Genomic DNA, 71,441 nt, shown 5'->3' on the forward strand with positions numbered 1-71,441 from the left:
GATGATTCAAGAGCTACTGTAGTAGAAGATTCATTTATTGCAGGTATAGGAAGCATCTGCTGAATTTTATCTCTAATAGTTGTGATTTTATTTGTAAAGAAACTCATAAATTCATCACTGCTGAGAGCTAAGGGAACACTGGGCTCAACGGAGCTGTGACTTTTTGTCAGCCTGGCTACAGTGCTGAAAAGAAACCTGGGATTGTTCTTATTTTCCTCTATTAGTGATGAATAGTACGCAGTTCTGGCTTTACGGAGAGCTTTTTTATATGTTAGTAGACTGTTTTTCCAGGCTAGAAAAATTTCCTCTAAGTTTGTGGAACGCCACTTCCTTTCCAGCCTTCGTGATGCCTGCTTTAAGGTACGAACATATAAATTATATTTTAGTGGATATTGTCTTTGAAAGGGCCTGAAGGTACCTTTTGGTGTTATTTTAACTGGTTCTACTCCTTTGATTTTCCCTACATCTGCTGCTCCTGTAGACCATAAATATGAGGGAATTTCCTTTAATTGATCTTCTTCTTCTGTTGTTAGAGTGAACAACAGAGGAAGGCTTCTTTACACTTAGATGTTTAGCTTTTGTTGTGATTGTACACCAGTTCAATTTTTTGCTATATGTGTCTACAGTGCGGTTGTAGAAAGCATGAGGGTCACCTGGGACTGGCTCCCAGGCAGTCCCCACCTCTTCAGCCCTGTTTACAAATACAAATCTTTCCACTCAGATGTTGAAGGTTTAGCAAGTGAAATGTGTGGGCTCACCCACAATTTGAACAGTTTCTCTTCCTCAGGTTGTAGTCTGCATGCTGCTCCTACATCTTTTACTAAAATGTGTTCTTTTGTAGTCAGTCTGTCTGGTGGATTACTAAGAACTGACCTACAAGCTCCTGTTTCACACAGGAATTTTATTTTAACTCCTTGCACCAACAATGTCACTTTTGGTTTTTCTTCATACAGCATGGGTTCAGTTACTCCTTCTAAGCTCAAAATGTTGGCTTCAGTCAGATGTGTGTCTCGTATCTCTTTATTCTGTTCAGTGTGTGTATTTTGCATCTGACCTTTTTTGCTGTCTAGTCATGCAGAGTAGCCTGCTCCTCCCTCCTGGTGCTCAGGGCGTGTCTTTCTCTGTGGGCAGATCTGCCGTCTGCCAGGTCTCCGGCTAAGACCTCGTCCCCGCCCCCTGCCCCGGCCCTCAAGCCATAGCTTGTCCCCCTGAAAATAACACTCAGAAACCATTTCATTACCACAGTCAGTGAAAAACACTTCAGCTGTGTTTCTAACTTTCTTTTGTGCTTTTGCTCTTTTTTGGAGAACAGTAGTCACATGCACAGCATAATTCGTCTCTGTCTCTGTTAGGACACAAGTTCACCAGCCAATTTGATGCTTGCTTTCGAATAAAACCTGAATTTTCAGGTTTGAAGCCATTAAAGAAGGCATTCTTTAACTGCTGTGCATAAGGCCCATCCCCATTCTGTGCAGCACCTTCAGGTACTGATATTCCACTGTGAGTGTTAAACACCTGTTTCAGTCTGTTAAAATAAGCCAGCACTCCCTCACTATCTTCAGCATAAGGAGGTTGAGGCTGAGGCACAGGATCAGAAGGAGCTGTGGGAGGAAATCTTGCTCCACCAACAGCACCCTCTTCTCCCTGGGCGTACGGAGGAAGCTGAGCCAGTGGTGGATTATTAGGATGAGGAGGTGGTCTACACCATGACATTGTTTGTTCATCTGCAAATTCAACAGTTTGCCCTAAATACAATGTTGGTGAAGAGGCTTTTAACTGTTTTTCTATTTGCTTCTGTCTCTTTTCTCCTTCCTTTCTCTCTCTCTCTCTCTCTGCCTCCTTTAAACCATTCTCTGATCCTTCTGATTTCCCTTAGTCTGACTCTTTATGTCCTTTACTAAGTTTCTACAGTCCTCACAGTTTAACTTCCCCAAAAAAACATATTTATTTTTCCATTTTTCTAATTTTTCTATGTTTCTAGGATCCTTTTGATGCATCAATTTTGTGTCACCAGTGACTAGTTCTTTTAATTTTGTGTTCTTATTACCCATTTTATTATTTTATTTTTATATTCAGTTACTATTTGTTTTTACTCACTGCTATTCATTTATTTATTTATTATTTATTTATTATTATTATAATTATTGTAGGCCTGCACTTATTATTTTAACAGGCTCCTTATCCCCCCCTTTTTTGTTTTTTAAATTATTTTAATTACTGTTATTGTTTAGTTACTGATCTGATTGGAGGAGATGGAGCAGCTGATTAACTCACTTTATGTCACATTAATTATTTCTAATGCTTTTATATTCTTTCCATGGTACCAATACTCTCTCTTGGCCTTATGCTCAAAAGCACTATCGACGCTGCACCGGGGTTCTTTTTGTTCCGGGTCTCCCACAGACCGCGGGATTAGTTTACTTTGGGTCTCCCACAGACCACGGGTTCATCCCGAGTTTCTGATTTCCTGAAAGCCCTGCTCGGTTTTACCCGAATACGTTTGATCCAGCGTCCCGGAGGCCACACAAATTTCGGTTTTGTTTGAATTTCAGCACTCAAGTCAAGTCAATGATATTTTTAGTCAGTCATCCGTTTTGAAATCACCAACCCCTCAGCCTGATATGAGACCGCAATTCACTGAGACTCTACTCAGCTTGCGTGACCTGAAGGACCCAGGACCACCCGGGGCTCCCAGAGAGCCAGAAACTCCCAGGGACTCCCTTCACATGGTTTTGTTTGAGCCCTAATTCCCTGAGACTCTACTCAGGTGACGGTTTTGTTCGAATTAGACCCACTGAGACTCTACTCAGTTTTACCAAATTAAAATTCTCTTACCTTACAGAAGTCCGTCTCTGGTCTCTCTTTTCAAAGTTCAATCGCGTCACTCCTCTCCCCTCACAGCAGAGCCTAGCCTCTCAATGCTCCAAACCGTTCCCTTATGGGACCGGGGCAGGGGGCTTTCACTCAGGAGTCTTAGACTCCCCCGTGCACGGTTTTTAGGTCCAAACCTGGAAGGAAGAGGAGATATTGCGATCCTGGACAAGCCCCCAAGTTGTTAGGTAAATTCATTTAACAAATAGACTCAGAGGACGAACTTCGGTAAGATTATATAGAGGTTTTACTTGCAAGGAGTAACAGTCACACAGCACCTTGGTACAGCATGAGGATCACTGGCTGCTTGCAGCCTAACACATCAGTTTTCATGGAAACAAAAAAGGGAGGGGATTTCTCACAGAAAGACATCTGGGCCCTTATCAAATAGTCAAGGTTAGAGCAAACTGTGCTCACTGAGAGCAACAATTATATTTCCACAATACACAATAGGCCCTATTCAGAAGTGTTTCAGTTATACTAAAGTAAGGTGGATCAGGTCACAGGAGTAAACATTTTAATTTCTCTAACAGTGTGTGTGTGTGTGTGTATTTGATTGCTTCTTTTGTTTTTATGTAATTTATGCCTGAAAATACAAGAAAAATGTCCCATTGCTCTCAGGGGGATGCCAAAATGTAAACAACAAACAGCTGAAATTAAAAACAGAAAATAACACACATGCAGATGCCGAGTGTTCTCTTTTATATTTCCAGTATAGACCTATTGATCAACAGACAACACGGAGTATTTACAGTGAATTCCCATGTACATTTTATTTCTTCACATCTACAGAGGTCCATTCCATATATAATATTTACACTGCTGAATCAGTCTACTGCTGCTGAACTAATATGGGTAACAAATAACAGTACTCGTGTACACTAATATCTGCCATATGTCTGGATTTAAGAGTACTTGCTCATATTAATACCATATTCTGTCTTCATTAACCTGGGCTATTATACATCTTGGTATTGTGTGGTACACAAAATGCAAAATCTCTCAAACAGTAACATAAGTAGAAACATTGTGTCTTTGTTATTATGGTAATGATATGAAGCTCAAGTCTTTAATTAATGAGATCCAGATCTATTAAAGATCCAAACAGAACAAATGACAGATGAGTTGATCTGATCCCTCATGATTCAAATTTCATTTAAAAGGAATATGAATAAGCATTTGGTTTTCATCTGTCTCAAATATGTCCAAACATAGAGCTAGATACTACTGTGTATGCAAACATGCAGATGTAAAAAAAACAAATAGGAGGAAATGATTTGTTTAAACTGAAAGAATATGAAAAACTAAAGCAGAATGATTATTGGTCTTCTATAATTCTTCAGCAGCACAGAATTGAACCTCAAACTCAGACTGCATTCGTGCCAGACTGAAAACCATAGCAAACCACATTAAACAAGCCAGTCCCACACTTCACGTACAGTATATACAAACCATCATTCACATGTACACTTACATTGTAAGGTCATAAAGCAATTAAATCTCTGTGCCAGATATATATTTTTTATATTGTTTCAGCATTTGTTGCTGAATCTTCTCTAAAATATCTGCCTGCTGCACCAATTGTGTAAGTTTATTCACAGGGCTGTGGCTGTGGTCAGGGAAATCTGCAACATATGAGAAAATGCTAACTGTCCAGCCCACCTCAACGTTGGTTTTTAAAATCATAGTGAAGCACTGTAGGTTATGAGACACCCTTAACACAAGTAGACAATAGATTTCACAAATGAAGAAAAAAGATGACTTGTCAGAATCTATACTTGGGTGCAACCAACCTGGTCCATTGGAACTGAAGGCACATTGACCCTGGGCAATTACAGCAGGGCGGACTTATATTTAGCAAATAGAGAGAAATTTGAGGATCCACTGTGCTAAATGTTATTATTAAGCACTCAACAGTGTATGAAAGTGCCATCTTTTGTGCAATTTGCACCAAATGGATATACATACCAATAGTGGTAAATGTAATCCTTAAATAATAAGCAAAACATGTTACAATGTCAGTTATTTTTGAATTTGCACCAAATTGGACAATGAATGTTGAGGTAAGTGACACTGAGTTACAAAGTTCATATTTCTAACTTCAACAGGCTGCACTCAGACAGCAAACAGTTCCCCACAAGGCATTAAAGTATTTGTGGTTCTGATTCTGAAACAAGTTCAACAGCAGAGTTGAAGCTCTGAAGTTTTTCTGCTTCCAGCAGCTGGCAACCCTTTCATAAAGTGACTTTGATATAAAAATATGTGATTGAATGTGAGTCAATACAGCTACAGTGCAAAACATGTTTTTCTGAGGTAGAGTGCCAAACAGAAACATTAACTGTTGAAATAAAGAGTAAACTCTATCCAGTGTGGTGATTTAATTTTAATTTAACTTCAGTGTCATTTAAAATGATTTTCTAAAATACCTGCAATAAATATATTTTGCGAATGCACTGCTTAAACATCTTCCTATTTCTTGTTCTGGTTTAAAAACAAACAAACAAACAAAAAACTTTAAAACGGAATCTTGGCCATGAAGGAACTGGATTACTCTCTCAGCTTGTCACATTCAGACCTTGTTAGCATTGACACCTCATTGCAGGTAAGATACTGTACACTTCATCAATCATTAACCTTACCAAAAAGAAAAGATAAACTGAAAGCTCCTCTTCAAAGAGAAAAAGACTATAAATCAAAACTGATGTTTCCTTTGTACAATAGCCAATAAGAAATACAACACAACATTAAAATACAGCTTCAAAATAATACAGCTGGAGGCAAAAACACCTTTTCTTGTTTATCACAAAAGCAATCAAAAACTTCAAGCTTAAAGGTGAATAATAATACTTTCACAAAACCTTCCTATTAAAGAGTAGAGCTGGTCCCCCCTTTTCTCAATGAAAAAATAAATGAGGAGTCCCTGTTGGCCCTGCTGTCTTTGTCTCTTCTACACAATTAAACAATAATTTCTTATTTGCAGCTGTTTGCTCCTCACAGATATTACTGCCTCTGCTATTGGTCAGTAAAATTACATGTTAGTCCCACCATCTAGAAAAACAAACAATGCTCTTGGAGCTTCTCATTGTCAATCACAATCTGACAATAAAGATACATGTAGTCCAGCCCTATGACAAAGAAAATATGTTACTGATCCATTGTCTCTGTTTCAAAATGTCAATCATTCAAAGCGCAAGGTTAAGCCACTTCTTCTGCGGTCTTTCTGCCTGTCCATCAAACAATGCTGTCCTGCAACAGTGGCTCAAAATCCTCATCACTGTTGGTGGGAGGGTTCTCCTCGTCGCTGCCTGGTAGGGGCGTGTTGAGGTGGACGCCGGCCAGCGAGGACATTGACTCTTTGCTGTCCAGGTGGGACTTGCTGCTAAGGGACAGCTCGGAGGAAGAGGAAGTTTTCTCAGGGATGAAGAGCGCGACAAGAAAGGCGATGACCACAGTGCATGCACCCAACAGGAACGGTGGGCCAGGAATGAGCGCTCGCTGACAGACGGAGAAAAATAGTTTCACCTCTTATTTTTTAACTGTCACATGATGCAATAATGAGATATGTATAATAATAATAGTAACAGTTCCATTTTTTTGTATTTGTAATTGTACTGACTTATGTGCAAACCACTCTAGCTGCATCAACATGGCTGCAAATGACTGCATGACTAACTTTATGCATCTGGTCCTAAAAGTGGAATCACATTTGGGCATCAGTTTTTTGCAAGCTGATTTTTTAATTTAGTCATTTTTTAACAATTAAAGTAAAAAAAAAAAAAAAGCAAGATGTTATAGGAAATGTTCATACCTAGCTACCCTTAAAAAACCTATCTTAGCAGGATACTTTGCCCTGATAAATGGTGTTTTTTGGAACTGGATAAGATTAGATTACATTCAACTTTATTGTCACTGCACATGTGGGAACAAGGCAACGAAATACAGTTAGCATCTAACCAGAAGTGTGTTTTCGCAGTGCAAATAATTATAATCAGTATATAATAATTTGCATATATAAACAATATATAAAAATATATTAATAATTTCCATATATAAACAGTATACAGAGGGAGGTAAGGACAATGAGTGCAAATGAGCAAAGATATCACACATTAGCAACAAGCTAGCTTGACACATTACTTTAAAATATATCTTAAATAGAACATTTAAATCTTTTCAGAAATTCTGCACAGACAAAATTAACCATTGTTACATTTCTGAAAATGACAAGGAAAGCAGATTGAAAAACAGTACCTCGGAGGGGCTTTGCAGAGGCAGGGGGTCGATATTGTAATCACCTTGGATGGGGTCCATTGTGTTGAGTTCGACATTGAACAGGAAGAAGATGAACCCATACAGAGCTGGACCCAGACCATTACACAGACCTCTGATCCCTGTGATCATTCCCTGAACCACACCTGGAGGGGGAGGAGGATGACAGGTCAGGTCACTGCTGACACAGTCAACACTGGGTGCCCTGATAAAGGCGGATGTGTTCTTTCTCCCTTAGGAACAGAACATTAGTGTTTTTTATTCCAGTTCACACTGTTCCTCTACCGTCCATCTACTTACTGATGCCGCAAAGGACCCTTTCCTCAGTTTTTCTGACCTTGTCAGTAAACATTTTCTGTTTACTCAGCTGTGCATAACAAACCATTTTACTTATCCTCGTAATGATGTAATGAATCTGTCCTCATCAGGAAAAATTACACATCCAGGAAAACATTAATCTCCTAGTGTGTCTGCTCAGTTCTGACAGTATGCATAACAACTAAGACACTTTGTTAGTTTGTCACCCCTCTGCATCTATTTACTGTATACATTACTGATTAAACTCCCAGCCTATTGTAGAGAAGAGGAGATTGTCTTCATCACCTTGTTTATCAGGATCAGCAGACTGTGACACCAGAGCAGAGACAGCTGGGAAGGTGATGGAGGACATCGCTGCTACAGCACCAGCCGCCCACATCATCCTGTTAACACACATGTGGTTAAGGGTGTGTATGCCTGATGTGTTTGTGATTTAATTTTTCTGTGTTGATTATTGAACAAATTTGTAAAAACTGATAAATCATGTTTTTCCTATCTTTAAAAGAAGTTTTACATCTGTAGAGCAAATGTAGCCTTACACGTAAACAGAAAACATCTGCACACACACATCTCACCATGGCTCTGATCCAAAGCCGTACCAGGCCAGCTGTAGGATTTGGAATCCCAAACCTAGCAGAACAGTGTTTTTATTACCCAAAGTTCTCATCAGGAGAGCGAGGAAGAGAGTCTGAGGAAAGAGAGGCAGAAAGGGAATGTTTCTATATCAAAGTTGTGTAAGTTAATATCCTAAATCCTAAACAATTACCTGAAGGTATGAGCATATTACATCTTCCAATTCAATTGCTTACACATTGCCATTTTGATGTATATGCATCTCCAGCAATAACCACAAGTTATTCATGTGTTTGTATAACATATAAAAAGCGATTTTATTTGCATACATGGCTCTTGATGACAAGTGCAGCTGGTGAGTAAATAAAGCCTGCAGTGTGTGTGCATGTGTTACCTGTGCTACGATGGACAGAATGCCCACTGCTCCAATAAACACTGCAATGGTTGTGGAGGAGAAATGTACAACCTGGAGGCAAAGACAGAAATTATTATTATTATGCTTTTTTTGAGAAACTAAATTGGTGTAAGATCATAATTCAATTTAGCATGGATCAGAACAGCAACATCCAAGGTTCCTAAGTTTGCATGATACATTTTTTGAATTTAGATAAGGTTTAAAATGAATACTATTTGGAAGTCATACTAATTGACACTACCAGGAAGATTATTGAACCAAAAGCCTAGGACAGATCTATACATTGATTCCTTTTATTAACTGTGTCATTCACGGCAGCAGTTTTTTTTTTTACTATGTGCAGGTCTAAGGCTTGACCAACATCATTTTATTAGTAGGCTGTAGGAGACTGTAGACTAGATGGCTTAGGTATATACTGATAGGTCACATGTAATAATCAGTATGGGTTACTGATTAGAGAATAGGCAGGAAACCACTGAATTAGGCAGTGGTACATCTCACCTGTCTCAGATAGAGGAAGAAGCTGGAGTACTGTCCAGCCTCAGGCAGGTAAGACAGGAACACAGTGATACAAATCAGTAAGACTGTTGAGTCCTGACCCACCTTCCTCAGAGACTAAAGGGGAGAGAGAGATGGAAAGAGAGAGGGATAGAGAGAGAGGAAATACAACACCAGTGCTGTAACACCTGGGACTCAAAGAGTCAGTGTTACAGGCTGTGACTCATATCCACAGTTTCATTTTTCTGTATTATTATCCTTAAAGGGCTTCCTTTATGGCTGTGATTATTGTTATTTTATAGCATCATTAAATTAAAATAATGTTACTATGTTGAGAAACATTTGAGGTGCCTTTGCCCATGTCTCCACTCTACATACAGTGTCCAAAAACAGAGAAGAGAATCAAATCATTGAGAACAATCTTCATGCAGCTATTATACAGATAAGACTGCTATAAGTTTATTATTCAACCAACTGACAGCAAAGGGATCGGCCTGCTCCCAGGATATGGGTGCCCCCCAGGTATTGAGCCTCATCTTGTCCGGCAGGGATTCCGGCACGGCCAGCAGGATGAAGCAGATGTCGGCCAGAGCGATCAGCGTGGCCACCAGGACCACCAGGTTGTCCCCGTACCAGGCTGACAGGTATGCTCCAATGGCTGGACTCGTCACCAGACTGGCTGCAAAAGTAGCTGAGACCTTGGGGTTTACAGAGGACAAAGAAAGAGAGAAAGCCTTATTTTACAGGCTGCAAACCCCACTAAAAGAATAACTCCATAAAAGTCAGAATAAGACTACAAAAGACTTTGCTAATTAGCAAGAAAGACTTTTGTCCAAATAAAGTATTAAGTAATTTTAGAAATAAACCCCAGCGAGTTTCCTGTTCTGAGATTGTCTGTAAGCACCCATGGCAGTTTTGTTATGAAACACACACAATGTATATCTGGACCTCCTGTTTTATTTGCCTCAGAATCTCTCTTTCACAAACTGGACGTAATTTATCATGCTGCGATCTGCTTTGTGACTGGGGCTTCATTCAGCACCAACCACTCCCACCTGTATTCTCTGCTGAAAGCGTTTTTTGACAAATTTGCTGGTTTCAAATATTTCTGTTCATTTATAAAACTCTTATTGGGGACTGGAATTGGCAACAGACCCTTAAGCTGAACTCATTCATCCCACTCTCTACTTTAAAATATTCAATACAATGAGTAGTACAAGGACATTGTACTTGCTTTTTAGCCACTCATTTACTAATGCTTGTCACTGTATATATTGCACTTTTTTTATTGTTCTTTTGACCCTCGTGTACTTTCTTCTCCTCAACCTCATGTGTCTTCCATAAAGGAAGCAGAGGCTGAGGAGTCAGAGGCTGATCTGCCCATCACCCAAGTTGAAGTCATTGAGATAGTTCGGCAGCACCTCGATAGCAAAGCACCGGTGTTGGATGAGATCCGCCATGAGTATCTCAAGCCTCTGGATGTTGTTGGGCTGACACGCCTCTGCAACATTGCGTGGTGTTCGCGGACAGTACCCCTGGACTGGCAGACCAGGCTGGTGGTCCCTCTTTAAGAAGGGGTCCGAGGCCCTTTGCTAAGGCTATCCAGTCTCTGTACAACTGGAGCAGGAGCTTGGTTCGCATTGCCGGCAGTAAGTGACTTAAGTTGGACTCTGGCAGGGCTGCCCTTTGTCACCAGTTCTGTTCACTATTTTTATGGACAGAATTTCTAGGCACAGCCAGGGGTCGGAGGGAGTCCAGTTCGGGGACCACAAGATTTTATCTCCGCTTTTTGCAGATGATGTTCTGTTGGCTCCATTGATTGCCTTCAAGATGATGTTCACTCCTTTATTTTGTAAAAACAAAACTGACAAAAAAGTTATACAGAAGCTGACCAGAAAAATCACAGTGCATACATCATTATAACAAAACATTATTTTACTTTTCTCTTGGACAACATGTCAGACAAGAGTTCTTACCAGACCATAGGCTGTACTTCTCTCTCTTTCCTCTGTCACATCAGCAACGTAGGCGAAGATGACCGAGAAGGTGACAGAGAAAGCTCCAGACATGGAGATCATGGCAAAATACCACCTGGAGAATGAGCATGTGTGAGAAACTCAACAGTTTTCACTGTGCAAATAAACGGTGTACATTCTGGTACAAATATTTTATATTTAATTCAAGTATTAATTTGAGGATTTGTTTACAACATTAAGATTGTGTCAACAGCATGTCCTACCAGGGGCTGAGCCTCATCAGAGGGATTGGAGCGCAGGTGAAGAAGACTGTGACCAACAGGAAGGAGCGCCTCCCCCACACATCTGACAATGCACCAATCAGAGGAGCAGACATGAATGACAGCAGACCCTAGACAGAAACAAGTGGAGTCAGTGACATCATTTACAAGAACCCACATTAATTCAAACCTACAAACATTAGCATTAGTTTTCTAGTCATGGTACAGTGGATGGCTTAGCTTGTGAAACTGGTTAAATAAGACTGATTATACAGGAATATTCTTTAAAAATGTAACAATATCCAGTTACAAAATTGAATTTCTTACCTTCACACCCTGAATGAGCCCATTCATGAGGAACGTGTGCTGGGGAAATGTCTCATGTAAAACCTATGAATAGAGACGACACCAAAATTAATAAAATCTTAAATTTCAGGGCTTCAGCAAAAAAAACAAAACAAAACAAAACAGCAAGATACACTATTTGCATCTCATGTCACAAGTTACAAACTATTTACAAATCATTTTTGTGCCTTATATTGTAGGAGAAACATAACCTGTGAATGATGCATCCAGGCACTATTCAGGATGGTGAGTGAGGTTGAGTGTTGACATTCATTTACTGACAGAAATCTTTCCATCCATACTGATACCAACTATATTCCATTGGTTTTGTTATAAATACAAAAATAAATGTTTGTTATTGCTGTACTTTTTTCAACACACTATGTTAACTATGTTACCACACCAAGCTAAACTTCCAAATCGTAACCCTCTTACAGTTGTTCTCAATCACTTTGGCTCATTTCTCAAATGAAAAGAGCATTTTTCAACACATAAATTTTTTGTTTTGCTTATTTAGTAAGCTACCAAAGTTTTTTTTCCCTCATTTTTATGGGATTTGTTTTTATTTATATTTTTCAAAAGGGCATAATTTGTTTCAACCATATTGTAATCATAATGTAGCTATCACGTTGAAAAAAGCATCTATGCATTTTGACCAGTATGGCACAAACGATAACAAAATGACTCTTCATTTTGGTGGCATTGGCCAATCAACTGACACAAAAATTTGGTTTTGAAATGTAAATTAAATGTTTTGGGTGACTTACTACCTTTTGCAAACATGCAATAAAGTTTTGTTGTATGATCAAACTGTAGTGAGTTACAGTTTAGAGAATGTTAAGTCTGTTTTGAAAAATGAGCCACAGCAATTGAGAAAAACTGTAACATGCTCATTTCATTCAAAAATGCATATCCATAGTATCGCTGTGTGTGAACCCTACTAGTTACTCGGACGTTGATACAAATATGAGACTGCCATCTTCCTGCCACGGCACAGTGTTACTCACAGTGAGCATCGGTGTGGTGAGCAAGCCCCAGGCGAAGAACTCCAGGAAGATCACCACCACTGCGTGATACACACTAGGCCTGCCAATACCCTGCTGGAGCTGAAATACACATTTCACAGTTGCTGTTACATTTTAATGTGACTTTACAATCACAGATCTAAACCAGATCAGTTTATTCATCATGGTTAGCCTGTGAGAACAGTTTTATTATGTCTTCTTTACAGCTGGAGAAACTCTGTCAAAACAACCCTGATGACATCACTGTGACTTGAATCTCTACTTGGGCAACAAATTTATAGCCTTACAAACTGGGATTTGGAGTTTAAAAGCCATAAGTTTTTTTTCATGTAATTAAACTAATGAAGAAACTAATGGTATTCAAATTGTATTATGGTATTTGTAGGAAGTGCAGTACGTGGTCTACTGCTGTAATAATTGAATCTAATTATTACAGCTAATTATTTTATTAACTAGTTCTTATAAAGCAAGCACACCAAACATTCTTTTGTCAAGACATCTAAAAACATCGTGCTAGACCCTGGAGAACTGGATGGCATTTTCAGTTGGTTGGTCTACTACGCTGGTGCTAACCAAAAGCTCAACAACTACTGACATTTTGTAAAGACATTCAAGATCCCCATGGGTTGCAATCTACTGACTTCAGTGATGTTCTATTGTTTTTAATCATTTTTTAATGTCTGACACTACTTGCCAACATTATATTTGTTTAATAACATTAGCATCTATCCACAGTGGGTTAGTTCCTGTACCAGTGCCAAATCAAACTTACAGTGAGGGATACAAGAAAAGTAGACTTTAAAACAGCACTGCTTGGCTCTTCTAACTTAAAACCTTCCTCCACCCCAAGAGGCTCTTCATGGCTCAGCACCACAGTACATCTCTGACATGTTGGTTTCGTATGAACCATCTTGGACTCTGAGAACATCAGGGACAGGCTTTCTGCTCGTGCCCAGAGTCAGGACTAAACAGGGAGAAGCAGCGTTTCAGTTCTATGCAGCTAAAATCTGGACTAGTGATGATGTTAGACAATCCTCATCTCTGACAATGTTTAAGTCCTAGCTAAAAACTCTTCGTTTTAGTGCAGCATATGACAACTGAAAGTGTTTTATCTACACTCATTCTCTTTTAATTTCATTTCAAGTTAATTTCTATTCTGTTTACTGTTTTTTTTAATTTTGGCCTATATACTTTTAACTTGTCTTTCATTTCTGTACAGCACTTTAAATTATTCTGTGTATGAATTGTGGTATATAAATAATCTTGCCTTGACTTGCCTACAATAAAAAAAATCATAAAATGGTCTTTGGAAGCACCTTGTCATAGAATTTTTATGAAATACAACATACAATACATTGGCTGTATAGCCTTAGCTGTTTTCTGGTGAGCTGATGCACATTGGATGCTTGGAAACAGGACAGTGGTGATACCACCAGTGTGTTTCTTTAACACTTGTAGTTCCTACTGGGCTAATACGATAAATATAATATTATTGTACATGCAGAGAGAGGTGATTTTTCACATTAATGAACAACATAAAATGAATGAGTATGGCTATTAGTGTACTATCTACTCAGCTGCATCAAGATTTCTTGAGGGAAAAACCCTAGCATCAAGGACCGCTACTAACAGTTCTTTTCATTTGTGTGTTTACTGGTCCAGAGAATATCAAAAAACAGTGAAAAATGTTGAACAGCGTCCCAGAACATTTCCAAAACATAAAGATGATAACTGTACTATCACAGAAACAGAAAATAGCAGCAAATCTTTACATCCACAGAAGCTGGAGCCAGTAAATATTTAACTTTTGTAAAATTGTAAATAGGACATAAATCCTGGCATATAGTGCCTGCATCATTTAGTTCACTTTGTTTATTATAAGTCTGTTTATATTTTTTAATTTGATTCCTCATCTAGCTCCTTTATGCTGTTTCTAGGGTTGCAACTCATGATTATTTTCATTATCAATCAATCTAATCACTATTTTCCAATACATTCATTGTTTATTGAGCGTTTAAAATGTCTGAAAATTTTGAAAAATGACATTTTGTCAGATCCCAAGGAGATCTACCCTCAAATATCCAGTTTTGTCTGACAAAAAACAAAACCCAAAGACATTAAATATAAACCAGAGAAAAGCAGCTGAAGCTGAAATCAAACACGGCAGGAACAAATTTGTTGTTCTGGGTGGTCTTAAAAGAAGGGAAATGTCTGGCTGTTTTCATGCACTTGGTTAAAATGGAGGCTGACGGAGCCGTGGTGTTGAATCTGCAGTGTCTGTCTGGCCTCAGTGTATTTCTGGCAGAGAGCTGTTATGTAACAGATAATGGTTCATTCCGATCACCGTGCGCTAAGCCTTCTGTGCGCTCTGCCTTGTCTCCATCAAGCACCATTTAGGACCAGATCGCGTGTTCACGTTCATCTGATTACTATGCCTGTGATCACAGTAGTTCACAGTCAACACAAACCAGCTGAACCGTTTTTTCACCTGATGCTGAATCTGAACCGTGCGTCATGTGATCAATATTATGTCATACACATAGTGACATTTTTCCTCATAGAAATCAAAGCTTGGAGCGTTACCACCTGGAAGCAGATGTACAAAGCATGTGATTGAACATAATCAGTCTAATGTTACACAATCTGGAAACACTAACGCTCAGTGGAAACGCTCTGCGGATTAATGCGATCATACAGGTTGTTAAAGCCACAATAAAACTGGAGCAAAATGGCGGGTCATCCACCCACCGTGCCTCCGTCCTTCATGATGATCTTCTTGACCAGCACCACCCGGCTGGTGCCCGCTGGGGGTTCCCCTGCCATCTCTTCACACCTGCCGCGGGTCACGAAGCACCCATGTCGCGTAGATATCCGCGGTTCTCCGGATACTTCCAGGGTGCCTCCTTTTTGTGGCCCCAAAGAGGCTAAACTGCTCCTGCACGATAATGACAGAACACAAACCGTGATGGACACTTTCCACGACGTCTCCCGGTAGATGCGCAAGTCCGCACTTCGCCTGCAAAGACCCGACACCGACAAGTTCGACAGAAGAGTGGGACTTCCGGCTCCGGTTGCTCTTCAGAACAAAAGCATACATTCACTAATTCATTAACTACAGATTTCATAGGTTGTACCCAAATAACCATTATTTCAGGAATCATAATATAAACATTAATGTCAACTGTGGAAAGTTGGGGCCCCTGTGGGCAAAAAAAAAAAAAAAAAGCCCAGTGTGGGCCCCGTTATCGGCGTGAAATGCGAGGCACAAGCGGGCCCCACACTATCGGGCCCAGGTGGGGTCCTAGTGGGCTGTGGGCAGCCCACACGGAATATTTATATTATTAGGAATATTTATGTTACTAAACAAAAATATATAAAAAAACTTTATTATATTATATTACAAAATGTTTATAATAAATTATAAATTAAACTATTTGAATATTTATTTTAAAAAGATTTTGAAGATATTTGAAGATTTTCAGTCAGGATTTAGAGCACATCATAATACAGAAACAGCACTTGTTTCTATACTTGTCCTCCTAGACCTTAGTGCTGCATTTGACACTACTGACCACAACATCTTTTTTGCTTTCTTGTAAAGTGCCATGAGATGATTGAATTGTAATTTGGCGCTACATAAATAAAATTGAATGGAATTAAAATATTTAATATTTCATTATTAATAATTGTCGAGTTAATTTGTGTTGCAATTTAATCACACTTAATTTCTATCTGTACTAAATGTACCTTAAATTAATACTTTTCAAGTTTTTAATACTCTAATCAACATTGGCATAGACATACATGGATGCTTTATGCAAATGTATGTGAAACTACCCTAAACATACAGCATAAAGAACATAGACATGTTTCAAAGACGATAGATGTTTTTCAAAGAACTTGTTCATGTCTATTAAAAACATGGAAAAAAAGAACATAGAAAAAACACAAGTTCCCATTATTTCTCTTTCTTTGCACTGAGACAGTTTCTCAAACAGACAAGCCAAATTTATTCACATCAACAATAAACGCAGACGTTTGTCTTGTCGATAGAACCATCTGACATCGTTTTGTAAATAAGCTTACCGTTCAGATTACCCTTTTCTCTCTCCATTTTTGTTTGCTGGTGCACTCTTTACTGTCTATGGCTGCATTTTAGATGGGCTACGGCCACGGGTCAAACGGGAAATGGGCGCTGCGTTAATAGAATTAGTGCAGTTAAAATGAATTTGCGTTAACGCGTTAATTTTGACAGCCCTAACATATATTCATATGAAAATACCTCGTCTAACTTCAACGAAATGCAAAGGAGTGAAAATGGGGAAACACTCTTTCAGCTATTGCTTTTTATTACCTGACCTACACGAGCCAGCTACTCATAGCTTTGCATAGCAACAAAGACATCTGAAGGACTTTAGGTTGAACATAATTACTGGGTGCCATGTCATGAAGTCAGACATGCACCTTCGTTGTTTTTGCCCATTTCGAAATCCCATGTTCTTTCCTCAGCTGAATATTATGTGTTTACTAAGGGTTTAATGGAGGAATGTGTATTAAATTAAACTATGCAGGTGTTCCTATTTTTCTTATAATTCAGTCTGAGAATACACAATTCACACACACAATGTGTGTTTGTATAGAAGTGGTCAGAGTTTTGCCCTGGTTGGTGATCAGGTGTACATGTTTGGAGGTTGTGGAGCAGGAGGAGAGTTCTGTAAAGATCTCTATGTCCTCAGTGTTCCAGCGTCCCAGAACTACCCCCCTCTTTGCCTACACCCGTACCCCCACCACAACAGCTATGCTACCAGTTAGACTATTGCTTCTAATGAGCCCCTTAGCAACATTCAACCTGAAAATCTACCATAACACTGAACATGACGTAACAATAGCATACCAACCATAAAACATAGCATAACATAACAACATAACATAGCAATCACAATGGACATAACATTCGCTCCCCCGCTGCAGAGCGGGCCCCCCAAGCCGACAACACCACGCGCCTCGCCAGGAAACACGCGCGGGCCACCAGCAGTGCCCACCCTCTGCACCAGGCAGGCAGCGTAGCCCAGCCACCAGCCCCGACGCGACCAACAACGTCCCCCCGCACCAGGCAGCCCAGAGCCGCGTTACAGAAGTTCCCACTGCCACACCATCCCACCGCCGCCACGCCACGCCACGCCACGCCACGCCACGCCACGCCACGCCATGCCCACCGCCATGCCATGCCCACTGCCACACCATGCAGCCACTAATAACTATGCGATCCTCGTTTGCCAGTACACAGCTTGTCAAACGCTGCTGCGATCCAACACTGCTGCAGTGGAATCGGATGGAGGAAAACTCCTGGCTGGACAATCACTGGGACAAGGAGTTGCACATTTCCCACACAGCTCCCATTCTTTTCACTCTCCTCAACCGTCCGAAGCCACACGCGCTTTCGACCATTCTTGGCCTCCAAATTGGCAGCCTACAGGCAGCAGAGCAGCAGCCAGTGGGAAAAATAGCTGAGATGTGGTGGAGTAAGATGACCTGTCTCTTGCTGCAGGAAACCACGAACCACATCCTCACTGACTTCTGAGGTTGTTATTAAAGAATGATCAGACAAAACAGGATTTTGGGGAAGAACTATTAAATGTTCAATTTCGATGCCATAGGTCAGAACAAGCTCAAGGGTGGGATTAAAACAGTGGGTGGGTGTATTAACATTTTGAGTGAAACCAATTGAATCTTATATAGAATTAAATGCAGTGCTGAGACTATTTTCAACATCTACATGAATGTTAAAATCTCCCACTATAATGACTTTACCTGAACTAAGCACTAAATCAGACAGGAAGTCTGGAAATTCAGTTAAAAACTCTGAGTAAGGGACAGGTGGATGGTACACAATGACAAGTAGAACTGTTTTTTGTGTTTTCCAGTTTGGATGTGAGAGACTAAGAGTGAGGCTCTCAAATGAGTTATAACTGTTCTGAGGATGAAAAATTAATAAGTTTGAGTAGAAGATTGCAGCTACTCCTCCACCTCGACCTGTGCTTCGAGGAACATGATAATTTTTATGACTGAGGGGGGTTGATTCATTCAGACTGACATATTCATCCTGCTTTAGCCAGGTTTCAGTAAGACAGAGTAAGTCAATTTAGTGATCAGTTATCAAATCCTTTATTAACAGAGATTTAGATGAAAGAGACCCGATATTTAATAATCCACATCTGACTGTTCTGTTTTTCTGTTCAATAAGAGAAGTGGTCTTAATTTTTATTAGGTTTTTATGAATAACTCCTCTTCTGTTAACATTAGATTTATTTGATTTATATGTTCGAGGTGCAGACACAATCTCTATGTGGTTTTAAGGGGGATGACGGCTCTAAAGAAACTGCAGAGAGGCATTTTAGACTGAGTCTCTGCGCCCCGGTCCCCACTCTGGATTGTCAAATTTAGGTTGGCTAATAAACTCGGCCAAATTTCTAGAGATGAGAGCTGCACCGGTTACTCCAATCGGAGGTCATTAAAATTAATGTTGAGTTGGTGTGTAACTTTGCTAAATTAATGTCGGACTCCATAATTTTCTCTGGACCCCTCCCCAATCTGACCAGCGATGACATGTTTAGCCGCATGTCGTCGTTCTGTCACTGGCTGTCTAGGCGGTGTCCAGCAAACGATGTGGGCTTCATAGACAACTAGGCCACTTTCTGGGGCCACTTTGAATAGTGGGATAGATGCCGTCTCTCGCTACCAGACCAGGTTTTCCCCAGAAGCCATGTTACTAGCTAGCTAAGCTAACTGGTAGGCTAACGAATGCTAAGTCAGGAAATAGCAATAAATACTGGTCAAAATAGAAAGGTACTTGACTAGTACCAGAATGTAGGAGTTAATTAATTATTTATAGAGTTTAGTTGGTTTTTAGGTGTGCTAGACTATAGCTAGTCTGTTGCTAATCTGTAGACGAGCTATACAACACAGACAACACGACACGCTTGCAATAGGAAGTGATTCACTTACCTGGAAACAGGAAGCAAGTCAGACACATCAGATTCTGTGTTATTCAACAAAATACACTGACTGTTGGCAAGTGTGATGAATATATTTTCTTCCTCATAAATTGATTTTTAAAAGGATTGTTTACATTTATATTTTGCCAGTCTAGAAGCCTTCTTCTCTCTTGCCTTTGTTGGTGCTTTTCTGCCTATCTTGGCACCACTTGTAGACAAGTAAAATAGTGTGACTTAGTTAACAGGGACCAAGGATCTACTTGCACAAAACCAGCTCCACCATATGTACTCAATATTTTAATTTCCAAAGAATACTTTTTAGTGTCTGAGCCCTAAACCTTGTGTTTGTACTTTTTAGAAAACCCATTGTGGCATAAAATAGACGTAAAGGGAGAATTGCCTGAAGCCTGTAGCAGACACTGCCCACCGTGATAAGGTACTCACATACACAAAGACACACACAGGTTTTCAAGGAAACTGAACTGGTAATACATGACTGTATAATAATGTGTATGTATGTATATATATTTCTTTATGTGGGTGGCACAGTGGTGCTTCACAGTTTTCATAGTTATATATACGGACATGCAGGTTAGGTTGATTGGTGGCTCTAACTAACTAGTGTCTAACTCTGTAGGCATGAATGATTGTTTGTGTCATGACCTGGTCATTTTGACTTCGTGTTTCATGCTTTTATGTTGAAGGGTCATGCAGGATTTAGTTTTGTTCATGTTTTGTTCTCTTTACTTTGTCCTGATTTCGTCCTGAATTGTTTTCACCTGTCTCTTGTTTAGTCCTTTGCTTTATATACCTTTGTTCATCTATTGTTTAGTTACCAGGTTGTCTGTTGAGATACACTTACGTTCCATGCCTAGAGTGCCTGAATTTGCCACGCCTCAAGTCTGCTTTGTTTTCTCTTTTGGATTTTGATCATGGACTGCTCTTTTGTTTTCCCAGGGTTAAGTTGTTTCTTTTCTTTATGTGTTTTGTTTCAAGACTGTTCTTGCCCAAAGGTGTTTTGCGTTTGTCTTCCCTGATTCTCCTCACCATGTTGAGTAGATGTGTCTTGTTCCCTTAGTGTGCACCCTCATGCTTTTCTCTGTTCATGTTTTTCCCGTGGTCTGATATGTCCCCAAGTGCGTGTGTGACCCAGACCTTCATGCCTTGTTTCCCTTTCATGTCTATGTCCCCCTGTGGTCTGGTGAGTTCCCCTCAGTGTGTGTGACCCAGACCTTCATGCCTTGTTTCCTCTTGTAGTTCATGTTTCATGTTCTCTTATAGTCTGGTGTGTCTGAACCCCTGTCTTGTCCCTGCGTCCTTGTAGGCCTGTGTGACCCCAGTGTGTGTGTGTGTCCCAGGTCCCATGTCTTGTCCCCTTTAGTTCATGTGGTCTCGTCCTTTCTGTTCACGCCCCCTCACGTCCCCAGGGTTCCAGCTTTCTTGTTTCAGTTTTGAGTTTCAATAAAGTTTCACCTTGCACCTTGAGTACCAGAGTGGGCGCATTTTAGGTCCTAAATAATTAATTAACCCCCGATTCCTGACAGTTTGTAGACAGCTGGATACTGACAATCATGGGGTATATGTGTCCAGTATCAGACACATATACCCAAAGTGCAAAAAAGCAAAAAATATATATGTATAGGCTTTATTTTTTTGTATCAATCCATTTTATTAACCATTTATGCTCATCCATTATACACGGCCATGTTTGTAGTCTTCATATTGTCATTTTATTTCAGGTTCATGTCATGTTTTTTTTCATATCATAAACAACATGTAGTTACTTAAATGAACAGGACCACAGGACCGTGATCTAACAAGCTATAAGCATGTTATATAGGCGCAACGTCTTGTCTTTCTTTGCCACGAAAAAGAAACCGGCCCCGGCGGGAGAGGAGGGAGGGTAGATAATGCCTGATACTAGGGACTCCCTTATGTGTTTTTCTATTGCCTTTCTCTCATGGCGCGACAGGCTACACAGCCGAGAGATAATGGGCGGAGCGGAGACAGTATGAAAGGCAATGGCAACTCCAGCGCACAATCTTACCTTGAACCCAATCAATGTGGGGTTTATGCTGGCAGTAGTGATGGTTAGTTCGGATCATTTGACTGATTCGGTTCTTTGAATCTCGGTCAGCAAAATAAACAAATCTTTTCGACTCATTTCGTTCACTTCAGCAGAATGTAATTAAAATGTTACATGTTAATTCCCCAACACATACTTACACACATATTGATCACGTTTCGAATAAGAAAGAACTGTAATGCCACCAAGGTCATATTATAAGTAATAGCCTACCTGCGTCTTGAGGCTCTGGAGTCTGTTACTTCATCGCCTCACCTCCAGATTTCTTTGGGTCAATTCGTTCCTTTCTCACGTGACATCCGAAACTAAGCTATCCCGTGCCGTCTTCTGTCTGCCCAACAGCAGACTGATATATCTCTTGCGCCTTTGGTTCGAGTCGTTCGCGCATCACGTAACAGCCCCATAGGCTTAGACTAATGACTCAAACCCGAGGACTCGAAAGGTGAACTAATCTTTTCTGTTTACTGATCTCATGTGATGCACGGTCAACACAAAATGAACGAATCACTGCCCGAGAGGACTTCATGTTCTTGAGTCATGGGAAAGATTTGTTCAAAATGAACGAATCGTACATGAACGACACATCACCAACTGGCAGAGCCAGGGATAGCCTAACACAAGCGCTGTCTGGGGAGACAAGATCATTTTGAGGCTAATCTCCAACCTGTGGTTACCGGAGAAGAGGAAAGTAAGCAGCTCAGACGTGTGGGTAACACTGGCTAAGAGGCGCCTGTCCAGCGTATCCGCACGGATAGATTGGGCTAATGGGCAAAGCTGAATTTGGAGGTGCTGAGCCAGTTCCGCGTCTAAAAAGTTACCGTCGGCCCCTGAGTCAACGAGGGTTGAGAGAGGACTGGTCTCGTGGTTGAGGACCAGCGTGGTGGGTAGAGAAAACCTGGTTCATCCCCCACCAGGTTCATTGATGAGCCGATTCTCTTGGTTGGTCTGGGCAGGAGGCTAGCTGTGAACCCGAAGTGTCACAGTGGGGGCAGCGGCCCTGCCGTTTCCGCCGTCGTCGCTCTCCGTGTGTCCAATGCTGCATGGGCTCTTCAGGATCCTCCGACAGTAGCAACTGTTTGAAATTCAATGGAATAATCCCATACACTCTGTGGCCCCATACAGTATGTAAATAGATTATTTCATCATTCTTATTGTTTTGATTAGACTGTCTGTTCTTTTTGTCCCCCCTATTAAATCCTTTGGAGGACATCTACTTACTTGGCAGAAGCACAAATGAGGACGGCAGTGGGCAAAGCAATATCATTTTCAGTGGGATCGACTGAAAATGGGTGCACAACCCACATGTGTCCCTCTCTGGGATCCTCAGGAAAGTATTCATTAAATTTCTCTGCCAGTTGTGAGAGGTGCACAACCCACACGCGTCCCTCTCTGGGATCCTCAGGAAAGTATTCATTAAATTTCTCTGCCAGTTGTGAGAGGTGCTGACAGACTGAATGACTGATCTTCACCTGAGGGTGAAACTTTATTATGAATTGTGAATTTATTATGAACTTTATTGTGAACCTCTAAACTTTAGAGTATCTCTATCATAGTATCAGGCAGATACTCGATCGTGCACCAGAAGCTAAATGGACCCAATGTTTTCTCCACCATGAAAGCCTTGCAGCAAAAAAAATGTCACCAGAGTTCCACGAGGTGATGGATGTAAGTGTGAAAACCATCAACTTCATAAAAATAATGCTGTGAACTCCAGATGTTTTGCTAAACTTTGTGAGGGCATGGAAGCAGATCACTTCCAGCTGCTCTATCTATCACAGTGAGGTGAGATGGCTCTCAAGAGGACTTGACCTCAAGCGATTGTTTGAGCTGAGGAATGAGCTTTTTCTCTTTTCTCACTGAGAGAAAATCTCCTCTTGCACATTACTATACCAACACCAAGTTCACAGCTAAACTTGCCTATCTCTGTGACATTTTTTCTCTGCTGAACCAACTGAACATCTCACTTCAAGGGAGAAATAGCAACATATTTTTTGTTGCAGACAAAGTTCAAGCTTTCAAGAGGGAACTTGCTTTGTGGACTAAGAGGGCCCAGGAAGAGAGAATGGACGTTTCCACTTTTGTCTGGCATTTTGGAAAACTCCCCTCAGGTGAAGATCAGTCATTCAGTCTGTCAGCACCTCTCACAACTGGCAGAGAAATTTAATGAATACTTTCCTGAGGATCCCAGAGAGGGACACATGTGGGTTGTGCACCCATTTTCAGTCGATCCCACTGAAAATGATATTGCTTTGCCCTCACATCTGGAATCACAGCTTCTGGAAGTTTCCACTGACAGCACTTTAAAGGGGCAGTGGGGAAAACTGGACCTAGGCTCCTGGATTGTTGTCTCAAAGGAGTACCCACGTCTTGCACTGAGGGCTGTGAAACTCCTTCTCTCATTCACGACTACATACCTGTTTGAATCAGGGTTCTCCATTGTGGCCACAACTAAGACCAAAGCTCGCAACAGACTCAGAGCATCACTGGAGGCTACCCTGAGAGTGAGCCTTTCCCCCATTCCACCCAGACTGGATCTGATCATGTCTGAGAGGCAGGCCCAAGTGTCTCATTAAGAGGCGAACATAAATTGGGAGTTGCAGCATGTTAAAAAAATGACAGAGTCATTGTTGTGACTGTTATTGTTCATTTGTCACAGATTTAGAGAGTAACTTCTAGTTCTGCCATGCAAAAATTAAGACTGCTAAATTGTCAAATTCATCAGCAGGTTATAAGGCAATATTTAATTTGCACTTTATTTAAATTTCATTTACAGTTTATTTATTTAATTTAAAACTTTTATTTTAAATGTATTTATTTTATTACCATAGAATTTTATTTATCAGAATTTCTCTTCAGTTTTTTGAGAGTATCTAAAATAAACACTAGAATACACCAGCACTGTATGGTAAGAGCTGGAATGACATGGCTCAAAGCACCTGTTACTGATTGAAATGGCAAGTCAACTATGAAATCTCATAATTTTGAAATATGGTCTCCATAATAATAAAAAAATCTTAAATCTTTTCTTTCATGAATGTGCTTATACCACCCAACATGGATGCTGCTCTTACTCTCACCACCACTATGAAAGCTAGTTGTTTCCACAACTGGTTCCTCCCATGTAACCATGCAGAAACCTGCATTTCTCAGTTTCATACTTTAGCAGTGCACAACTAGCTATACATGTCCAATTTCCCAGAAGATGACTTGTCATTTTCTGGCTTTACAGGCAAATAAAAACACAGTCACTTACATGACAGTTTTAGCAGAAACACAGTCAGACTGTGTGGTGTTAGTTTGAGCAACATAATATAAAGACAGTAACTGACAGATGAATAAATGTTGCTTTAATGAAATTGATTCATCATAACTCATTTTATTAGTGATTATCTAACTGATTGTCCTTCTATGTTTGTCTGTCTGTCTATCTGTCTGTCTCCTCTGCTGTCGCATTCAACAGCAGTTCGGATCACTATTAAGCAGGGAGAAACAGCGTAATGCGCCAATCTCTGTTCTTGCAGTACCTCTCGGTTGCACTATTTGGCAAAGAGGGACAGGGGCGGGAGGGAAATCAAATAGTCAGACTGACAACAATACCACCGGAAGTGAGGCGAAAAAGTAAAATAAAAGTTTATATAAATAATAAAATTAAAAGGCTATTATATAGGGTCTTTGGTTTGACGTTAGGTCAACCCTAACCCGTCTTATTAGGTGATATCTTGTTACCAGTCTGTGTAACATACATATGATTTTGTTGACAGTAGAGTTTGGTAGTTGCTGAACAATATCCTATTTATGTTAATATTTCTACAGCTGCAGGATACAACATTTGGCAGGAGTATTATCTCCTTTAAATGTAGCTAAGCTTCCTCTCTTTGTACTAAGGTAGGCCAAACACATCTTGGACCTATGCACTGGAAATAATGAAATAAAATGGATTTTCTCTTCTGGTATAATTTTAACAAACACTGCTATTTTCAAATGTTCCTTTTAATCAACCTCAACATTAAACGCAAAAGTCTAACCCAATTACTACGTGTACTCTTCTGGTCTGGTATCGCGCATTGGCGCTTTTATTGTGGAAAGTTTGACCGGATGTCTTGCGACTGGCCATGTCCTAGCTTTCCGCGGGGAGATGGCCGAGGACTCTTTGCTGGTTCCTGTGAAGTCGAAAAGAGCTCTGTGGACAGACAGCAGGAGGCGAGAAAACCCGTTACAATCCTCTCCGAGCTCCGTTTCTAAAAAGTACTGACGGTAAGGCCCAATTCGATGCTTACCGTGTGTCAGGCGGCTTGTCCGCCCGCAACTAAACGGCCCGAAAACAACAGGCTGAGCGCTCGTTTTGTCGGTGGCGTTCTCCCGCCGACGGTTGGTGTGGCGGGGGAGGGGCGGGGGAAGCAGCAGCAGACACACAGACCTAACCCAGTATGTTGCTGTCTTTCTGTCTGGGAGATTTCTGCCTTTTGTGCAGAAACGCTGCCGGACAGACATTGTGCGCTTGTCTGAGGCCCCTCTCCGCCCCGTCTCACCTGAGGTGAAGCTGTAAATACCAGTGAGTAAAAAGAGCGAGCAACATGGCTGACGCTGGCCCTGCAGAACCTGCTGTTGGCCAGTGCAGATAATAACTGCAGATAATAACTGTAACGTTATATTTATTAATGTTTTAACCTCTCCAGCTAGCTGACTGACGCTTAACCTAGCAAGCTTGTTTGCTGACACGAGTAAAATGAAAAACAACAAAGCAAACGTGAGTAACAGCTGTCAAAGCGCAGAATGCCAGCACTAAATACCTTTTTATGCAGCCTTTCACAAATGCCTTTGGTGCATGTTTTCATTACCATACAGTCAGCAATGCAGAGAGGAGAGAGACAACTATAGTTATATATTTATATGGCTAAACTTAGTGACAGCTAATTTGAATGTTCGAGTCTTCTTATAGCTACGTCCCTTTTTCAGTTCATAACCAAAACAAAGGTCAACTGGAGTCTGATTCTGCAGGTGAAGCTAGAACGGGAATCTGAGGCTGCAGGTGAAGCTATATCCCTGCTGCCGACTTAATGATGCTCATCTCACAGAAATTACATTGCATACATGCATTTTGTCATTTCTGTCTCCTTCCAGTCTCTCAAAAAGTCTTTCTTTCAAAACATCTACTGTACATCTGTCTTCCAACATTGTGAAGGCTCCAATTTTTAAAAGTCCACTTCGCCCAAAACATGCAGATAGGTTGGGTTTTCATTTATAAAGTTTTGGTAAGCATAACACTGGGGAAGAAATATTTGGAACACAACATAAATTCAACACTTTTTTAAAAATCAGCAGCTATGCCTGTGACTGACGACCTGTCCATGGTATACCCCTGCCTTTTGCCTAAAGATAAAACCCACAATGCTCACTGAAATAATTTCAAACTGACAGAAGTAACAGTAAATAAAAAAATTACTGAAAATTAACTAATGAAAATCAGACATTGCTTTTGAATTGTGGTTCAACAGAAGAATTAATGAAACTGTCCTGGACAAAAATGATGGTACCCCTAGAAAAGTTTGAAAAGAATTTGACCATAGGGACATTTTAAACTAAAGCATGTCCTGTAATTAGCATCACGGGTGTCTTCAAACTTGTCATCAGTCAGTCTACCTATTTAAAGGCTAAAAAGTAGTCACTGTACTGTTTGGTATCATGGTGTGTACCACACTGAACATGGACCACAGAAAGCTAAGGAGAGAGTTGTCTCAGGAGATTAGAAAGACAATTATAGACAAGCATGTTAAAGGTAAAGGCTATAAGTCCATCTCCAAGCAGCTTGATGTTCCTGTGACTACACCTGTGCATATTATTCAGAAGTTTAAGGTCCGCAGGACTGTAGCCAACCTTCCTGGATGTGTCCGCAAGAGAAAAACAAATTGAAGAGACGGATAAAAAGAAGGATAACCAAAGAGCCCAGAACAACTTCCAAGGGTGAACTCAGTGTCAGACTGCACCATCTGTCCCTGTTTGAGCCACAGTGGACTTAATGGAAGACGACCGAGGAGGACTCCACTGTTCAAAGCACATCATAAAAAAGCGAGACTAGAATTTGCCAAAATGCATATTGACAAGCCACAAAGCTTCTGGGAGAATGTCCTTTGGACAGATGAGACAAAACTGGAGCTTTTTGCCAGTCACATCAGCTCTATGTTCACAGACGCAAAAATTAAGCATGCAAAGAAACGAACACTACCTACTGTGAAACCTGGAGGAGGCTTGGTTATGTTCTGGGGCTGCTTTGCTGCATCTGGCACAGGGTGTCTTGAATCTGTGCAGGGTACAATGAAATCTCAAGACTATCAAAGTATTCTGGAGTGAAATGTGCTGCCCAGTGTTGAAAAGCTTGGTCACAGGTCATGGGTCCTCCAACAGGATAATGACCCAAAGCACACAACTAAAAACACCCAAGAATGGCTAAAAACAAACCAGTGGACTATTCTGAAGTGGCCTTCTATGAGCCCTGATCTAAATGCTATTGAACATCTATGGAAAGAGCTGAAATAGGGACTCCATTTTTTTGGAATCAAACCTACAACAATCAAGTCTAACAGACTGTAATCAATAAACACCATCAGGTGCCTTCATCTGTCATGAGGCTTTCACTATGCTGTTGTAGCACTTCTCCTTAGTTATATACTGTAAGAAGAGAAGCATGGATGCTGCTTAAGAATGGTTATCCTATAGTGTCAACAGTTTTTCTGTTTATACATGGCAGACAATGTAAAAATGCTTGTTAAAATGGCAAAAACAATGTGTGACACAATTTTGATTGGGCAGTTTTCTATAGTCTTTATATTTTAAGCATGTTGTTTCAAATTCTGGTTCCATATCTTGTCAGAGTTCTAACCACAAGTTATTACTACACATCAAAAGGTATTTTCAAAAAAATTAACCATTTCCCACATCTAAAAAGTTCTTGATTTGTCAATGTTCATTTTGCAGTGACTAGCAGTCTGTTGCTTCTCTGGCTCTCCAGATGTGAACTGGGGGTGGTAGTGTAGTGTGGATGCTATACCTAAACAATTTCTGCTACAGCTCTGCTGCAGTATATATGGAAGCTACAGACATACATAGACACTTTAACTGCTATGCTACTTGTTAGTAATTGCTAAATGCTAATGTCAGTCATTTTCATAGTAATGTCAACTGTGTTGTGCCTCAAACATTTCTGTCGTTATAGCTCTTTAAGCGTGGCAGTGTGGCATTAGTACTAGTTAAAGATTTTTCTGTTAGTTTGCTGCTTTAGCATGGATGCTAGTTATAAATTTCCCAGCCGTTCCAAAATATTGTGTCTACGGTCTTGAATTGGGGAAAAAAAAGTTTGCAAAAGTACAGTTTGGCTTTGTCATCACTATAAATGCGAGTCAGTTCAGATGGTTGTATTTCCACTTCACAATACTCACTGAGACACTGACCCATTGACCATTGAGGTTTAGACTCAAATGTGGCATTTTTTTCAACATTCAAAACATTCTTCATTCTACAAACAGTCAACCTTAAACCGGAGAAAACCAACTAGGGTGTAAACACTGAATACTTAAATTTTTTCTTTTTTAAATAGACATACCGAAAAAATGTGTACTTAGCAGATTTGATGTTAAATTAAAAACATGTTGGATTTATTGTACTGGTCCATGGAGTCAGGGCATTGCTGGGGCTTGATCTAATCCAGAGGTTTTGTCGAGACAAAGTGAAACGTTCAGTGTTTGATTGAGCCTTCAATCTAGAGTTCCTTACAGTACAGTTACAGTGGGTGTTTGTATATGCAAAGTTTTGTAAAAATCTAGTTTAGCTCTGTCTTTGGGACTGAACGCCACCTGTCACATTTGACAAACTTGATGTTTTGTGCTGGACAGAAAGTCATTCATGTCCAGCACTGGCCAGCCCCTCAGGACAGCAGATGACTAATCGTGTTGCTCGGGGTGATGGGAAGGAAATCACCACCAGCTGCAGCCAAATGCTGTAAAATGTCTCTTATGGTTTTGGTTTAGTTTCTTCTGCAGGTAACCAGCCGTTAGTTGGATACCCTGCACCAAGCATTTATTTGTTAACAGCACTTGAAATTATAGGTTGAAATTGTCATTTGTTTAAGCACATATTGAAAATGTACTAACACAGTTGCTATAAATGACAGTTATTTTTAGTATCAATTAGTCTGTCAAACATTGAACATTAAATGTTCAATGGGAATATCACTACCAGACATGACTTTCAAAGAAGATTTGGCTGAAATCTTAGCAGGCTCCATGTCACTCTTCGTTATTTCAAAAACAATTTCAGGGACGGTTCCATCTTCCAAACTACCTTTTCATTTTACATTATGCATTGATATACTGCATTTCATGCATGTCTTTCAAATCTGGAGCTTTAGCTGTTTTCCAAAGTTTCAAAATACTTCTAGACACTAATCATCCCCACCATAGTCATTGTAAATCTTCATTTTGCTATATTTAGTATTTGAGATTTGTCCATAGTAAACATGAAACGGGAGTCAGAGGGATTGTTGAGCTAAGCCAGTGACTCAGGACTTCCTTAACTCCAAATGTCTCACTAATGTGCATTCACATATACAATGGAGGAAAGTTTCATTTTGTACTTTCAACACAAACCATTGTTCTGTGAAGTCTTACTGGTTATCTATTTACTGATTTATTTCCCTTCTTCCTTTACATATTGTCCACTTTCTCAACCAGCAGACTAAAATTCAATACTATCGTAAAAAATTTGTCTCACATTAGGTTCATATTTTGCTTCAAATATAATTGAGAAATGTTTCTGTTTTTGTATAGTGCCATCTGTTTCCATGAACTGCAGAATGCTTCTGTATTGAATGAAATAAAGAAACTCTACATGTGGGTAATAAGGAATGCAACCACAGAGGGGCACACTCCAGTGTCTTCATGTGCCGGTCCCAAGTCCGGGTAAATGCAGAGGGTTGTGTCAGGAAGGGCATCCGATGTGAAATTTAAGCCATATCAAACATGTGAATTGCAAATATTCAGCAAGAATGAAAGAAAGGTGTACAAGACAGTGGTGAGACCAGCAGTGTTGTATGGTTTAGAGAGAGTGGCACTGAGAAAAAGACAGGAGCTGGAGGTAGCAGAGCTGAAGATGTTGAGGTTCTCTCTGTGAGTGATGAGGATGGATAGGATCAGGAATGAGTACATCAGAGGGACAGCTCATGTTAGATGTTTTGGAGAAAAAACCAGGGAAGCCAGATTGAGATGGTTTGGACATGTTCAGAGGAGGGACAGTGACAGTACATTGGTAAAAGGATGCTGAGGTTAGAGCTGCCAGGAAGGAGGCCTAGAGGAAGACCAAAGATGAGGTTCTTGGATGTAATGAAGGAGGACATGATAGGGTAGTTGGTGTGGGTGTGGAGGATACAGACAGATAGGGTTAAATGGAGGCAGATGATTCGCTGTGGCGACCCATGAAGGGAGCCACCGAAAGGAAAAGAAGAAGAAAAAGGTTTGGATCATACATAGTTTTTGCCACAAACTTGTTTTCACAGTTGTTTACATCTGTGAATTTAAATTACTAATCAGTGGGAGAGGTTTTTTTTTTTATAACAAGGTTTTGAGCAGACAGGGGAACAGAAGGGGACAGTAGAGATGTGTTACATAACATTTTGCCTGCGGATAAATGATACACTCCATCACAGGCCCCACTATCAGTAATTGAAATCTCATGTACAGAACATGAAACCTTTTGAATGCTGATCTATTGTGGGCTGAACTGAAGCTGTTCTGTCATACTTACACCAATCTGCATTTTGTTTAATTCCACAATAATAACAATTTTTCCACAATAAGATGCAAGGTTCAATTCAATTGGTCCCTAACTAGTTAGTAACAACCGAAGGTTTAACAAATTCAGGGTAAGATGTAGACATTTTATTTATCTTCTGCATTGTTTGCAGCTTATTCATGAAATCTGTTCATTTTGATTATTTTCAAGCTTCATATGCAGTCAGGCAGTATATCTGAAGTGTCCATAATCAAGATGCTGTTTTGATAAATAAAACATGGACAGCTTGATTCCTGCAGTTAAGAGTTCAGGACAGAATACAAATATGCCCCATGGAAAAGGTGCAGAATGTAAATCATTAGACACCTTCACTGTTAGAACAGACAAGTTGTCTGCAGCAGATACAGTCGGCTTTTTGTGAAGATGGTAGTGTTTATTTTCATTATTTACATTTTGCTGAATAGAGCTCTGTAACATAACAATTTCCTGTGATTCTGATTCATTTTACCACCTGCTGTTCATAACCAGAAAAATTAACCAAAGACCTAGGGCCTAGCTTTTACAGAGCCTTTATCCGCATCTTATAGTCTCCCATGGCTTATGTATCATGGCAGCTTATTTGCCATCATAGGACTAAACTATGAAACTTAAATCAACATAAATCTAAAATTTCTAACTTATATGTTTTCATGAAAAGTCACACTAAAATAAAACATAACTGGCATGGCTACATTTGTTTAGACATTATTTATCTTACAGTTTTGTTGAACTGTGTTTTATTGTCACAGGATGAATTCTGGTTCTTCCCTCTAACCGTGAAGCCCAACTCCTTGGAGTGCTCAACCTCTCGTCACCATTCCTGAATACTGGAGACTGGATAAAACCTGTGAGTGTAACTTGTTATGTTCACCAGCAGGGGAAACTAACTTATCAGCAACTTCTTAGCTTAGTGCTTTACATGTTTATGCAAGTAAATCATTAAGTAATTAATTTTAACTTTGTATTTTTAGAGGGATCTACAGTGCAGCTCTCTGAAGTATCTCCTTAGTTTTATTCAACATGTTGACATGGTTACTATTGGCACATTAGGTTAATAATAGTGGATTACCACACAATTCAAAACAATGAGCTACCTAAACACAGGCAGTCAGAACATTAATTAGATAAAACAGTCTAAAATTTGCACAGTTATATTCTCTGTTTCTTATAAGCTGGATAACCCACTAATCCTCCTTCATGTTGCAGGCTCCTGGACAATAAGATGAGAAAATAGCCATGCAGTTTAACCCATTTTTAGATAGATCAGTGCTTTCATGATGACTAGATATTTAATATCAACCTGAGTGTTTGTGACTTAATTAGTTATGATCAGGGCAAAACAGTCTTCTTGAAATTAAAAGGATGATCTATGTCACCCCTGGTGGGTTGACCCTAGGTGATTTCTGTTGTTGTAATTCCCTCTTGTCACACATAGATGTCAGCAAATGTTTTAAAGGATCAGATCAGCAGCTCAACAGGACAGTGTATGAGTCTCTGAAGAGACTTTCAGATTTCTGTCTGCCTGTCACTTTCCATTGTTGTAGAACTGGACTGGTTTGTGTTGTAGCTGTGTGGCTGGGCAGCCTGGCTGCCTCCCTGCCTCCAGATGAATGAAGAGCACTCCGGGACACAGAGACACAGCTGATACAGGTCAGAGGTCATTTAAATGTTGTGCAACCACTCCCTGGTGGTAGCTTTGTTTGTCTGTTTCTATGTCTGACAACTTGCAGATATACATATATAGATATACAGTTTTGTTATATATTGGTTATCTGTATATATGCCCCCCCTATGTACAGTTCTTATTGAAATCATGGTAACTATAAAGAATAAACAACTTCATCAACTTTACTGTTTGCATGCTGAAATCAGTTTGACTTGTCACACGTGTAGGTTCATCCTTTTCCTTTCTGTGCGGTTCAGACTACAACAGCATTTCCAAATCGTTCCGTTCATAGCGACTGAAACACTGTGGTGTGGATTGGCCATGTGATATAACTCTGCCAGGAGCTGGTGCTTGTGGCCTTCAGAAGCTGGTGCTCTGGTTGATCTGATGATGTTGCAGCAGCATTTCGTCTTGTATTTTCTGTCTGTTGCTCTGTTTGCCTGAACAGCATTCCCTCCATAGTATACTCTGAAACTCATATGCTACAGCAGCCGCTTTATTCAGTTAAACATTCAAAAGCCTGAGAATAATTTATATTCCCTATTGAGTCACGAGATCGTAGCTTATAAATGTGCGCCAAAATGTGTGCCATATCAGCTGAATGATGAACTCTGTCACTTTTATTTTAACATTAGTATTATCTAAAATGAAGAAATGTTAACCAACAAAAAAGTCCAAATGTGTCTAGGTTAATTTTTGATATAGTACTAAAATTAGCTGGGGCCTTGGAAGGTTGAAAAAGCATTTAAAGTTACAGACCAATGAAGTTGAAACCATGTGGGATTTACTGGGCAGACTGTCACATCATTTTGCTTTTGTGTTTGCCAAACGTGCTGTGTTTTCTCCTCAGGGCATGCAGGTGTTTCTGCAAATATGATGAAGAAAAAGAATCCCCATAAGTGAGTTAAGATGTTTTTCTACTCATTTATTTTAGTTTTAGTCAAAATTACTGCATTCAGATGTCCTGTAGCAGGGAACATGTATGTTTCTGTTCCTATATTTGGGCATCTCACAGATGCATCTGAAAGTACAAACAACAAACGAGATCTCAAAAAGGATAATTATTACTGTCATTTCATGTCACTATTAAGGAAACATAAGAGCAATCTGAGTCCAGCCACCAAAGTTTTGTCACAGCCGCGACGTAACATCGTTGGCTGTAGAATCCAACATGTCTGGAAGGAAGGAGGTGGCCATGTGGTCTGGAAAGGAACAGTGCTCGATCAGGTAATCAAAGAATTGCTTTCTTACTGAGTGAATCAGGGATTCAGAACAGATTCAGAAACAGAAGTTGCTTTATATTCATGTTTCACATTGTCTCCAATCATATGTGTCCAACTTCCCTCTAACAGTATAGGCATCAATACCAAACAAGTATCTACATACACTTGCACTAACCTCTGTATCGTCACTGTCACACTGGTGTATTCTTCCAGGAAACTAAGATGTGTATTGTTATTTAATGAATGATTAAATGAGAGAAGCATGTATGGAGAGAGGCACAAGCAAAACAAGTGTTCTCAGTTTTATGTGTTTCAACCAGGTCCCAGTGAACCCATCTCTCTATCTTATCAAGTATGATGGTTTCGACTGTGTTTATGGTTTGGAGCTTCATAAAGACGAGAGGGTTCAGGGGCTGGAGGTGCTCCCTGACAGACTGGGTAAGACTGAACTGACAGTGACAAACTAAAAATGCTAACACTAAGTATCAGAGGTCTACCGATATGGATTTTCTCTGGCTGATGCCGATATTTAGAAATCAGGGCAGCCGATGGCCTATATATGATGCCGATTCTTTTGGCCGATTTTAATTTTCCCCCTTCATCTCTTTCCTGTGCGTATCGGACGCACAGACACACTTACTGAGGAAAGTTATCCTGCGTGTAAGAAGCAAGAATATTCGTCTGAATTGCACGCGTTTCTACTTTCAGATTTGTTGCACACATGATAAGCATGGTCAGCATCAATTCTAATACGCTACGATGTAATTACACGTTCGAAACGAATGGTTTTTCCCTGCCATCATTGACTGAAGCCGTGTGTAAACAGGGCACGGGTACAGTGTGTGTGTTGCTCTGTACAGAAACAGAATGAACAACATGAGTTTATCCATACAACGCATGCTAATATAACAATTTAGCCGCTGGGCTTGTTAGCATGTTTTGGTACCCGTGCCTACAGCCTAAACTACAGTTCGCTAACAATACAGACCCAAAAATAGTTACTCGCCATCGTTCTCCAAAAGTAGCTTCATACTTAACCAATGAAATGCTTAAGGCTAAATTAAAAAGGAAAGATAAGTACTTTCTTATCGTTTCTGGACACTTTTCAGCAGACGGGAACATCAGCTCACTCAACACCGGTGACGACAACCTGCTTGTCGCACAACAACGCTTAGCTGGTCGCAGCTGTGCCTGCCTATAAATCGGTTTAAAATGGGCCGATGTCATTAATTAAAATGTGCACAGAAACGGCCGATCGATCGGTCGACCTGTACTAAGTATGCTAAGCCAGTGCTAAATGCTAATAAATTAGCTTAATAATGTTGGTAAATATGTAGCAGCATGTTGTGCTTATTATTATTACATAGGGAGAAACAGCTCAACAGTCTCCAATTACACTTTTAAATTCAGTTTGAAACAGCCTTTACACACGTCAATGTAACATGCTAATATGTTTCATTGGTATACATATAACAATTGACAACAGAGCACATTAATCACAAGCTAATGTTGAGTGTATAACAATGTTGGCTAAATATGATGATAGCATACAAATTGATGGTATATTAGCATGCTAATGTATTACATGTATGGATGCACAGCATGATAACATTTAATCACATATGTTAGCATGCTGAAATATAGGCTAACAAAGTCCAGCTTATACTAATGAAGTTTGTGCCAAGTCTGCAGTAAAGCCCAGAAAGGCAGAGGGGACACCCTTGGGATTTAGGTGACAATATGACTTCTCATCTGTTTTTTTTTTACCTTCAGGGTAGACTTGTCATTTTTGGCCCAACTAGTTATGACAGTTTACTTTTCTTGCGTGTTACAGACATCACAGCTTCACAGGGCTGCTAAGATGACATAAAGTGACTTTTGTCCTGTTTTGAATTTTCATACCTGCAGCTAAATCCCGTCTGACAGATGTCAGCCTGGCAGATGCCATGATAGGTAAAGCAGTAGAGCACATGTTTGAGACAGAGGAGGGTCCGAAGGAGGAGTGGAGGGGGATGGTGCTAGCCCGGGCTCCCATCATGACCACTTGGTTCTATATCACCTATGAGAAAGACCCCGTCCTCTATATGTACCAGCTGCTGGACGACTATAAAGAGGGAGACCTTCGGATCATGCCTGATTCCAGTGAGTGAAGTGATTTTAAAGAGGAACTTAAATGAGCCAACCTGATCCTTTTATGTGTATTTAGCATTTAGATTATATCTGGATAGTGCTTGCAGTGGCAAGACAATGTAAGTTAAGCCTTTGGGATGACCTGCATTTTTGTATAAACCTGTCTTAAATTATGGTCAAATCTTCAGTTAAGTTACAATTTTGAATTCTATATTTTATGTAATAATGCATAGTTTATTTTATTCTTATTTTTTATACTGAATACATCATTCAAACATTCACATTGGAGGCTGGAAAAAGTATGTGAACAACTGTAGAAGGTTGGTGATGCAGCAGGACAATGAACTTAAACACTAAAGAACATCTACTACAGAAATCCACCTAGATGCAGTAAATGACCTCAAGAGCGCCGTTTACACCACGTCATAGAAATATGTCTGAACTGAATCAGTTCTGTAAGGAACGTGTCCAGAATTCCTCCTGAACGTTGTGTTGATTTAGTTCAGATACAGGAAGAAATTTGTTTGAGGTTGTTGCTGCTAAAGATGGTTCAACTAGTTATTAAATCTAAAGGTTCACTCATTTATTTATTTTGTTTCCATGAGTATTGTGAATGTTTGTGTTCAATTAAAACAAAAAGGACTGTTGGTGTATTATGAACATTACATACGTACAATGTGTCTCTGACCTTAGAAGATTAGATCACATGTTTTGACCAATAAGTGCAGAAAACCAAGTAATTCTGAAGGGTCAACAGACTTTTTCTTGATTGGTGCGTGTGTGTCCTCAATCTCGGGCCCCCTACCAGAGAGATGGCAGTTTGAGGGTTTTCCTAGCACTGCGCTCTTCTGAATGGAGAGCTCTGATGTTGTTCCTGGGATCTGTTGGAGCCACTCTCCCAGTTTGGGTGTCACAGCCCAGAGGGTACCGATTACCACGGGGACCACTGTTGCCTTCACCTTCCACATCTTTTTAAGCTCTTCTTTCAGCCCTTGGTATTTCTCAAGCTTCTCATGTTCCTTCTTTCTGATGTTGCTATCATTTGGGATTGCTACATCTACCACTACGGCTTTCTTCTGCTGTTTGTCCACCACTACTATGTCTGGTTGGTTAGCCATCACTAGTTCGTCTGTATCTGGAAGTCCCACAGGATCTTAGCTCAGCCATTCTCCACCACTTGTGGAGGTGTATCCCATTTTGACCTTGGGACCTCCAGCTCATACTCGACACAGATGTTCCTGTACACTATGCCAGCCACTTGGTTCCATGTATGCCCTGCCTGCTGGCATCTTATAACCTGTTGTTATGTGCTGGATTGTCTCAGGGGCATCTTTACACAGCCTTCACCTGGGGTCCCGCCTGGTGTGGTAGACCCCAGCCTCTATTGATCTTGTGCTCAGGGCCTGTTCTTGTGCTGCTATGATTAGTGCCTCTGTGCTGTCTTTCCATCTTTTCCAGCCACTGGTGGGACTTTGCGATGTCAGCCACTTCTTTTATCTGTCTGTGGTACATTGTTAATTTCGTTGACGAAGTATTTTCGTTATAATTTTCGTCAACGACAAGTTTTCACTGACAAAAATGAGATGTTAACTAAATAAAAATTAAGTGATGACGACGAAAACTAAATAAAAATATACTGACATTTTTGTTGACTAATAAAAACGAGACGAAAATGTGAGTGAGGGACGTTTTTAGAAAAGATCCAATCAGAATCAATCTTCTTAGACGCACACGCACATTTAAAAAGTAACTGATTCACCTAGTGACGTGGGATGTGTGAGTACATGACATCATCATAGCCTACACTGGGTTTCTGTCTGACTTAAACTATAATGAAATGGAAACAGCTGGGAGAAAACAAAGAGAAGATATATGGGTCAGTTTCATCTTTGATGCAATGGCATTACTGCTATAATACAGTTTTTCTTTTAAATATTTTGGAGTTGCACTTTTGCTTTAAAGAATGAAGAATGTCATATGCAAGTTATAAACGATGCATATCTAATTTTTGGTCTTTTATGGAAAGGCCATATTCCATCTATATTTAATGAAACTTGTTTTTCATTTAATTTTAATTTAGAATATTTTGTATATTACAATAGTTTTACTAAATTACACTTAAATTAAACCCAACAGATTTTAGTCGACTAAAATCTTATGCTATTTAGTCGACTAAAACTAGACTAAAACTAAAACAAAGCAGATGACTAAAATATGACTAAAACTAAAATTGCATTTTAGTCAAAAGACTATGACTAAAACTAAATTAAAATCTGCTGTCAAAATTAACACTGCTGTGGTACATGCTGTGCAGGGGTTTGTCCTGCCATAATGGTTCTTGTTCCTCTGTCTCTTCTTCGAGCTTCTGTTGCCTGACATATTCACTTGGTAACTCAATTGGTAAATGGTAAATGATCTTATACTCTGACGCTCACCAGTCACCGGCCTCCGTCCTTCCTTTTAGTGTACAGTCTCAGGATACTGGATTTGGGTTGAAACCCTCCATGCATTGTGACATCGGTGGCCTCTGTCTCGTCTTTTGACCAGCTCATTATGTCAGCGGGGGTATCTGATGACCGGTAGGGTGTAGGGGCTCATGGCGTAGACCGTTCCCATTTAGCTGGCTTCTTAGGACTTGCCTTACTCTGTGTACAGTGGGTACGGAAAGTTTGACCCCTTTTAAATTTTTCACTCTTTGTGTCATTGCAGCCATTTGCCAAAATCAAAAAAGTTCATTTTATTTCTCATTAATGTACACTCAGCACCCCATCTTGACAGAAAAAAACAAATGTAGAAATTTTTGCAAATTTATTAAAAAAGAAAAACTGAAATATCACATGGTTATAAGTATTCAGACCCTTTGCAGTGACACTCACATGCTGTCCATTTCTTCTGATCCTCCTTGAGATGGTTCTGCTCCTTCATTGGAGTCCAGCTGTGTTTAATTAAACTGATTGGACTTGATTAGGAAAGGCACACACCTGTCTATATAAGACCTTACAGCTCACAGTGCATGCCAGAGCAAATAAGAATCATGAGGTCGAAGGAACTGCCCAAGGAGCTCAGAGACAGAATTGTGGCAAGGCACAGATCTGGCCAAGGTTACAAAAGAATTTCTGCAGCACTCAAGGTTCCTAAGAGCACAGTGGCCTCCATAATCCTCAAATGGAAAAAGTTTGGGATGACCAGAACTCTTCCTAGACCTGGCCGTCCAGCCAAACTGAGCAATCGTGGGAGAAGAGCCTTGGTGAGAGAGGTAAAGAAGAACCCAAAGATCACTGTGGCTGAGCTCCAGAGAGGCAGTAGGGAGATGGGAGAAAGTTCCACAAAGTCAACTATCACTGCAGCCCTTTATGGCAGAGTGGCCCGACGGAAGCCTCTCCTCAGTGCAAGACACATGAAAGCCCGCATAGAGTTTGCCAAAAAACACATGAAGGACTCCCAGACTATGAGAAATAAGATTCTCTGGTCTGATGAGACCAAGATTGAACTTTTTGGCATTAATTCTAAGCGGTATGTGTGGAGAAAACCAGGCACTGCTCATCACCTGCCCAATACAATCCCTACAGTGAAACGTGGTGGTGGGAGCATCATGTTGTGGGGGTGTTTTTCAGCTGCAGGGACAGGACGACTGGTTGCAATTGAAGGAAAGATGAATGCGGCCAAGTACAGAGATATCCTGGAAGAAAACCTCTTCCAGAGTGCTCAGGACCTCAGACTGGGCCGAAGGTTCACCTTTCAACAGGACAACGACCCTAAGCACACAGCAAAAATAACAAAGGAGTGGCTTCGGAACAACTCTGTGACCGTTCTTGACTGGCCCAGCCAGAGCCCTGACCTAAACCCAACTGAGCATCTCTGGAGAGACCTGAAAATGGCTGTCCACCAACGTTCACCATCCAACCTGACAGAACTGGAGAGGATCTGCAAGGAAGAATGACAGAGGATCCCCAAATCCAGGTGTGAAAAACTTGTTGCATCATTCCCAAGAAGACTCATGGCTGTACTAGCTCAAAAGGGTGCTTCTACTCAATACTGAGCACAGGGTCTGAATACTTATGACCATGTGATATTTCAGTTGTTCTTTTTCAATAAATTTGCAAAAATTTCTACATTTCTGTTTTTTTCTTTCAAGATGGGGTGCTGAGTGTACATTAATGAGAAATAAAATGAACTTTTTTGATTTTGGCAAATGGCTGCAATGACACAAAGAGTGAAAAATTTAAAGGGGTCTGAATACTTTCCGTACCCACTGTATGTATTTGGCTGTGGCGACTTTCCTTGCGGCTTCTTCTTGGTTCCCATTTGCCTGCAGGATTCCAAGGTACTTGTAGCTTTCCTCAACATCTGGTATGCTGCCTTCTGGCAGTTCAATTCCTTTAGTCCTGACAGCCTTCCCTCTCTTTATCATCCGACTACACTTATCCAGTCCAAATGACATTCCGATGTTGTTGCTGTATATCCTGGTGGTGTGGATCAATGAGTTGATGTCTCGCTCACTCCTGACATACAGCTTTATGTCATCCATGTACAGGAGGTGACTGATGGTTGCTCCATTTCGTAGTCAGTATCCTGAACCAGGTCTGGCTGAGGGGGTTCAGGCTTCAAAAAGTATTCAAACCCCTTCAGTTTTTGCATCCTTGTGTAAATTTAATTTAATATGAAGTTTTGCCCAGTCTACACTCAAAAAGCCATAATAAGTAATTGTAAATGTGATTTTAGAATTTTTTGCAAATGTATTAAAAGTCAAAAGCTAAAATTTCAAAAGCATTTACACACTTAATTCAGTACTTTGCAGAAGCTCTTGTGGTATCAGTTAAAACTTCAGTCTTCCTGCCTCTTCAGGTCACTTTTCAGGTCTTTGGAGACTAGACTTTCCAGGTTTAATTGATTTAAATATGTTTTGTTGTACCATCTCTCTGCAGACGACAGTGTCCCAGCAGAGAGGGAACCTGGTGAGGTGGTGGACAGCCTGGTGGGTAAACAGGTTGAGTATGCCAAAGAGGATGGCGGCAAACGAACGGGCATGGTCATCCACCAGGTGGAGGCCAAACCCTCTGTCTACTTTATCAAGTTCGATGACGACTTCCTCATCTATGTCTATGATTTGGTCAAAACGTCATAAAACTGTGTGGTTGTCCTGAGCCCCTCTGCCTACACAGAAACAAAATGCAGCACATGCTGAGAGATCTGATCCAGCACTTGTCCCTCCGACCGTCAAAGACAAAAATAAATACTACGGAAAAACGACATGCTTACTGAGAACAGGCTTGGTGAAGTTCAAGCCTCTTATCTAGATCTTAACATTTTGAAAAAACGAAAGGTTTTCGAAAATTCTGTTTTATTCTAGGGAAAAAAGGATGAAACTGTACTTGAAGATGGAGGCATTTTAGAATTTCACATTCTAAATAAAAAATGATTGACCCCTTAATGTCCTTTCAAAGTCCCAGGACCTCCTTATACCTAAAATTTCTAAACATTCAAATTAATTTACAATGCCTGAGTTCATGCAGTGTACAGGCAGCATAAAATTTGGTCTTGATGACCAGCTCAGCTGATTTGAGAGTGAACATGTCATTGAAGCATTGGGTACAAGTGGAGTAGCATTCTTCTGTGGAACCAAGATGAGAATGATTACTGGAGTTATATTAAACTTCTGGACTTGCTGCCAGCATGGAAACATGACCATAGTCCTCAGAGGCTTCTTGACTCCATCAGGTAACAAATCCGGCCACAGAAAAACAGACAGATAGTCTGGAGATGATTGGTGGAATGGTCTTCAGAAAGAAAGACAGTCCTCGATCAGAAAAACAAACAATATGCAGGTTCATGTCTGAACAAAAAGTGAAAAAAGATGGCTAAATTGGACATTACAAAAATAGTCATAGTCAAATGATCAGATATTAAGTCAAAGTTACTAAATGAAAATTATAAGATAGCAAGTTAAAACAGTGAAATATCAAAATTATGAGATCAAGGCCAAATATTAAATTTAAATTTTCACTAAGTTGCTCATTTTGAATTAACTCTAACAATTTGACCCCAGAAATTCCAAATCTTTACTTACTTTTTAAACAGTCAGAATATTGACTTATTCTTGCATAAATCTGACTTGCCAAGCCTAATGTCTTTTCTATTTCTATTGTTTGTCATCTCTGGTCAGTTTCCATGCAAGTGAGATCGGTAACAAGCAGTAAAAATAACTGGTACCCCTTTAACCATTAAAATTTTGAGGCAGTCTAAAACTTTGGACACCTGCGGGTCACAAAATTCAAACAAATGAACAAAAAAAACAAAATTAGTTCTCACACAAGGAGTCGTCTTGAAATGAGGACAATATCGAAAAGGTCTGAAAGCCTAATTTTTCCCTTCTGTTCAGTTGGAGGTTAACTGGAATTGGATTCTGTGCTGGTTTTTGTACAGGGCAAAACATTGCTTCAGCACATTGTTCTACACTGGCTCCTTTTCACCAACTTCAACCGAGCATTGAAGAAGAGGTTGGACAGATCCTCACCTAGACATCTGCAGTTGAAAACTGAATTTTCTTTTTGCTTTTATCATTGCCAAAAGCCCCTTCTGTTGTAAAGTTGTTTGTTAAAGACGATGGGACAGCCTCCTTGTGTTTTCACTAAAGCCTTTGGATTTACTCGTGTTGTCTTTTCTAAGTCATCAATGAAGGAGTAAAAGGACAGAGAAAAAAAACTGGAACTTGGCCAAAGCCTTTTTATCCTTGGCAGTTTGTTTTAATGTTAAATGGTTTGTTAGAGACAAATACCTGGATCTGCAGTTTCTTGGTTTCCTCTTCCCCCGTTTGAACTTCAACCACAGTAATAAATGCTAAATGTTACAAGTCATGGAAACACCGTGGATTCAAGAAGCAAAAAACATGGTTAAATGCACCTTAAATCTCAAAGGAAGAGATACAATATTCCCTGGACTGTTTGTGAGTGTGTTGGACTTTTAAATATCAGCAGACCTAACAAGCAAAACAAATCTGTAGTCATACAGTTTTCAGTTTGGAAGGCAGGTCAAGGCAGCAAGTTTTTAGTTTCAACAGTTCAGGTGTTGAGCATCAGAGGTCTGTGATTCCCAATCACTTCTGTATCTTGGTTGATAAAATTATTACTGAAAAAAAACTTGTGTTTACATACAAATCAAAAGATTACAGACTCCTCAATGTTTCTGTCAGACACCAACAAAGATGATCTGTTCTGTTCGACAGCATGTATGCAGTAAGAGAGGACACAGCCAGTTGGGTCTTGTATACAAACAGACTAACCACCAGTGAAATTTCAAATTTGTTTTTTCACAAATGTAATTTTGATTTATTTGGATTTACTTAAGGCTGAAGGTTTTGCATAAACTCATGTTCTGTACTGCCTTGCAATAGTAGTTTGAGGGTAAGTGTTCAAATTTGCAATTTGACTGTACTGTAAGATTTTACAATGAGTGATAAACAGAGTTGCAACTTTAGGTGTTCAGTCAGACATTTTTAGAATAAATCTTCACAACAATCAGATATCATTAGTTAAAAAGCTTTTGGCATTTGCCATTGAGTATTTAATGTAACAGCTTCTGGTGCATCTTTACTTACAAAGTACTATGTAAAACCTTCAGTCTGAGTGCTTCCTGTGGTTCCTGAGTTGCTGAGGCAGATTACAGCTCTTATTATAACAGCACTAAAAAGGCATACCTCCAGACGGCCTGTAGTTATCTGCACTTGTGTATCTGTTTTGTTTTTCATTAAGGAGCAGTATGAGTGTCCTCACCTCGACGGGCACCATTAACCATTTTGGGGTGATTGGTTGGTTAATGATTGATTAAATAACCGTTAAAGGATGATAAGATAATGTGTTACAAACATTTGATGCACAGCAAGGTTATGTTCAATTCAGTCAGTTTATTTTGCTATTACAATGAAAACTGATTTTTGTCAATGTTGGAATGACTTGGGCCCTCTATCATCCTTCTGCCTTGAATTGTTTGCTTTTGTATGTTTTAAAATGTATGTTCATAATTTTTATTGTTAATGGAAAATCTAATAGGGCATGATTTGTTTTCTTTCCACCATGGTTCATTTGGGTGGGAGTGTTTAAAGTTTGGACAGAGCCAGGCTAATTGTTTCCTCCTTCTAGTTTTTAAGTCAGACTGACCACATCCTGACTCCAGCTCTGACAGCCACAAGGTAAACTTCATCTCAGACGCAATGAAAGTGAATGAACAAATTCCCAGTATCAATTTAAGAAATCTGTATATGTACAGCTCTTATCCAACACTATACCCAAAATCTGTATATGTAATATTCATGACCAAAATGATTACAGGGCTGGAACTAAAAATGAACTTGTGTTGAAACAAACTGTTGATCAATCTATTTGCAATTGACCAGTACTATCGATCCATCCATCCATTTTCAATACCCGCTTTTTCCTGAAAGCCAGGGTCACGGGTATCTGCTGGAGCCTATCCCAGCTTCTCTCGGGTGAAAGGCAGGGGTACACCCTGGACAGGTCACCAGTCCGTCGAAGGGGCACATAGAGACACACAAAGACAGACAACCTTTGACCAGTACTAACTGAACTGAATTAGTTTAGGCTGCAAGGAGGAAATCTCAATTTCCCAGTTCTTGTTCCATCTAACTTACTGCAATGTAGAACTGAAAAGCAGCAGATCCTCACTGGAGAAGCTAGAAGCAGATACATCTATTCTTCATGACTTAAAATGACTAAACAATTATAAATTCTGTACCTGTATTTTTGTCAATTGAATAATCATTGCAGGATGGCTTTCAGGTATTTTATTTTAACAATGCAGTTAGAGGTGCTGTAAGCTCCAAAATCTTTGTAGCCTGAGATGAAAATGCACTTTTCTTGCATTGCACAGCATTTTGTTGTCTTTCCTATTTTTCAGGATGAGTCAGCATAAGGGACTGCAGCCCCAAAGCTGGATGGGTCTGTGGTGCCTAATTACAGTGCCTAAGCTGTGACTGTACAGTACAATCGGTGTTGAGAGAACAGCTTTAAGTCCTGCTGGAACATTTTAGAAAGCACTTTTAAACAAAAAATCTCCTTTGTTCATATCATAGGCAGCATGACCATGTAGTTACAGCATGACTTTAATGCCTCCTTAACACCAGAATGACAACAAAATGACAAATGAGACATGGAATCAATAAATAATACGGATACTTTTCATGAGACAGACCAGAAACCACACTCCCTGGCTGATAGACATCTGCTGTTGCACAATTTACAGATAGTTGCAGCTGTGACTTTGGCTTCAATATACACAGTAATGCACTCCTCTCTTTTTACTCTTTCTCTTTTCTGAAAAAAAAAGAAGCTTTGAAAACATCAGAAGAGAAAATTTCTGCAGAACATCTGATTAAACCATCTCATGTACCAAATAGTGTCCTCAGTTTGTGTTTTTTAACAGCTGATCTTTTTACTGTTAAAGGTAGCAAAAGAACATGCTGTCATCATCAGTCAGATGAGAAGGATATCAGTTTCATTTATTCACCTCTTCTTAGCAAACATGCAGCCAATGCTTCTATTCACATTTCTATTCCTGTTGAGTAGATAGAGTATGGAAACCAGTCAGTTTGGGGTTGATGGAAGGTGTACTTTCTTAATTCTGGTGGAGCTTTATGTCCAGTCTTTGTGCTAAGCCACATATACACTTCTCATCTGGCCCTGATGAAGAAACCAAGGTTTAACCAAGATTTCACTGTTCTTAAAAAATTACACTCCAGTCCTGATTTGACCATCTTATAAGCACCAAATGTGTATGCTACCCATTCAGACGCCCTCCATTTTTTCCATGTTATGTTGCAGCCTGATACTACAGTTGTTTGGCAATTGCCAGCTGTGAGGCATTCTATAGAGAGGTGTGTGTCTTTCCAAATCAAGTCCAATCATTTTAATTTGCCACAGGTGGACTCCAGTCACAGTGTAGAAACATCTCAGCAAGGAGCTAATTCTCACATGCTGTTGCAAAGGGTCTGAATACTGTAAATGTGATATTTCAGTTTTTCCTTTTTAAGAAACTTACAAACATAAAGTTCTGTATTCACTTTGTCATTCTGTCACACTGGGTGATTAATGAAAAAAACAAAAAATGAATTTAAACAACTGTAGTATCAGGCTGCAACATAAAATTGGAAAAAAGTCAAGGGGGTCTGAATACTTTCTGAATGCACTGTATGTGCAGGTGGTGGTCTGACATCTTAGCCAAGGGCCAAGGACACTTTGACAGTACTGCTAGCTGTTGCAGTCAAACTGGCACCTTGCTCTTGGTTCACATTAATTCGGGCACCAAAACACACTAATGCATCCATTTCATCAGCAGGACAAAACCAAGAGAGAAAAACAGTTGGGAGAAATTCTGAAAAGGGAGAGAATCATTAAATTTTGTTAAAACAAAATAAACTTGGTTTAAGAAAAATTAATTGCATGATGTAAAAAATCTGTATCCACAGTTCAGTTTATTCCATTTAGTCATCCTTGACCACTATGAAAATATCTCTCACAATATAAACAGGCATATAGTTCATCTTTCTGTACAGGCATTTCTCCACACAGCACGGCGTGTGTTGTTGGTGTATGCTGGCACTGAGGCACATGTATCGCCAGAGCTCTTGGCTGTCAGTCATCGATGAATGTCAGCCGTCCCGGCCCCTCGTTCTTCATCCAGCGGCGGTACCGTTTCATCCTTGGGTCAGTCGCCATCTTCACCTTCATTTCCTCCTCCTGCTGCTTTCTGTACATCTGAAAGATGCATAAGGAATGTTTACAACCCACACACACTCTAACTGAATTGAAGACAGGCTATCTGAAGGAAGAGAGTAATTAGGGAAAGATGAAAATGGTGAAAGAGTACAGTGTAGGAGGGAGTACAAAGAATAATAATAAATAAATAAAGTGGTTGAAAATTGAGTGATTAAGACGAAGACACAGCCACAAACCTCGTAGTTTTCTTTGATCCAAAGCTGTTTCTCCAGGAACGTCTGTCTGATGTTCTCATCCAGACTGTCAAACTGAGACTGCGACATCTTCATGTACCTCCTGGGAGTTTAGACAGAGGAAAGAAGGATAAACGTGTAGGTAAATCTCATTCACTCACACAGACCAATGAACAGGGTATCTGCAGGTTTCTAGAGCTAAATTTTAGACTTTTCAAGACCTTTTTAATACCACGCAGAATAACATTTAAGACCAATTTTGTAGAAATAAAATAAAACATCACACAATACAACCAATTCCCATAACACTGTTTATTGTTCTAAACTGTTTACACACCGTTTGATTTATTGAGTAAAACAAAAATAAAATGCCAGGTGTTTTCCGACAGGTTTCCGCAGCCGCTTTGTCTTATTCACACCGCTTGTGGGTCTCCAAAGCTTTAATACCCATTGTTCCAAGTTTTACATTTTTTTTGCACAGCCTGCACCGGACCTCGAACACGTTGCTACTAACTGGACTTAACCAAAATTAGGGTTTTGTAACCAATTGTCATTAAATTTACATTTACCCATGGCAAAAGACAGAGCTGAGACTTTCCCGCGGTTCACGCAGCTGCCGGAAAGCATATGTTAAATGAACTCCCCTCAAACACGTATTTTAGTTGGTTCCGCCTATTTCGTTCTGCGTAACAAATACACGAAAGGATTTCAAATTGATTTCAAGATGAAAATAAAATCTTCCTTATGGGGTCGGTTAGATTTCATTTTAAGACCTTTGAAACACGAATTTAAGACATTTTAATGCTAATTAAGGCCTTAGTTTTATAATATGGAATTTAAGACTTTTTAAGGATCCGCGGACACCCTGAATGAAAAAAAAAAAAAAACTGACCTGATGAGATAGAGCTTCTCCTCATCCCCATACTCCTCCCTGCAGATGGTGAAGCGGTAAATCCATGACACGTACCAGGCCACGTAGTTAGTCAGGTAGTACGGGAAAAGCACAATCTGACACAGCAGGATGTCTGACAGGTTGGGCTTTTGGTAGCCTCCTTTAATGTCAATCTTGTTTTTGATGATGTCACGAATGACCTCCTCCTCCTGCTCCCGGATCTCCTCTTTGGAGCGGCGATTCTTTCCCTTCTCCTTGGTGCGGTTGAGGAGGCCCTGTTGCTTGGCGATCTCTGTGGCCTGGATACGGTACTTGGGTACCGTCACCAGGTAATTGATGGCCTCATTGTAGCTGCTGTGCCAGCTGTAATACTGTGGGAACAACAGGGAGCATTAAGAATGCCTCACAGCTGGCAATTGCCAAACAACTGTAGTATCAGGCTGTAACTTAACATGGAAAAAATGGAGGGCGTCTGAATGGGTAGCATACACATTTGGTGCTTATAAGATGGTCAAATCAGGACTGGAGTGTAATTTTTTAAGAACAGTGAAATCTTGGTTAAACCTTGGTTTCTTCATCAGAGCCAGATGAGAAGTTTATATGTGGCTTAGCACAATGACTGGACATAAAGCTCCAGCAGAAGTAAGAAAGTACACCTTCCATCAACCCCAAACTGACTGGTTATCTGCCTGTTTCACACCTGTACAATACTATTTATAAAGGCAGTCAAGGGTCAAAACTCAGTTTGACTAAAAAAGTTCCCACATGGTCCATCTGTGGTCTAGCAAAACTAGTTGAAAATATGGAGAATGCTCATTTTAGAATCTGCTGGTAGTTTTCTGAACCTGTTAGAGACCATGATCGCACCTGGAAGATAGAGATGGCACAGATAGTGACCAGGATGACGACTCTGACGTCTACTTTGGGTGTGAGCTGTCGGCGGTAGTAGGCATAGTAGTGTTGATAATACTCCTCAGGATGGTCCAGCATGTAATCGTAGTCTCGCCGAGTGTCCTCATCCTGCATGCACAGATGAGACTTTATTTCTCTTATTGCTTGTATTCATGGAGACCTATGGGGTGTGTCTTTTCACTTGGCCTGTTTCTGTTAATAGCTCTATGCTGTTTTCATCTCAGGCACACTCTTGTCCCAGTTTTTAGGTGAAAGTTCTGTGAAAGAGCCAATCAATGTGGCACTTTCCCCATTGCACACAGAAACTAAATTTGTCTTTTGAACATCTGCATGTACATTACTTAGAGTAGGGAAAATGTAAGTGAGCCATGCAAGGCCGTCATTCCGTAATACAAGCTGTATTTTTTCTGAAAACAAAAGACAAATGTGTCTGACTGTGTGTGACTTATTAAATGCTCTGCTGACATACATTTTTTGTGAGTGTAGCTTTGACTGTATACATTGCAGTCTTTCAACACCTGCTCTGGCACTGCCAAATCAAATATACATATATTTTGGGGAACGCACAGGATTTCCATGCATGTTATATTGTGTCCATTGTGTGTGGTCTTCATTTGTGTAGCAGTCAAACTGCAGCATATGAAACTTTAATGTTATTAATGCTTTTAACTGATCAACTTGCTTTCTCAGTTTATGTGTGTTTATGTGTGTCCTGGTAGCCGACCAGAAATCACAATGCATGTTAAAGAGATACCAGAGGAGGTGAACAGACAATTATAGCTGGTGAAAGGACGAGACAGAAAATATTTCACTTTCTCATGGCTTGCTAAACACATGTCAAGGATCTCTTTAGAATAACAGTGAAGAACAAAACGGGCAGCAGGTCATTATGCTGGTATAACAAATCATTTTATAAAGATTATTTCATACCACAGCAGGAAGGCTGTGGAAATAAAACACGTAAACAAGCACTATATGTGGGAGGTAAACGCTTACTGTTGGGCACAGTGTGCAGCAGTAACATCCTGCTGGAATAACTATAATAATAGAACTATATTAACTATGTCTTTAGACTTTTACAGACCAACCTTTAACGTTTCGTAGGCGGTCGCGATGAGGAGGAACTTCTTTTGAGCGGACTCCTGGGTCTCCCCCTCGGTACCGGGCTCCCCCGGCCTGAAACGGTCCGGGTGGTACCGGCGAGCCAGCTGCCGGTAAGCACGGGCGATCTCCGCTTTGGAGGCCTCCCGGGTAACGCCGAGCACGTCATAGCAGACTTCCCTGCCGCAGTAAAGGCCCTCCACCAGCGCCGTGACCGTCGGCACGGACAACAGGAGCAGCGCCAGGCACCACCATGACCTCACTGCCCGGGGACACCCAGAAAAGCCTCTGCGACAGCCGCAGCTCTGTTCCGTGGACTCAGCCATCGCCATCTGGCCTCCGATGGTGCCACCTCCAAGCCCAGGTGGTCCTGTCGCAGGCTGCCGACATCATCAGTACGCGCCGGAACGGAAGGATTACACGACATCAGTCGATGTTTTAAAGCTGTTTAAATAAAAATCACTATCATACCCTTTGGTAGACACCTGGTAAAACATTCACTAGTTTTCCTGTAGGTTTTGGATAAATTTGGGAAGAAGTCGGAAACTGGCTCCAATTCTGTATTTATACTGAAATGATGAAATGTATTAGTAATTGTCGTCTTTTCAGTGGAGCTGAATCACACTAAAATGTAATCTCAGCACCCCTAAACCCAATAATAATAATAATAATAATAATTTAATAACAGTAATAATAGCAAGCGGCGATAAGCGGCCCTCGCCTCGAGCGCACCGCCTCCCCTGACGCACTGCCCCCACGAGCGAACCGCGTCCCCTAACGAACCTCCTCCCCGAACGAACAGTCTCCCCAAGCGCCTCCCCTGAACGGACCACCCCCCTGAGGAGACCACCTGCCCCCGAGTTCCCCCCCCTGTGCGCCCCCTTAAATGGACAGCCTCCCTGAGCGCCCCCCTCGAATTGACTACCCCCCAAGAATTGGCCGCCCCCCGTGGAGGCCGCCCCCCGTGGAGACCCCCCCCCCCCCAAGTAGACCCCGCGGAGGTCTGTGCCAAATTTGGTACAGTTCTGACAAAACCTGAACATTTTGTAAAATTCCCATTGGAAATGAATGGCGAGATTTGGTCATCGCCAAGGCAACAGCCTTGAAAACAGGGCATGGGTCCAATTGGCTTTTATGATCAGGATGCCCTAAAGGATGTCTGTGCCAAATTTAGTACAATTCTGACAAAGTGTTTTGGATGGCAATTTTCAAATCGTTATACAGGGGGAGCTATTGGGCCTATTTTGATTTATTTGATTTAATCCAATGGGTTCAGGGCGGCAGGGATTACAATTCATCAATTGGTCCGATTCAAATCCAACAATGCGTGTGAGAGTTATTACAAGTTGAAGAAATGGTGGCCTCTCCGATGGCAACCTGCATCAACTTGCCATGCCCGCCAAAGGAAAACCGTAAAACTTATTCACAAAATTTGGGTAACTTTTGCAGCCCCATGGGTCTATGTGATGCTGGCCAAAAATGAGCTCAATCGGTCAAAAGGAGTAGTTCTTTCAAGTTCGAGGTGAGCAAAATCAACGAACTCAATGACCTCAAGATAAACTCCCAGCTGGTGGACTTCCTGTTGGTCACATGACCTCGACACGATAAGCTTTTTTGCTTGGCCTGACATGAAGAAGAGATGTGCCAGGTTTGGTGACTGTACGATGAAAAAACTGTAAAGTGACCTCTCATTGACGTAATGTATTTTGATTTTTGTCGGGGGAGCCGAAGAGCCATTCTTTTGCGGTCATTTATGAAACCCATAAAATATGAAATTTTCACGCAACTCTTGAGTGGCATGCAAATTTTGGTGAGTTTTCACACACGTTCAGGGGGTCAAATTTGAGGTTGTTTCGGAGAAAAATAATAATAATAGGGAAGACAAATAATCCTAACGATTTCCAGGCCCAAGGCCACCTGTCAATAATAATATATACATTTTCGGAAAGGTCTAATGCCCAGTAACGTCATGGTGGGGTGCGGGTAGACGCTAGACGATGCCTAAAACCGCCCCCCCCCCCGCTTATTCGTCCCTTGCATGTTGAGCGATTATAAGACCTTTGGTCCTTGCTCGTGCCTAAATATAGCTGCAAGCGGCGATGAGCGGCCCTCGCCTCGAGCGCACCGCCTCCCCCAGCGGACTGCCACCCTCAGCAAACCGCCGGCGCGAGCGAGCGAGTGGTCGAACCGCTCGTCCCGACTGAAGCGGCTCACCAGGAGCCCTTCAAAACGAGAGCAGGATTCAGAGCCGGAAAGGTGGGGGATTTTTTCCGGTCAATGTTTGTCTAACAGACAGACACTGAAACTTTACATCTCCATGGTAACCAAAGCAGCAGTTGTAATCACAGATGCACATATCCAGATATACTGAGACACAAAAACACACAGACACACATATTAAGACATTAACAAATGCATTCAGCCACACACACCACTTCGCACACCTGTGGCCACATACAGACGAGCAAACCTACACATTTATCATTGTAAATTTTCATTTGACAGGACTAGCAAAGCTGAGGTGGGGGATTTTCCAGAGGCCACAGTTGGGACCAGAAAGTCACATTTTTCATAACACAGCAGTTAAAAGAGTATTGCCTCTCAGAAAACCACAAAATTTAATCAATGCCATGGTCAAACTGTGGTTCCAGTCACCTCACTGGGAGCCCTTTAAATGAGAGCAGAAGAAGGTGAGGTGTGTGATTTTGTCAACTGCTGCAGAGGGCACATTTCTGCAGCCACAGTGATACAGACACACAAATGCAGACATTTATTCAGCTATTGCATTTTTAAGTTTAAAACATCTCAGTCATCACCACGGAAACAGTGTGGAAAATATAGGATGACGCTTTTTTGATCAGGGTGCCCTAATGGATTTTTAAGCCATGTTTGGTACAGTTCTGACAAACTAAATTTTGGCTCTCCATGCATTTTCATCTCACCGTGTAGATCTCTCATTGAAAAACAATGGTGGCTGTCTGACATCACCAAGGCAACAGCGTGGAAAATAGAGCATGGGTCTTGTTGGCATTTTTGATCGGGACGTCCTGTAGGATTTTTCTGCCAAATTAGGTACAGTTCTGACAAACTAAATTTTGGCTCTCACCTGAGGTGACTGGAAACATGGTTTTCCAGCTCAAAATCCTGTTCTCATTTAAATTTGGCACAAAAATCCTTTAGGGCATCCTGATCAAAAAAGTCAATAACACCCATGCCCTATTTTCAATGGTGTTGCCTTGGCGATGACCGAAATCCACCATATATTTTCATTGAGAATTCTGTCCAATGTAACTCTATGGTGACACAGAATGGTGTCATGTGCTCAAGCTGTAAAAATGGCTCCCACTGAAATCATTGGCTACACAGTTTGACGTCGGCACCAGGGGCTGGTCACGGCCTGTAATAGACGGTCACAGGTGGTTACAGGGGAACGCAGCGGGTCATGGCGGGGGCTGTTCATCGCCGCTTGCAGCTATATTTATTATTATTATTAGTATTCCTAATTTTTTACCCCTTGTAGCATTTGTATCTATGTCTGTTTGCACTGGAGTACCCCCCTGTACCTAAACAAATTCCTTGTGTGTGTGTGCTCACACACTTGGCAATAAAGCTCATTCTGATTCTGATTCTGATTCTAACCAGGGTCACAGGGATCTGCTGGAGCCTATCCCAGCTCTCACTCCTATGGGCAATTTAGAGTCACCAATCAACCTGACATACATGTTTTTGGATTGTGGGAGGAAACCGGTGTACCTGGAGAAAACCCACGCAAGCACAGGGAGAACATGCAAATTCCACACTGTCGGGTTTCAAACCAAGAACCTTCTTGCTGTGAGGCAACACTGCTAACCACTAAAACATCGTGTTGCCCCTATTACTTAACATTAGATTTTCATTTATTTGTTTGTTTGATTTTCAGGGACAGTACACTGACATTGTTGCATGCAGGCAAAAGCTGCAGTGTACATAGAGCATATAGCAAGAAGCCCCTGTGCTTGGTTAAGCTTTTATATAAAATCAGCACATCCAAGCAATAACAAACAATCATCACAGAGTAACAGAACAAATGCAAAATAGGAATAAGCATGTGTATGTACAGGTATCTGTGTGTATATATTGTACATAATGTCAGCATTATCACAAATGCCATATTGACATATTGTGCAACTCTTGCAATGTCACAAACATAAAATGTATGACACCTTGCATAAGTGAGACAATTTAAACTTCACTTCGCTATTTCAGCTTTGTCGAAAAAACGAAGAGCTCTGATTGTAATTTTAAATCTATTGTGTATCGTGTTCCATAATTGTGAATCTATTACTGAAAAAGATGATTGACTGCCTCGTCTTCACACAATCACTCTTGTTTTTGTATCAATTTACAGATTACATAAGGGGCAAGGCCATTTATACACTTAAATATTGTTTTATAAATGAAAATGAAAGCTATCAAAACTTAACAAACTACACTTTGTCCCCCTCCGTACTTATTGTTTTTGGGATGTATTCGTCATTGCTTCCTGTTGTATCACAAACAAAAATCAATTATTATCCACCTCTCCTGTTCCAGTACAGGCTGTTTTTGGAATAAATTCCATGAAGGAACCACTGACCTGTCCAAACAAACAAACCATTAGAAAAAAAATTTAGAAATTCAATTCAATTCAATTTTATTTGTATAGCGCCAAATCACAATACAAATCATCTCAAGGCACTTTACAAAAACTAAAACTAAGAACCCAACAATTCCCTTATGAGCAAGCACTTGGCGACAGTGGAGAGGAAAAAACTCCCTTTAACGGAAGAAAAAAAAAACCTCCAGCAGAACCGGACTCAGTTTGGGCGGCCATCTGCCTCGACCGGTTGGGGTGAGTGGATAGAGCAGAGAGAAAAGAACAGCAACAATAAACAACAAATAGACACTGCAAGTTGGTGGGGCCAGTAACTGCACATCAGCGATAAACAGCTCCAGGACCAGGGACACATGCAGAAGGTACAGAGAGAACAGAGAGAGAGGGAGAGAGCACAAACTAGGGGAGAGAGAGAGCACAAGGTTAGTAACATTCAATGGTGGAATATACATGAGGTGGGAGAGGGGGGGGGGGGGGGGGGCTCAGTGCACCGATGGTCCTCGGGCAGTCAGAATCAGAATCAGAATCAGAATGAGCTTTATTGCCAAGTGAGTGTGCACACACACACACACAAGGAATTTGTTTTGGTACGGGGGGGGGGGGGGGGGGTACTCCAGTGCAAACAGACATAAATACAAATGCTACAAAGGGTCAAACAGTAAACATAAATGCTACAGAAATGCTACAAAAAACTAAAAGACTAAGAGAAAAATGCACAGATAACCTGAGAAACAGGATGAAAGGGGAACTAATTGGTGTGCAAAGAGCAAGAAGGTGCAAGTGTCATAGTGCAGGTGGTGGAAGGGAATGGTGGAGAGCTACGAGTTTAAGAGTTGGATGGCCTGAGGGAAGAAGCTTCCTTTGTGCCGGGCTGTCTTGATGTTTGGAGCTCTGAAGCGCCGGCCAGACGGTAAGAGCTGGAAGAGGTGGTGACTCGGGTGGGTGGCATCCAGAGTGATTTTCCGAGCTCTTTTTCTCACTCTGGAGGTGAACAGGACTTGGAGGGTGGGTAGGGTAACACCGATGATCTTCTCAGCGGTCCGGACTGTCCTCTGAAGTCTTCGGATGTCTGATTTAGAGGCAGAACTAAACCAGACAGTGATGGAGGAGCACAGGACCGACTCGATGACCGCTGAGTAGAACTGGGTCAGCAGCGTCTGTGGAAGGTTGAACTTCTTCAGCTGGCGCAGGAAGTACAACCTCTGCTGGGCCTTCTTCGTGATGGAGTCGATGTGGAAGTTCCACTTCAGGTCCTGAGAGATGGTGGTGCCCAGGAACCTGAATGACTCCACTAGTGCCACAGTGCTGTTCATAATGGTGAGAGGGGGGTGGGTGGGGGCATTTCTCCTGAAGTCCACAACCATCTCCACTGTTTTGAGCGTGTTTAGCTCCAAGTTGTTGTGACTGCACCAGCGAGCCAGCTGCTCCACCTCCTGTCTGTATGCAGACTCTTCACCGTCCTGGATGAGACCAATGACAGTGGTGTCATCTGCAAACTTCAGGAGTTTCACAGAGGAGTCACAGGAGGTGCAGTCGTTTGTGTAGAGGGAGAAGAGCAGTGGGGAGAGAACACACCCCTGGGGGGCGCCGGTGCTGGTGATGCGGGAGCCAGAAGTAAATTTCCCCATCCTCACTAGCTGTTGCCTATCCGTCAGGAAGCTTGTAATCCACTGACAGGTGGAGTCAGGAACAGAGAGCTGGGAGAGTTTATTCTGGAGGAGTGATGGGATGATGGTGTTGAATGCTGAGCTGAAGTCCACAAACAGAATCCTTACATAAGTCCCTGGTTTGTCCAGATGTTGCAGGATGTAGTGCAGCCCCATATTGACTGCATCATCCACGGACCGATTGGATCGGTAGGCAAACTGCAGGGGGTCCAGGAAGGGTCCAGTGACGTTCTTCAGATGGGCCAACACCAGTCTTTCAAAGGACTTCATGACCACGGATGTCAGAGCCACTGGTCTGTAGTCGTTGAGTCCTGTGATTTTTGGCTTCTTGGGGATGGGAATGATGGTGGAGCGTTTGAAGCATGCAGGGACTTCACACAGCTCCAGTGATCTGTTGAAGATCAGAGAGAAGATGGGAGCCAGCTGGTCAGCACAGGTTCTGAGGCATGATGGTGAAACCCCATCTGGTCCTGGTGCTTTCCTTCTCTTCTGCTTCCTGAAGAGCCGACACACATCGTCCACACTGGTCTGAAGTATCAGAGCGGGGGAGAGGGGGTTGATGGATGGAGGTGTTAATGGTTGCTCTGGAGGACAATCAGAGCGGGTGGGGGGTGATTCAAATCTGCAATAAAACTCATTCAGATCGTTCACCAGCGTTTGATTGCCTATTGAGGAGGAGGATGGAGTCCTATAGTTGGTTATTGTCCTCAGGCCTCTCCACACTGAAGCAGAGTCGTTAGCTGTAAACTGGTTTTCCAGCTTTTTGGAGTAGCTCCTCTTAGCTGCTCTGATCTCCTTATTCAGTGTGTTCCTGGCCTGATTATACAAGACCCGATCACCACTTCTGTAGGCATCTCCTTTGGCTTTACGAAGCTGTCTGAGTTTTCCAGAGAACCATGGTTTGTCGTTGTTGTATGTTAAGAAGGTCCGGGTGGGAATGCACATGTCCTCACAGAAACTGATGTAAGATGTAACAGAGTCCGTGAGTTCATCCAGGTTTGTGGCAGCAGCTTGAAAAACACTCCAGTCAGTGCATTCAAAGCAGGCCTGTAGCTCCTGCTCTGTTTCCCTGGTCCATCTCTTGACAGTTCTCACTACAGGCTTAGCAGATTTAAGCTTTTGCCTGTATGTTGGTATGAGGTGGACCAGACAGTGGTCAGAGAGTCCTAAAGCTGCTCTGGGGACGGCGTGATATGCATCCTTTATTGTGGTGTAGCAGTGGTCCAGAGTATTCCCCTCTCTGGTGGGGCACTTGATGTGCTGCCTGAATTTTGGCAGTTCGTGGCTCAAGTGTGCTTTATTAAAGTCTCCGAGGATGATAAAAACAGAGTCCGGGTGTTGCTGCTCCGTGTTTGCGATCTCCTCAGCCAGCTGATGCAGCGCGTCGCACACGCGCGCTTGCGGGGGAATGTAAACACTGACCAGAACGCACGAGGAAAACTCCCGCGGTGAGTAGAAGGGTTTACAGTTAATGAAAAGTGCTTCCAGGTCAGGACAGCAGATCTTCTTCAACACTGTTGCATCTGTACACCACCTCTCATTGATGTAAAAGCATGTCCCACCACCGCGCGATTTCCCCGTTGCGTCTGAGTTGCGGTCCGCTCTGATCAGCTGGAATCCGGGCAGATGGAGCGCGCTGTCCGGTATGGCTCCATTAAGCCAGGTCTCCGTGAAACACAGAGCAGCAGAGTTCGAAAAGTCCTTGTTTATCCGGATAAGCAGGTGTATTTCGTCCATCTTGTTGGGTAGCGAGCGGAGATTCGCCAGGTGTATGCTGGGCAGCGCTGTCCTGAGGCCGCGCTGACGAAGTTTCACCAGCGCACCAGCGCGCTTCCCGCGTTTGCGCTTTCTGAGAAGCGCAGCTGCTCCGCCAGCTAAAACGCTCCACAAAACGTCCGAATGTGCAAAAATTGGAGGAAAAATATCCTGGGAGTGCTGCCGAATGCTTAGCAGTTCAGCCCGAGTGAAACTTAATAAGTTACAGAAACAAAGTGCAGGACAAACTAACAAAAATAACAAAACAACTGGAGAGCTCCAGACCGAGGCAGCCATCCGCGGCGCCATCTTGAATATATATTTCTAGGCCTATAGCAGCATAACTAACTAAGGGATGGTTCAGGGTTGCCTGAAGCCAGCCCTAACTATATGCTTTGTCAAAGAGGAAGGTTTTAAGTCTAGCCTTAAAAGTACAGAGAGTGTCTGCCTCCTGAACCCAGGCTGAGAGCTGGTTCCACAGGAGAGGAGCTTGATAGCTAAAGGCTCTGCCTCCCATTCTGCTTTTGAGAACTCTGGGAACCACAAGTAGGCCTGCACTCTGAGAGCGAAGTGGTCTATTGGGATAATATGGTACTATGAGGTCTTTAAGGTATGAAGGAGCTTGATTATGAAGGGATTTGTATGTGAGAAGAAGGATTTTAAATTCTATTCTATATTTTACAGGGAGCCAATGAAGAGAAGCCAATATAGGAGAAATATGATCTCTCTTGCTAGTTCCTGTCAGGACTCTGGCTGCGGCATTCTGGATTAATTGGAGGCTTTTTATTAAGATATTAGGACATCCAGATAGTAATGAGTTACAGTAATCTAGCCTTGAGGAAACAAATGCATGGACTAGTTTTTCTGCATCATTTTGAGACAGGATGTTCCTAATTTTGGAAATGTTGCGCAGGTGAAAGAATGCAGTTGTAGAGATTTGTTTTATGTGTGAGTTAAAGGACATGTCCTGGTCAAAAATAACTCCAAGGTTTTTTACAGTAGTGCTGGAGGCCAGGGCTATGCCATCTAGAGTAGCTATAATTTTAGAAAAGTTATTTCTGAGATTTTTAGGCCCAAATATAATGACTTCTGTTTTCTCCGAGTTTAAAAGTAAAAAGTTACTGGTCATCCAGGCCTTTATGTCAGTTAGACAGGCTTGAAGTCTGGTTAACTGGTTTGTGTTAACAGGTTTAATAGATAGATATAACTGAGTGTCATCCGCATAGCAGTGGTAATTAATAGAGTGCTTCCTAATGATATAACCTAAAGGAAGCATGTACAGGGTGAACAGAATCGGTCCTAGCACAGAACCTTGTGGAACTCCATAACTAACTTTTGTTCGTGTGGAAGGTTCATCATGGACATGAACAAACTGGAATCTGTCCGATAAATAGGATTGGAACCACTTTAACGCTGTTCCTCTGATACCAATCACATGCTCCAGTCTCTGTAATAAGATGTTGTGGTCAATGGTGTCGAATGCTGCACTAAGGTCTAGGAGGACAAGTATCGAAACAAGTCCATTATCTGAGGCTAAGAGAAGATCGTTGGTAACTTTCAACAGTGCTGTTTCTGTACTATGATGTGCTCTAAATCCTGATTGGAAATCTTCAAATAGTTCATTCCTGTGTAAGTGGTCTGATAGCTGCTTAGCAACAGCTTTTTCTAGGATTTTAGAAATAAATGGCAGGTTGGATATTGGTCTATAATTAGCCAAGACTCCTGGATCAAGACTAGGCTTTTTGAGTAAAGGTTTGATTACTGCAGTCTTAAAGGCCTGTGGTACGTAGCCTGATACTAGAGATAAATTTACCAAGTCCAATAAAGATGAGTTCATTAATGGCAGGGTGTCTTTAAGCAGTCTAGTCGGGATGGGGTCCAAGAGACACGTTGATGATTTCGATGAAGCAACTACTGATGTAAATTCAAAGAGATCTATAGGAGAGAAGCAGTCTAAACATAACTGAGGTCCTACAGATGATTCAAGAGCTACTGTAGTAAAAGATTCATTTATTGCAGGTATAGGAAGCATCTGCTGAATTTTATCTCTAATAGTTGTGATTTTATTTGTAAAGAAACTCATAAATTCATCACTGCTGAGAGCTAAGGGAACACTGGGCTCAACGGAGCTGTGACTTTTTGTCAGCCTGGCTACAGTGCTGAAAAGAAACCTGGGATTGTTCTTATTTTCCTCTATTAGTGATGAATAGTATGCAGTTCTGGCTTTACGGAGAGCTTTTTTATATGTTAGTAGACTGTTTTTCCAGGCTAGAAAAATTTCCTCTAAGTTTGTGGAACGCCACTTCCTTTCCAGCTTTCGTGATGCCTGCTTTAAGGTACGAACATGTAAATTATACCATGGGGCTAGTCTTCTCTGAATCACTAACTTCTTTTTCAGAGGGGCTACAGAATCAAGCGCTTCACGCAGTGAGGTTACAGCGCTATCAACAACATGATCAATTTGGTAGGGAGTAGGATTAAGGCAGCTGCCCTCCACTATGTTTATACTTGGCATAGATGCAAATAAAGATGGAATCATTTTCTTAAATTTATTAACAGCGTTGTCAGATAAACATCTGCTGTAGTGGAGTGAAACAAACAGTTACAGGTTCAGTTAACTTTTTATAGCATGAATGGCCAATGTTCTTTAAAAAGTTGTAATATTACACACTCCAGTACAGTAAGAGGCTGCCCACACTTTTAACATGGGTATTCCACCACACCGGTATAAACAAAGAAGAAGTCCTTTTGTCTAGAGGTTGAGCCATGCTAACTGGACTTTAAAAAACTAGAAAAAAAAAAAACACTGGACAACTTCAGCTGGATGACTGAGAATCTTCACAGGCAAGAAGTCCTTCTACTTCAATGGTGAATTTCATTGTTTAATTAAAACCACATGTAAGTTGAAATGATAATAAATGAAATTGCTGAAAAATGTGGCAAATAATGTTGGGCCGAACAAGTTTTTATTAGGTGACTCAGAAAGTGTGTTGTTATAGTTTTGCGGTATGAATACTGTGAAAGTTAGCTTGTCAGCTGATGTTAGCTCTCTGAGCTAGTCTGCCAACACACAGGCAAGGAGCTAACAATGCACTGATTTTATATAGGAAACTAGCAATAGCATACAATATGACAAAGCATTGTAATTATATACATTCTTCTTAGTTAACATATGAATTTGTCTTATGACTTTGAGATAGCTCAATTATATATAATTATATGAATATCAGATGTGGCTGTAGTGCCACATGGTGTCTAGGTTTAAAATGAAACAAACCACTCATATTGTGGTTTATCTCTGCTTTAAAGTAGTTACATTTTTTTTATTGTAACTTTGAATTTGGCTCTATGGTATATTTACATTAGTGTAAATTTATGGACTGTGCCGTGGAACAAAACCTTCACTCATCTTTGCAATAGAAAAAACATCTTTTTTTCCATAGATGGACACGTGAGAAAGGACAGCCAGGGTCTGGTGAGAATATAACGTCAAAATGCTGTTACTTGACTGCACTGTTCACTGCAACCTTGCATTCAACTAGAAAAATGTGAAAATAAGGATTAAGGAAGAAAGCAGAGAGAGACTGCAGAAAGAGAGAGAGACAGAGCAAGCCAGAATCAGGTGAGAAAAGTAGACTGTTCACCCTACAGTGATAATGCTAATGCAACTTCTGTTTCACTCATTCATTGCAGTGGCATCCACACTAATTATATTGTGTGTATGTGTGTCTAAACACTATGTACCTTATTCAGGTGAGCTTAACTAAGGTGAAAATGGGTGAATACTTTTTTACAACAGCGTATTCCATTCATTGTTTTTCTTATAAATGTGTTTGCTTAAATGCATGTTACTTATTTCAATTAATTAAAGGTATTATACTTGTAAATTAAAATATCATATATATATGAAAAATGTATTTATTTAGTGTGGGGGTTGAAAGCTTTTGCAAGTCACTGTATGCATGATCTCAGGATAGATTTCTGCACTTTGATTCAGTGTGCTTGGTGTAAAAATAGTAGTGAAACCTGCCTGAGATCTGCTGGTCACAGCCTGAGTGGACCTGCTGCAGTTCTCTGTCATCAGCAGCAGGTCGACTCAGGATCCTGTTACTGGTGAAGGAGTCTGACCTGCCAGAAAAATAATTCACAAACAGCAGTAGCAACATTTCTCCTGGTTTAGTATATATTTAGAAAGTTCAGTAAATCACATTTACCTGTGTATATACATCTGTTTGGTTCACTTCTCCAGTTGATCTATTGGTTAGGCTGTTCAGGGTTCACAAATGAGCAAGAGCATTCACATGGATGAGGCAGGGAACCCATTAATTGGGTTGTTTATTCTGCTGAGTCATGCTGCACTACCCTGAGCCATGTGGCTTTATTTATTATCCCTGTGTAAGGTGAAGGAATAGTTGTTTACTAGCATACTCTAGCTGGGTTTCATTTGCTGTAAATAATGATGAGCAACTTGAAACAAGACCCGAAATGAAGCATACCGTGGTGTATTATAAGGTGAAAAACCAGTAGTCTAAAGTCTTAAAAGAGTTACAGTTTATTGTTTTGTATATAACTTCTTTAAGTAATCATACCATTATACTCAAGTTGTCTCAGAAAACCCATCATCTATGACATCATTACAAAGAAATTAAATGGAGCAAGAAATACAAGCATCTAGATGATCAGCTAAGTTGTAAACAAACAGACAAATCACTTTATTTAAAACTGAAATTGAGGTGGATGGATTCACATACAGCCCTATCAGCAGGGTCATTTTTAGGCATAGATAGGTTGTTGCATAGGGTGCCACCATCTGGAGGGGGGCAAAGAGGATGAAGAAATATTTGTGATTAATTCCAGATGCCCAGTATACTTTTGAAATGCTTAGAAATAGTGCTTAGCTTCAGGTTTAGCAGTGCAATTCTTGTTGCAGTTTGTGATATGAAAGAAAAGCAGACCAACTGGATGACTTTGATAGCAGATAAGATTTTAGCATAGATTCAAAAGATAAAGCCGCAGCCAGAGTCCTGACAGGAACTAGCAAGAGAGATCATATTTCTCCTATATTGGCTTCTCTTCATTGGCTCCCTGTAAAATATAGAATAGAATTTAAAATCCTTCTTCTCACATACAAATCCCTTCATAATCAAGCTCCTTCATACCTTAAAGACCTCATAGTACCATATTATCCCAATAGACCACTTCGCTCTCAGAGTGCAGGCCTACTTGTGGTTCCCAGAGTTCTCAAAAGCAGAATGGGAGGCAGAGCCTTTAGCTATCAAGCTCCTCTCCTGTGGAACCAGCTCTCAGCCTGGGTTCAGGAGGCAGACACTCTCTGTACTTTTAAGGCTAGACTTAAAACCTTCCTCTTTGACAAAGCATATAGTTAGGGCTGGCTTCAGGCAACCCTGAACCATCCCTTAGTTAGTTATGCTGCTATAGGCCTAGACTGCCCGAGGACCATTGGTGCACTGAGCTCCCCCCCCCCCCCCCCCTTCTCTCCCACCTCATGTATATTCCACCATTGAATGTTACTAACCTTGTGCTCTCTCTCTCCCCTAGTTTGTGCTCTCTCCCTCCCTCTCTCTCTCTCTCTCTCTGTACCTTCTGCAGGTGTCCCTGGTCCTGGAGCTGTTTATCGCTGATGTGCAGTTACTGGCCCCACCAACTTGCAGTGTCTATTTGTTGTTTATTGTTGCTGTTCTTTTCTCTCTGCTCTATCCACTCACCCCAACCGGTCGAGGCAGATGGCCGCCCAAACTGAGCCCGGTTCTGCTGGAGGTTTTTTTTCTTCCGTTAAAGGGAGTTTTTTCCTCTCCACTGTCGCCAAGTGCTTGCTCATAAGGGAATTGTTGGGTTTTTAGTTTTAGTTTTTGTAAAGTGCCTTGAGATGATTTGTATTGTGATTTGGCGCTATACAAATAAAATTGAATTGAATTGAATTGAATTGAATTAAAGTGCTCATTCCATCCTTCTCTAATCCAGCTACACTAACATGTTCTTTTATGTGCATCATTTTGTGCAAAAGGTTCAGGCAGTCAATATGTTTAGATTCAGTTTCAATTTCATTTAGTTAATCATTCCACAGTACTAATGTAGTAATGAAGGGGATTTCACTGCATTTTTTTCCCTAGGAAGCAAAGATAAAAGCAGGTACATCTCAAAAGCCACCACATGGACACTTATTGTTCTTGTGTCAGCAGGCATTTTTTGCTGTTCTTTCAGTGAGCAGATTGCCAGTTATTGCCAGTTATTACATATCAATTTTTGGATAGACTGTAAGAGGACCTCTCTTCTCCAAAAATATAGTTTACAGTCTTTAAATATCGTTCCTGTAAAATTGGCTCCACATTCTTGTTCTTTCTCAACTGATAAGTCACGCTTACCCACTCCCCTGTAATTTGAATTTGAGTAATTTCCCTGCTACTCTCACTGTGTGTGGCACTGCCTCACCCAGACACTAACACTAAATTTAGAGCTGCAGCTCTGTATCTGTTAACATATAATGTAAAAATAGCAAGGAGGGTAACCTGCTCTCCACTGAGCCGATATACAGGACAGACTGGGCGTAAGCTGAAACACACTATGGACAGTCACACACAGAGAGAAAGAGACAGGCTGAGAGACAGACAGGTACTAGTGTAACTGTTAAGGTTAAAGATAGACAGGTCCGGTGAAAGACAGACAGATATTGGACTTTAATTGTAGTTCACTTTAACATATACTGTTATAGTACAGATACAGCAGGGGAAATAAACACAGACTGTGAGAAAGACAGAAAGACATCAGGTAAGGACTGATTTACTATTTTTTATTGCAATTTACTGTACATGAATTTGTAAACGGTGGTTTAAATATAATATTTTAAAACTGTTTTTTAATCATGTAGAAACTAGATTAGCAGTCCTTGTACCGAGGGCAAGGCTACTAGTCTAGAGCAACTACTACAATGTGCAAGACACATGGCTGAGCTGCTCAAAGCCCTTTTAACGGCCCCAGGCACAGTGGCATATAATGTGTGTCAAAACACTTTCACCTGTGGTGTCTTAACACAATTTTTGGTTGCCATGTGACAGTGCTTGAGCTCTCCAGAGAATGTAACAGTTCATGTAATGATATTTCAGTACACAAGAAAAACAAAAGAGAACAAAAATAATAGAACAAGAAGTTCTGTGATATAAAGTTTAGTCAAGCCTACCAAGCCAATGGGCTACAAATGAGCAACAAGTGAGCAAGTTAAACTGAGCTGAACAATGATGAATCTCTCAGCTGGACATATGATAAACATACTTACTTTAATATTGCTGCTTTTATGATAGGATTTCTTCAATTTTGGAAAATAAACTTGCTAGCTGACTTCCTACCCTCGGACATCCTAGTTTAGCACAAAGACTGGAAGGAGGGGGAACTGTCACAATTGAAAAAAAATCCACTGAAAGATGTAGAATTACCTTGCTGAATCATCTATATATTTTAAAACATTTTTTCCCAGGAGATGAGACTACATTTGTTTTAGCCCATTCCCAGGCTTTATTCAACCCTAATTTCCCACAGATGATTTTTCTGAATTTAGGGGGTAGATGGTGGGTGTACAAAGGGCAAGGTTCCCATTCAGACTCCTGTGGTCAGGTTGTGGTTTGTAGACCACCTCCAGAATCTATGGACAGACCCTGAGACTGCCAAGCTTTCTCAGGAGATACATCCGCTGAGAGCATTTTTTGACTCAGTGTTGCTCTGCAAGTTGAGTTGAGAGTCTAGTAAGATACTTACCAAGATACCAAGATACTTAAAGCGACTGACAATCTCTACACTCAAACCAGTGTGACAGGCTGTAGGTTTGTACCGTTGGAACAAATAACTAATTCCTTTGTTTTGGCTACATTTATTTGAAGCTGGCTTGTGTTACACCTGCTTTGGAGAGCCTTTGTGTGGTCTAAATAGACCCCCTCGACTGAAGGATTGTTTTGATGCAAGAGACCAACTAGAGCCATATCGTCAGCATATTTAAATAATTTGAAATATGTATAAATTAACTTAGTGAAGAGAATAAACAGAACAGGCGATAGAACACATCCCTGTGGTTAGGGAAATATTGTAGTTTTACTTTGATGTAGATAAAATGAAAGTGGATATTGCACTGCAAGTAATTTCTGTCAGATAAAGTTCATATCTACAGCTGTAAACACTTGAGGTCACTGTTATTTGATTCTCAGCAGTTTTCACTTGGGGCTTTCCTAATAACATAATGTGCAGGGAGGTGGTGAAGGAGGCCTGATCTCATTTCCTAATTTTAAACTCAATTTCATTTGTCCAAGTCAACTTCATTTATCAACACAGACACTGCTAAGTACCAGTGTCCACTGTCTATATTAGAGTCTGTGACCAAAATTAAAATCTGATTTCACACAGAGTCCCAGAGACTTTTCACCTGTCTAATATGGACACTGACTAAAACAACTATATAACGGTAATAGTAATAATTAACAATAACAATAATAGATGTCTTTTCCATATCCTCCATAAACTTTAGATCAGTTTCTATTAGTTTCACATTATCTCTCTGACAGTTACCTTACTTGGACTTAAAACCTACTGCCTATAGACACAGTCATATTTATCATGATAATGAGATACAGCATCTTATCAGGAACAAGTTTGTTGATGTATTGAAGGATGGTCTGACATTTCTTCATTAAAAATTTGGGTTTTCAGTCTTCTAACGAGACTTAGATTTCTATTATCACTAACATCTTTCAAATGATACCTGACACTTAGCAAAATTTGCGTCTCACATATACGCATGTACCAAACACTTATCCATATCTTAAAATAGTTGCAGTAGTAGCATCATACTCATATTTCTAGAATTAACCCTGAGATGGACCTGTGACTTATGTAAACATGCCCCTGCATGTCCCACTGTATACTGTATAAGTCGATAACGAGTGTTAGTAGAACAAGAATGAACCTGTGCATGGGCCTTGTCTCAAAGCTCTTCTGATATAGTGTAAGTCTTTAGCCCAGGGTTCACATAGAGGATCTGAGGAGACAGAGGCAGTAAATGTCTGGAGATTCTTCACCAACTCTTGAACACATCACATACAGACAGGAGAAATGTAATTTACACTGGAGAAATATTGTTAGTGAAATGTTTGTTGCTATTTGCTATTTGTTTGTGTACCTCAGGATGCTGTCAAACAAACAGGAGAGGACGTTCAGCAATGCACCGCTGAGAGACCAGTGGGAGAAGAGAGCTCAGAACATTGCAGCCCAGTGCAAACAGGAGGCTGAATGGAAAGAAAAGAGTGTCAAACTGTGAGAAAACATTATGTTTTAATTGTTTTTGGATTACAATTGTTATGCAAAACTTCAACATTATTATAAAAATACAGAAAATAATGCCAACCTGTGGCTGCAGGCATCCAGAGAGTGGAGCAGAAGTGGGTGTAAGGTTTTTATTTATTTATTTTTTTCTTCTTCTCACACATATCACAATTTAGCATGTGATGGCGAAAATAACAACAAATCAAGCTAATGACTTAATCCCCAACCACAGTTTACAGAGAAGTGGACAAATAACACAACCTTGCACAAATAACCCAAACCTGACCTCAAAAACAGCAAAACAGTTTCTGTAACAATTATGTTATTGTCAAATGTGTCTTCTGCTCCCTCATTTGATCTCAGAAAGTTTGAACTTTCTTCCTAATCTCAACTGGCACAGTATTGAAACAGTATATGGAGCCAGCTGAGTGAAAGCACTGCCTAGGGGGATGATTTCAGAACAACAAGCAATAACTAGCCAACAGTGGAGAATGCATGAAGATATAAGTATAGGTATATATATAAGTATATTTTAAGTATATGTGAAATTCCAGGGGCACAGGTGGATGAATACAGAAAGGCAGGAGACCAGGAGAAAAGCTAAAATAAACAGGGCTGAGGCAGAAATCATGACACATCAGGAAATGTGATGGTGCTGCATACTGCATACTTGCCAGTGTTACGTTTTACTATATTCATTCATTCTAACAATATATGGACTGATTTTATATGTTTTTGTATCTGCAGACTTTTCTCAAAGTGGACTTATCATTTGATTATTTCCCATGGAGACAAGTTGTCAGACTTGAAGAAGCTCACCAACAGCACAAATGAAGAAGAAACCAAGCCAAAAATTAAATTCAAAATTGTCCCTCCTCCTCCCAGAATCAAACATGAGCCTGCTCTTCCTCCGCCCTCTCCCAGGAGAAAAGCTTCTTCTGGACCTCGCAGGCCAAAGCGCAAAGTGAACGTGGATATGTTTAAGCTGCATTGGAGAGAGTCCTGGATGAGCCTGAAGCCTCCAAAGTATCTTTACCTGAAGACGAAAGAGATGAAAACCAGAATTCCAGGATTTACAACCATAAAGTTGACTAATAACAGAAGATACAAACGAACGTGGTCTGGATCACTGGCTGAATTGATGTGTCTTCATGAGAAATGGACTCATTCCTGGAAACAGGTACTGAGACTGACATAGCTTCTTATTAAATACTTAACCCACAACATTGGTCTGTTTTCAGAGGGATCCAGCATATTCACCCATATTCACCCAACTCTTCATAGCCTCTTCCCCCAATGAGGACATCTGGACACATAGAAACTCTAATGCTCACATCAGTTAATTTGGCACAATAACAGACTTGGTGGGGTCAAGAACAAGCATGATAGCTCATTTTGCTTTTAAGCACCAAAGAAACAGTAAGGCAATGGATATGATGGTTGATACAATTGCTGGATACAAGCTTCACTTAAACAGTACGTGGCATGATGGCATTCCACTGGTACTAACAAGCTAAAAGTGTTATTCCCACCTTATAAAATAAGATAAAGTTTTTTTCAGAGCAGTGCTGCATCTACAGAACATTACAGGGGTGGCAAAGTGATGCCAGGAGTTGTAGCACGGTGGCATGGAATGGAACAATCAGGGGATTTGCACATATTTAGATCAGCGATACAGCAGGCAAATATAGTTTCCTGAATGAAATGTTACGTTGCTACACTGGAATTTATATGGTCAGTGAATAAAAACAACATGAGGTCCAGCTGGGCTTGTCTCCCTTTGTCTCTGCATTTCTTCCTGCTTCTGTTCTGATCATTTTTGTTCTCATTTTCATCCCTCACAATCATTTCATCCTCATTTTCTCCCTCTATGGTTTTGTTGTTTTAAGTCTTTCTTGCATACTCTCTTCTTTTCCTTTTCACTTCATATCGTTCTGCTCTCTTCTGCATCCTCTCACTGGCAAAGCCGGAAAATCATCACTTCTGATGTTATGATAAAACTACAATAAACATTTAATCCAATGCAGGTCAAGTGCCAGTTCTCCAGCTGTTACAAGTACAGAAAGATGTAAACACACCCTGACGTCCATTAATGAGATACACCAGCCTGAAACACAATCAGTCTAATCCAAAAGTTTTGCAAGAACTCCTCCTTCTTGGAGTTGGAGTTCAGTTTATTTCGGAAAGGGGTTGATTCAACTGTATGATCTTTTTAGAGGATTAATGAGATACACCAGCCTGAAACACAATCAGTCTAATCCAAAAGTTTTGAAAGAACTCCTCCTTCTTGGAGTTGGAGTTCAGTTTATTTCGGAAAGGGGTTGATTCAACTGTATGATCTTTTTAGAGGATGAATTTTGTGCTTCTGTTGAACTGTACTGTATTATACCAAGAGCAGTTTTAAAGGGTTGCTATTCTGTACAAATCATCTCTCCTTTCCAAATCATCACCTTTTCATGAGTCAAGAAAAACAGCTTATTAGGCAACAACCTTATTAGTTTATCAATGGTGTATTTAGCTTGAGAAGTAGAAAACCACAAAGGAAAAGGAAAATTGCCAAATTTGGGGATGCATTTCAACAACCCAAACAACAATCAAGGCTTACAGACATCTAGAGTTCAACTGGGACATAGATATAGAGTTTGCAGAGTCATATTTCAGTATGAAAATCAGGAATGAAAACCCATAACCACAGGTTAAGGGTGATTAAGGTTAAGGTGATTAAGTCAGGAGTATCCATGTTGATATTTGAGCCAATGGATGAAATCCTGATAAACCAGACCTCATGAGAAGAAAGACAACAGTGGGATAAGTGACTGAATAACCCATCTTTTGTCTTCCAGGTAAAGAGTCCTGCTCAGCTGGAGCGCTCAGAGGAGAAACAGTTCCAGTGGGAGATTTTGTTTGAAAGCCACCTGCCTTGCAAACCTGAAATAGAAGAATATTTTCTTCCTGTTTGGGCCCGTACCTGGAAGTTTATGAACTTTGCCTTCAGACAGCAGAAACAGAACTGGGACTGTATTTGGCTTGATTACCAGCAAATCCTCAGCAACAAATTTGACAAAGTACAGCAACTAGAGGAGCAGGTGGGGGATCAACATACTTGTTACTGTTACTGTTCTCTATTTTATTTGCCTTATAAAAACAAATTCCAACAGGACAGGCCAAGACAAGCTACACATCAGATCAGAGGCCAAATGCTACACCCCTTGTTATTACAGTTAACAGTTATCTATGTTGTGATTGGTATACAGGAGGAGCCTTCAGACTGGGAAGATTCTTGGCAATTGTCTGAATCACAGAAGACCACCAACACCGCAGTGATGCTAACACTAAATAATGTGTTCCAGCCCGGTTGGACCAACTCCTGGCTGCTCACTGTTGCTCCTCTACAGGAAGATGAAGAATATCAGAAGAACTGGAGCTCCTGCTGGGGATTCAGGCAGCAGATCAGGTGGGTTGGTGTTGTACTTCCCATGCCTAACCATGCACAAAAAATATTCTCATCACATATTTGCGAAGGTATGAACCATGCACACAACACCATGGACACTTAATCAATCAGGCTGTTGATGTTCAATATTTGTTGCACAAATTCCATGAAAAGACCAAAACAAACATTATGCTACTCTGCCCCTCCTTCCCTACTCTTTTAACTCCAATCCCAGTGGAGTAAATCATGCATGTTCGGGGCACTCTCAGTGGCAATACACAACACAATCCACATTTGG

At 40.8% G+C, this 71,441-nt stretch overlaps 4 protein-coding genes across 11 annotated transcripts in view; 2 read left to right on the forward strand and 2 right to left on the reverse strand.

Moving 5' to 3' along the window:
• Nucleotides 1-3,629: 3,629 nt before the first annotated feature.
• On the reverse strand, nucleotides 3,630-16,664 carry LOC113124665 (hippocampus abundant transcript 1 protein-like). Its single transcript, XM_026297714.1, has 13 exons — nucleotides 16,637-16,664; nucleotides 15,299-15,624; nucleotides 12,533-12,631; nucleotides 11,508-11,570; nucleotides 11,184-11,311; nucleotides 10,921-11,035; nucleotides 9,424-9,642; nucleotides 8,948-9,061; nucleotides 8,426-8,497; nucleotides 8,034-8,146; nucleotides 7,744-7,841; nucleotides 7,123-7,286; nucleotides 3,630-6,366 (listed from the first exon to the last, which is right to left on the reverse strand). Exons 1-13 carry the CDS (start codon nucleotides 16,662-16,664, stop codon nucleotides 6,103-6,105), a joined length of 1,803 nt encoding a protein of 600 aa, XP_026153499.1. The 3' UTR covers nucleotides 3,630-6,102.
• A 9,064-nt stretch (nucleotides 16,665-25,728) lies between these two features.
• On the forward strand, nucleotides 25,729-41,810 carry LOC113124298 (spindlin-Z-like). 7 transcript variants are annotated; one of them, XR_003295023.2, is made up of 9 exons: nucleotides 25,729-25,885; nucleotides 32,200-32,297; nucleotides 32,995-33,100; nucleotides 33,967-34,015; nucleotides 34,208-34,343; nucleotides 34,660-34,777; nucleotides 36,248-36,481; nucleotides 41,395-41,662; nucleotides 41,728-41,810. XR_003295023.2 is itself a non-coding variant. In XM_026296925.2 (8 exons), the coding sequence occupies exons 3-8, from the start codon at nucleotides 33,061-33,063 to the stop codon at nucleotides 41,592-41,594; spliced, it is 777 nt and encodes a 258-aa protein (XP_026152710.1). In that variant the 5' UTR covers nucleotides 25,729-25,885; nucleotides 32,200-32,297; nucleotides 32,995-33,060; the 3' UTR covers nucleotides 41,595-41,810. The 7 variants fall into 7 exon arrangements, 6 of the variants coding, with proteins under 6 accessions (XP_026152710.1, XP_026152711.1, XP_026152715.1 ...); XM_026296925.2 differs by having other exon boundaries at nucleotides 41,395-41,810; XM_026296926.2 differs by having other exon boundaries at nucleotides 33,018-33,100; nucleotides 41,395-41,810.
• A 3,753-nt stretch (nucleotides 41,811-45,563) lies between these two features.
• LOC113124296 (dnaJ homolog subfamily C member 25-like) lies at nucleotides 45,564-50,719 on the reverse strand. Its single transcript, XM_026296924.2, has 5 exons — nucleotides 50,322-50,719; nucleotides 49,189-49,341; nucleotides 48,322-48,692; nucleotides 47,433-47,532; nucleotides 45,564-47,235 (listed from the first exon to the last, which is right to left on the reverse strand). Exons 1-5 carry the CDS (start codon nucleotides 50,664-50,666, stop codon nucleotides 47,113-47,115), a joined length of 1,092 nt encoding a protein of 363 aa, XP_026152709.1. The 5' UTR covers nucleotides 50,667-50,719; the 3' UTR covers nucleotides 45,564-47,112.
• A 14,227-nt stretch (nucleotides 50,720-64,946) lies between these two features.
• The window catches only part of LOC113124178 (golgin subfamily A member 6-like protein 22), a 9,682-nt gene continuing 3,187 nt past the window's right edge, over nucleotides 64,947-71,441 (forward strand). The window contains exons 1-5 of one of the 2 annotated variants that reach the window (XM_026296675.1): nucleotides 64,947-65,175; nucleotides 67,573-67,701; nucleotides 68,458-68,890; nucleotides 70,554-70,796; nucleotides 70,965-71,164. In XM_026296675.1, coding sequence (XP_026152460.1) covers nucleotides 67,574-67,701; nucleotides 68,458-68,890; nucleotides 70,554-70,796; nucleotides 70,965-71,164 — 1,004 coding nt within the window. In that variant the 5' untranslated portion in view covers nucleotides 64,947-65,175; nucleotide 67,573. The remainder of the gene's footprint in view (nucleotides 65,176-67,572; nucleotides 67,702-68,457; nucleotides 68,891-70,553; nucleotides 70,797-70,964; nucleotides 71,165-71,441) is intronic. The other variant, XM_026296676.1, reaches the window with a different exon arrangement.

This window comes from Mastacembelus armatus, chromosome 12 (genome assembly GCF_900324485.2).
Source record: "Mastacembelus armatus chromosome 12, fMasArm1.2, whole genome shotgun sequence".
NCBI lineage: Eukaryota > Metazoa > Chordata > Actinopteri > Synbranchiformes > Mastacembelidae > Mastacembelus > Mastacembelus armatus.

Excerpts from the sequence above, each read along its gene's own strand:
- LOC113124665 (XM_026297714.1), bottom strand. The coding sequence starts at position 16,664 with ATGGAGAGAGAAAAGGGTAATCTGAACG. Across the intron at positions 8,147-8,425 it reads TTCTGTCCATCGTAGCACAG|ACTCTCTTCCTCGCTCTCCT; the intron begins GTAACACATGCA and ends CTCTTTCCTCAG. Across the intron at positions 7,287-7,743 it reads TGCTGATCCTGATAAACAAG|GTGTGGTTCAGGGAATGATC; the intron begins GTGATGAAGACA and ends CTCCCCCTCCAG.
- LOC113124298 (XM_026296925.2), top strand. The coding sequence starts at position 33,061 with ATGAAGAGCACTCCGGGACACAGAGACACAGCTGATACAG. Across the intron at positions 34,344-34,659 it reads AAGGAACAGTGCTCGATCAG|GTCCCAGTGAACCCATCTCT; the intron begins GTAATCAAAGAA and ends TGTTTCAACCAG. Across the intron at positions 36,482-41,394 it reads TCGGATCATGCCTGATTCCA|ACGACAGTGTCCCAGCAGAG; the intron begins GTGAGTGAAGTG and ends ATCTCTCTGCAG.
- LOC113124296 (XM_026296924.2), bottom strand. The coding sequence starts at position 50,666 with ATGGCGATGGCTGAGTCCACGGAACAGAGCTGCGGCTGTCGCAGAGGC. Across the intron at positions 48,693-49,188 it reads GTGCCATCTCTATCTTCCAG|TATTACAGCTGGCACAGCAG; the intron begins GTGCGATCATGG and ends TTGTTCCCACAG. Across the intron at positions 47,533-48,321 it reads GAGAAGCTCTATCTCATCAG|GAGGTACATGAAGATGTCGC; the intron begins GTCAGTTTTTTT and ends CTAAACTCCCAG.